Here is a 72,089-nt window from a genome sequence, read left to right as displayed (position 1 = left end):
ACAGAGAGATATAAGGTTTCTCTAACAACTTCCTAGGGAGAAGCTTCAGATTGGGGAGGGACATAGGAATGGGAGACTGAGAAAGGGACTGCCCTCACTCAGTCCTGGGAGGTTTTGTTGCCTTTGAGGTTAGGAAAGTTACACAGAATGAATCAGGAGATAATTTGTATCAATGGTAAGCTCTACTTGACTATGGGGAAAACCTAAGTCTTCAAAGTCTGATTGCTATCACCCATATCCACCCTACTCCCAAAACTCACAGGAAATTAGGAAGGGAAATGGTGATTGGAATAGGGAAAGTCAGGGAGATCCAGAGGAATTAGCTAAGCTACAAAATCTCAAGAGAAAGGGCACAGAAGCAAGGAATCAAGGCTAGGTTTCAGCCCAAGACCAAGCTCAGTTGACCCTTCTGCTCTGACTGAGCCTCCAGGACCAACTGCCTCTAGTCAGGGATCTAAACCCTCTTAACTGCCAGAAATTCTGCAATTAGCCTTTTGCAGGGTTGTTTGCACTTTTGCACTGCACTAGGCAATTTATTTTTTTGTAGATATCCACCCACATCACTTAGATTGCTGTATTTATTGCCATATAATTGGGCAAAATAATTTTTGATTCCCTTAATTTCCTCTTCTTTAAAGGCAAGGTCTCACTTTTCATCTTTGATACTGTTAATTTGATTTTCTTCTTTCCTTTTTTAAATTATATTGATCAGTACTTTGTCTATTTTATTTGTTTTTTTTTCAAAGTACCAGCTTCTAGTCTAATTTATTAATTCAGTAGATCTTTTACTTTCAATTTTATTAATTTCTCCTTTAATTTTTAGGATTTCTAATTTTTTTTCATCTGGTGAGTTTTAATTTGTTTGCTTTCTAGTTTTTTTAATATGCATGCCCAATTCTTTACCTCTTCCCACTCTAATTTTTTAATATATTCACTCAAGATATAAATTTCCCATGATTACTGTTTTGGCTGTATACCCAAAACTTTGCTAAGATGCCTCCTCAATCTCATTTTCTTTAAAGAAATTATTAATTGTTTCTATGATTTGTCCTTTAACCAATTTTGGAGAATCATATTTAATTTCTAATTAATGTTTGGTTTCCCTCTCCGTGTACCCTTGCTAATTATTATTTTTATTGCATTTTGATCTGTAAAGGCTACATTTGTTATTTCTCCTTTTTTGCATTTGTTTGCATATGTTTTTATGCCCTAGTACATGTACATGGTCAATCTTTGTGAATGTACCATGTGCTGCTAAAAAGAAAGTATATTCCTTTTTGTCTCTATTTTTCTCCATCTCTCTATTAATTCCAATTTTTCTAAGATCTCATTCACATCTCTTACCTCTTTCTTATTTATTTTTTTGGTTTGATTTATCCATCTACGAGAGAGGAAGTTTCAGGCCTCCCACTGCTATAGTTTTGTTATCTATTTCCTCCTTAAACTCTCCCAATTTCTCCTTTAGAAATTTGGATGCTATACCATTTGGTGCATACATGTTGAGTACTGATATTTTCTCATTGCCTATACTGCTTTTTATCAGGATGTAATTACCTTCCCTCTCTCTTTTAATGAGATCTCTTTTTACTTTGGCTTTGTCAGATATTGTGATTGCTACTCCTGCCTTCTTTTTCTCATTTGATGCCCAATAGATTTTGCTCCAGCCTTTTACCTTTCCTCTGTGTGTTTCTACCTGCCTCCTGTGTGTTTCTTATAGACAATATATGGTAGGATTTTTGTTTCTAATCCACTCTGCTATTTGTTTCAGTTTTATGGGTGAGTTCATCCCATTCACATTCAGAGTTATGATTACCAGCTGTGTATTCCCCAACATTTAGAGTTCTTCTCCTTGTCCTGCCCTTTCTTCTTTCACTATTTCCTTCTATACCAGTGCTTTCTTTTTAATCAGTCCCCCTAAAGTCCATCCTTATTTTATTTCTCTTTCTCCCCACTCCCTTCTTATTCCCCTCTTATTTTTCTTTAGGTTCTTTTTGAGTTACCCCCCATACTCTCCCTTTTTTGTATTGCTTCCCTTCCCACCAGTCCATTTGTTCCCCTTCTACTTCTCTATAGGGCATGAATCAATTCTTTGCCCTAATGGATCTGATTGTCCTTCCCTCTTTAAGTTAATTTCAATGCACTTAAGTTTTAAGGATTTCCTTTCTCCAACCTCTTTACCCTTCTAGTGTATTGGTCTTTTCCCCTGTTTGCCCCATGTGCTTCTTTATGGAATATAAATTTATCCCATTTTGTCTTTTTCCCATTTCTCTTAATATTATTCTCTTTTTTACCTCTAATTTTATATATATTTATATATACATGTATCTATCTTGTCATTTCATTCTATACATTTTGTCAGTGTTCCCTCTAAGTATGCTTCTTCTAGCTGTCTTGGTCATAATAACATTTTTTAAGGGTTAGAAATATCATCTTTTCTTATTGGAATACAAATCATTTGACCTTATTGGGTCTCTTAAAAATGTTTTTTTTTTTGGTTTTATTCCTCCTCTCTTAAATACCTTTTGGTGATTCTCTTGTGTTCTGTGTTTGGACATCAAATTTTCTGTTTAAGTCACGTCTTTTCTTTATGAATGTTTGGAAGTCTATATGTTTGCATTTTCTTGATGAGAAATAAACAAAATGGGTATTATGCAATGCAAGTACAAATTGCCAGTAAAAAATCAAGCAAAGCCAATATGTGCCTGCTAGCTCTATGAAAGCCAGAATTTCAAGCATGCTTTGCAACTGTATTATTTCTCAAAAAAAAAAGCTAAATGGATTTTATTTAACAGAGTAAACAGAAAGGGCAAAACTTCAAGGGAGAACAATAGTATATTTGCATATGAGTCTAGCGTTTCTTTGGGTCAGAAGGAAAAAACCAAAAAGCAGAGACAAGCTCCCCAAAATTCCAGTAGCAGCCTTGAGTAGGAGCCCAAAGTCAAGTTAAAAATATCTGCTTGAAAAATAGAAGGGGGTGGGGATGAACAATGTGTTGTTTGTTTGTTTATTTGATTGTTGTTTGTTTGTTTGTTTGTTTGTTTATTTTATATTCCATGCTATTTTCCTCTTTTGAAAATGGCTAGGACAGGTTGGAAAACCCAAGTGTTGGGGAGATTGGGCATCTCATGCTTCCATGAGAAAAAAGCAGCATGGAAGTGGGGCTGGTCATAGCAAGGGGAGGCTGTAGGCTGGGAGGCTGTAGCAACAGCAGCAGTAGTGGACAGAGCAGAGGTGAGGAAACCTGGCTCAAGCTGATGGATGTGAAAAGGGGCAATTGGAGAAAACTGGCTTACAAAATCTAGGCTCTATACTTGTCTCAAAGACTTAAAAAACTTTTTAGAATTCTATCCCTATACGTTAAGCTATAATGTGAGTTTAAAATTAATATCTAATATTATAAGTATTATATTTTTAATAATATTTATTAACAATAAATAACATAAAAAGCTAGAGCAAAAAGCCACCTTCCTCAGCAACACACACAGGGGAAAAAAAGAGGAAGAGGAAGTGCTTGCTGCAAACTATATACAAAATATGACCATGCAACTTGGTGAAGAGATCAAAAGGGATTGTGGGAAACATATTTCAAAACGTTTCAAGATTTTCTAACTATACAGATTGAAAGGGAGGGAGTATAAAATAGATGGAGCAAATTGTGCACCTGAGTCTGTAACGTAGGGTTGAAGTTGAGGATAAGAACATCACCAAAGATGCCCTAAAGAGGGATAATAAGGAAAAAGACTTGTACAAAAATATTTATAGCTGTGCTCTTTGTGGTGGCAAGAAAATTAGAAAACGAAGGGGTGTCCATTGATTGGGGAATGGCACAATAAATTGTGATATATGTTGGTGATGGAATATTATTGTGCTGAAAGGAATAAAGAAATGGAGGAATTCTATGTGAATTGGAACAACCTCCAGAAATTGATGCAGAGTGAAAGGATCAGAACCAGGAGAACATTGTGCACAGAGACTGATACACTATGGCACAAATGAATATAATAGACTTTAATAGCAGCAATGCAATGACCCATGACAATCAAGAGAAACTTGAGAGAAAAAAATGCTATCCACATCCAGAGAAAGAACTGTGGAACCGGAAATGCATTAGAAAAATATATGATCAATCATGTAGTGCAATAGCGATGTGATTAGGATTTTGATGTTAAAAAGTCACTCTGCTGCAAACATGAATAACCATGGAAATAGGTTTTGAACAATGTTACATGTGTAACCCAGTGGAACTGCTTATCAGATTCTGGAGGGAAGGAGGGTGGGAATCATGAATTATGTAACCATGGGAACATATTCTAAATAAAAAAAAAACATCATCAAAGAACTCAGTCCTGACTATGGAAATAGAATTTATATACAAAGTTTAATGAGAATGTAAAAGTTACATACTTCATTTTGCCTATGAAGAAACTAAGACCTAGGGTGAAAAGGCTTATCTAAAATCATATAATAACTGGTGGCAGAAGTATAATGTGAACCTCTTTTTACTATATCATACTAACTTGGATATGAAGTGCCATCAGAGAGAGGCATCTCTTCTACCGAATATTTTGCCCTTATTTTCTCTGTTTCTCTTCTTGGCAAATGATATCTGGGTCACTGACAGAGAAGGGATGAAAAGAAATGGCCAAGAATAAGAGATGAAGAAATGGCTGACTGCCTCAGGGCATAATAAATTATAAAAAAATTAACTTGAACATTGTCTGAGATTAGTCTCCTGTGGGCATTGACTCCTGGGCAAATTTCACACTATTTTTTATGCATCTGGGAACAGTTTCAGATGAAGCCCCAGGTTTAGATTTAAAATTTTGCATTCAAACATTATCATTAGCCCTCCAGTCCAGAACCCTAATTGGGACTTACTCCAGGGTGAACAATTTAAAGTATGCCTGAGGATAGCAATGTGCTTCTACCCACCTAGGTAGAGGGCTCATTCCAGGTCACATTTATTTGGCCCTATTCAGTGACCCAGGAGACATTTCTTCTCCCATCTCCAAAGTGAGAGCAAATAAAACTGAATGCTATGAACTTATAATGACAACATTTAATATAAAAGTAGAGTTATGAAAGAGCCTCTCACTCTTCTTTGTTCTTTAGGCAGGGGCTATTCAGAGATGTGCCAGATCCAGCTGGAATTGACTTGCAAGAGCAATTTAAAAAAATTCAATATAAGCATTCCTATCAAGAAATTGGCCAAACACTACAAGTCAGGCTAGATTTACTGTTTTGTTGATTATCTAGACTTAAAAAAGTAATGGAGGAAATGGTAATGCAGATTAAAATTAAAAATATATCCTGGGTAAGTTCTCCTCAGTTGTTAAATATTTACTAATTCATCTTTTGAGTTATGAGTGTGCAACATTCCATTTAATGTCAGATATTTTAGATATGCTGGTTAGTTTGTTGAACTGGGTTTTTTTATTCTTTGTTATGAGAGGATTTTCTGAGAGTAGGAGAGAGAAGAGAGACTATAATTAAAAATTGAAGGTGATATAAAAATAAAATTTATCAAAATTCTTAAATAAAAAATGAAGGTACAGATATAGAAGGCATTTTGAAGAAACAATCAGAAATGACTATAAGGATATCTTAGGGAAGAATACCAATTAAACAATAGCACCATTTTCTTATACTGAGTTACAGGAAGAATTAGAATCATAAGTGGAAACAAGTGACTAATAATAATTAAAATAATGCATTATAATGAAAATGATAATTTATACTTATATACCTATTAAGATTTACTAAATGCTGTCTTTGAACTGACTCATGAGGTAGCTATTGCAAGTACTGCATTATAGAATACAGATTTGGAAAGGACTTCTACTACCATCTAGTCAAACTTGTCTAACTGAGAATCCTTTTCCTCTTGTATAATGGCTCTATGACTTTGGTAATTCATTGAACTTCTCAGTGCTATAGGCAAGACAGCCTAAAAATCCAAGTTGCAAAAAAGGTAACCAGCCGGAATTGGAACTTTCCTATATTAACGAAATTGTGTGTTTACTCCCTATTTTTGTCTCATCAAACTATGTTAATCTTTCCTTTCCTCTATTATAAATCCTAAAATGAACTGATCCAGGTAAGACACATCCTTCTTTGATTTCTGTGACAGCATATCAGGACATTGTTGAATTGTTATGCCTTGTTTTCAAAGGGTCCTATAATTTTCACTCTAACAGTTAGCTCATCCTTTCTTGTGAAAATCAGATCCAAAATAGAATTTCTCCTAATTGATTTCTATTCTTTTTGAAGGTAATCTTCAGTTTCTTTCTCCTAACTTCCATAATCTTTAGATTTAGATTTTCTAGATTTCCCCAGGCCCTATAATGTGTGTCTAAATGAATCACTAGAAGTGGAGAGCAATTATATAATCTTATATATCATAGGGTGGGGGAGTTCTCTGCATGGGTATACTACATCCAGATCCAAACAGCTTCTAAGAGTCAGGGCTTATTGTTGATTTTTTTCAGTGTAAGCATTTACAGTTTGAAAATCAAATAGAAATTCTTAGAAATCAAGAAGGAATTGCTAGAAATGAGGATTAATTTATTATTTTGTGGACTTGACTTTAAGAAAATATTAGTAATATATGTTATGTTTAAAAATGTGTAATCAAGGAAGCTAGATGGCTAAGTACATTGAGAGCTATGACTAGAGATGGAAGGTCCTGGGTTTAAATTTAGGCTCAGATACTCCCTAACTGCGTGACCCTGGTCAAATCACTTAATCCAGTTGCCTAGCCCTTAATATTCTTCTGCCTTGGAATCAATACTTACTATTGATTCCAAGGTGTAAGGTAAGGTTTTTTTTTAAGTATAATGTATATATTGCCTTACCTTCACCATAGAGCCTAGTAGTTACACATTTACTAGCACATCACTTTATTGCTCGTAAACATTGCTTATTCTTAGAAGGAATGCAATAGATAAGGAAGTAAAATCAGCAGAGACTTGAGTAACTGGATGTTTAATAAAAACAACAACAATGATAAATAATATTAAAAGTCATGACATCAATGCCAGTGGCATTTATCTAGCATTTTAAAGGTTTATGGAATATTTGAAAAACATTATATATACCTGACAGTGGAAGAAATTAAAATATTGTGCTCTCTGAAAGACACTTTAAGATGCTCTTCATACTGGCTAATGTGAGGCTCAGTTCAGTTGGGGTCTTTCAAATCCATAACCATCACTTTAGTCTTTGTTAGTCTCCTCACCTCCTGAGTACCTAGTCACTTTGAAATCCTTGACTTGCTTTCCTTTATTTTGTCTTTTCTTGTTCCTGTTCTTGTTTCTGCTCTTGTTCCTGTTCTCTTCTTTTAAGTATACTGGAGATACCTTTATCATCTCTGATAATCTGATAAGGACAGTTTAGTTGATAAGGAAATAACAGAACACTGGAGTTGTCTTGTAGCTCATGCTTCCAGCTTTGTGTCCAGGAGCATGGAGTTTATTATATACTATTTTCACACAAAGAACACACACAAAAAAAAAAAAACTTTACAGCTCATAGAGGTTACAAATCATACAAAAGAAAATCCGTGGAGGCTTCAAAGTAAAGATAGAACAGGGTCCAAGGCTGAATTCTAGCTGCCTGAATATCAGCAAGCAAATTCTGACAATTGTAACTATATTCTATAGATATCATAAATGAATTGAGTCTTGTAATTTTTATCGGGAGGACTGCACCTGGTTGGATAAAGTTTTGTCTAGCTCTGACCTTGGCTGACTTAGGAATATTCTTAGAGTTTAGGGATCTTAATTTTCTCGTAGAGAAATTGTTAACTCAATAACTGCTGGTTTGTTTAAAGCTTTCCAATGGGACTTATAATGTTATTAAGGAAAGGTGTGGATCTGAAAAGGAGTCAAAAGAGGAGTTTCAGATTTTCATCTATTTAAGACTCTGTTTCTCTTATTGGCCTCCCACAAAGTATTTTTCTCCTCTTTTTCTTTTTTTCTTTTCTGCTGTTTCTCTTTCTTGTCCACCTCCTTAAGTCCTTTAGCTCAAATCCTCCTGAAATCTTCTTCAATTCAAGTCATATTTACCTCAAGGATTTCTCCTCTTTTACCATAAGTGCTTTCTCTTATTCAGTCTTGCCCTTTTCCAACAACTGAAGTTCTCTTTCTTCTTTTAATTTCTCATCACGTACTCCCCAAACTTCCCTTCAAAAATGTAGTCTTTAGCCTTCATAATTGTGAAACTATCAAAATCTTCTTAAGCCCTTGTCCTTCTGTTCAAAGTCTTTATTCATATAATTCTCTCTAATTGGAACTGGAAATAGAAATCATATTAACATCTGTTTTATTGATGAAGAAACTGACTTCAGAGCTATACCTGTAGTCACAAGACTAATTAGTTTTGGAGCCAGAACTCAAACCCAAGGTTCTGACTTCAAGTTAGTTTTTGATTGTTTGTTCTTAAATGACATGATGCTGTTAGCCTCAGTGCTATGTTTTCAGCTTTAAAAAGTTGATATTAATTGAGGGGATGGATGAGATCAGTTTCAGACAAGTTTGGAGGTTATTGTAGGAATTCTACATGGATCTATCTGGCAGTCCATTTGAAGTAAGTGACTAGAAATGAAAAGAGAGGCCAGGATTTAGGGGAAATCATGATGACACAGTGGAAAGAATACTGGATTTGAATTCTGCTGCTCATGGTCAAATACCAGCACAACTTATTATAAAAAGTGTGACTTTTTGTAAGTCATTTTGCTTCTTAGGGTCTCAGTTTTTTCCCTCCATAAAACATGTTTAGTGTAGGGACTTTTTAAGGTTCCCTCTAACTTTAAAACTTTGATCCTATGATTCTATGCGAATTTGGAAGTTAGCGTCTTTGAAGAAAGATAGGGAATAGGTAACAGAGAGAAGAGAGAGTCTCAAAAGCAGAGAGTAATAGTTGCTTAAATTGACTAGTACATGAGAGATTCTATAGAGGGGGGCAGCTGGGTGGCTCAGAGGATTGAGAGTCAGTCCTAGAGATGGGAGGTCCTAGGTTCAAATCTGTTCTCAGACATTTCCTAACTGCGTGACCTTAGGCAGGTCACTTAATCCCCATTTCCTAGCCCTTATGACTCTTATGCCTTGGAACCAATACATAGTATTGATTCTAAGATGAAAGGTAAGGGTTTAAAAAAAAAGAGATTCTATAGAGGAGGGATTGAACTTCTATATTCAACCTGGAACATTAAACTGGAGGCAGTTGGTAGTACAGGGGATAGAATGCCAGGCCCAAATTCAGGACAATCTGAATTCTAATCCAGCCTCAGATACTTACATACTGTGTGATTAGCTAGGGAAGTAATTTAATCCTTATCTACCTCAGTTTCCTCAATTGTAAAGGGGAGATCATGATAGCACCTTTCTCCCAGGGATGTTGTGAGCATCAAGTGAGATAATATTTGTAAAAAATTATTAGAACATGGCTGGTGCCTGGCATATAATATGTTTGCTATATAAATGTTTATGACACTCTCTTATTACTCTTAAAACAGCTGAATTTCATGGAGCACTGTTTGGTTTATAAATTGCTTCCACTTTTCCATCTTTCTAATGGAAAGGTTAGGTCATTTTATTCAGGAAGAGATAGTCCAGTCTTCTCAGAGCTCTTGAAAGGCTCCATTTACTGCAAACATTCATTTGGTTCACTTATGGGATTTAGAGAGTGCAGATTTTCAGAAGCTTAAGGCAAAATTCAGCCTAGCAGAGTAGCTCACCTCATTGATAAACTGCAATCTTCCAAAGATGCTCCCTCACCACAAGAGTTACCTTCAAATATATATTTTTACTAGTAATGTTCAATGGATGGACAAGAGAAATAATATTTACAAGAATCTTTAAAAATTAGGAAGCTTCCATTTGCCATTTAAATATGAAATATTTTGCCTTTATTTTCTTAAGTAAACATGAAATGCATTTCATTTGCATAGATTTTCAAGGAAAACCTATTTTGTTTTTCCATACCCAGCAGAAAGTAGTCTTGCTTCAGTGATCTCTGAACAAGTACTTTACCTTGAAATAACATAAAATTTGCTATTTTCTGGGGATCCCAGGGTATGTTTGCAATATAATTAGCATGGTAATCAGAGGCAGTCAATGAAACATAAAAAACAATTACTTGTGCTTTTAAATTGTTTGTCACTAAACAATAAAACTTGAGAAACAATGACAAATACTGTTTACCCATACTACTTTTTAGCCCACTATCTTTCTGTGTAGTTGCACAGAAGGAAAAAGATAATCAATTCATCTCTCTCTATGACTTGGGCTTGTAAACATCTGTTAATGGCAAAAAGCCAAAGCAATATTACAGGTCTTCCACTAAAGATAAGGCATTTTTCTTGTCACTACAAATGGTAAAGTTTGATTTATTTATTTAAGGGGATTAATATGTTTAATAAACATATGCATATGTATTATATATATTTGTGTACATACATATATATGCATGCATATGTATAGAATACATATATGCTTGTACATTGTATGTAATAATATATCCATATATATGCATACTACATGATGCTACCATCATCATTTTAAAGATGTTAAAACTGAGGCCTAGAGAAGGGATGACTTGGCCAAGGTTATAATTTCAGCAAATGGAAGATCTAGGATTTGAACTTAGGTCTGTCAGAGTTTTTTCTTATAAAGATTTTTTCCCAATTTGTTGTTTCCCTTCTGATTTTGACTACATTGTTTTTGTTTGTACAGAAGCTTTTTAGCATAATATAATCAAAACCATTTTATTTGCATTTTGTAATTTTCTCTAACTCTTGCTTGGTTTTAAAATCTTTCCTTTCCCAGAGATCTGACAGGTATACTATTTTGTGTTCACTTAACTTATTTATAGTCTCCTTCTTTATATTCAGGTCATTCACCCATTCTGAATTTATCTTGTTGTAGGGTGTGAGATGTTGATCTAAACCTAATCTCTCCCATATTGTTTTCCAAATTTCCCAACAGTTTTTTTCAAATAGTGGATTCATGTCCCAAAAGTTGGGCTCTTCGGGTTTGTCATACACTGTGTTGCTGACGTCATTAACCCCAAGTCTATTCCACCGATCCTCCCTTCTATCTCTTAGCCAGTACCATATTGTTTTGATGACTGCTGCTTTATAGTATAGTTTAATATCTGGTACTGCTAGGCCCCCTTCCTTCACATTTTTTTTTCATTATTTTCCTTGATATTCTTGATTTTTTGTTATTCCAAATGAAATTTGTTATACTTTTTCCTAATTCAGTAAAGAAGTTTTTTTTGGTAATTTGATAGGTATGGCGCGAAATAGGTAAATTAATTTGTGTAGAATGTTCATTTTTATTATGTTAGCTCATCCTACCCATGAACAATTAATGGCTTTGCAATTGTTGAGATCCAGGTTTATTTGTTTGGAAAGTATTTTGTAGTTGTTTTTGGGTAATTGCTGTGTTGGTTTTGGTAGATAGATTCCCAAGTATTTTATATTGTCTAGGGTGATTTTAAATGGTGTTTCTCTTTCTACCTCTTGCTGCCCTAATGTGTTGGAAATATATAGAAATGCTGATGATTTATGTGCATTTATTTTGTATGATGAAACTTTGCTAAAGTTGTTGATTATTTCTACCAGTTTCTTAGTTGATTCTCTAGGATTTTTTAAGTAGACCGTCATATCATCTGCAAAGAGTGATAGCTTAGTCTCCTCATTGCCTATTTTGATACCTTCAATTTCTTTTTCTTCTCTAATTGCTATTGCTAGTGTTTCTAGTACTATGTTGAATAATAGGGGTGATAATGGGCATTCTTGTTTCACTCCTGATCTTATTGGGAAGGCTTCTAATTTATCCCCATTGCATATGATGTTTGTTGATGGTTTTAGGTATATGCTGTTTATTATTTTTAGGAAGGGTCCTTCTATTCCTATACTTTTCAATGTTTTCAATAGGAATGGATGCTGTATTTTGTCAAAGGCTTTTTCAGCATCTATTGAGATAATCATGTGATTTTTGTTTGTTAGACTGTTGATATGGTCAATAATTTGGATGGTTTTCCTAATGTTGAACCATCCTTGCATTCCTGGTATAAATTGCACCTGATCATGGTGGATAATCTTCTTAATTACTTGCTGGAGTCTCTTTGCTAATATTCTATTTAAGATTTTTGCATCTATGTTCATTAGGGAGATTGGTCTATAGTTTTCTTTCTCTGGTTTTGGTCTACCTGGCTTTGGGATCAGTACCATATTTGTGTCATGAAAGGAATTTGGTAGGACTCCTTCTTTGCTTATCATATCAAATAATTTGTATAGTATTGGGATTAGTTGCACTTTGAATGCCGGATAGAATTCACTTGTGAATCCATCAGGTCCTGGTGATTTTTTTCTTAGGGAGTTCTTTGATGGCTTGTTCAATTTCTATTTCTGATATGGGATTATTTAGGTATTCTATTTCTTCTGCTGTTAATCTAGGCAATTTATATTTTTGTAAATATTCATCCATGTCTCCTAAATTGTTATATTTGTTGCCATATAATTGGGCAAAATACTTCTTAATGATTGCCTTAATTTCCCCTTCATTAGAGGTGAAGTCTCCCTTTTCATCTTTGATACTATCAATTTGGTTTTCTTCTTTCCTTTTTTCTTATCAGATTGACCAGTACTTTGTCTATTTTATCTATTTTTTTTCAAAATACCAGTTTCTAGTCTTATTTATTAATTCCATAGTTCTTTTATATTTGATTTTATTAATTTCTCCCTTAATTTTTAGTATTTCTAATTTAGTTTTCATTTGGGGGTTTTTGATTTTCTAGCTTTCTAATTTTTTGAGTTGCATAACCAATTCATTAATTGAATTAATGCCCTCTTTAATTTGTTAATATATGCACTCAAGGATATAAATTTCTCCCTGAGTACAGCCTTGGCTGCATCCCACAGAGTTTTGCAGGATGTCTCATCATTGTCATTCTCTTCAATGAAATTGCTGATTGTTTCTATGATTTCTTCTTTGACAAATTGGTTTTGGAGAATCATATTGTTTAATTTCCAATTGGTTTTTGATTTGCCTGTCCAGGTGCCCTTACTAATTATTATTTTTATTGCATTATGATCTAAGAAGGTTACATTTATTATATCTGCTCTTTTGCATTTGTTTGCAATGATTCTATGCCCTATTACATGGTCAATGTGAATGTACCATGTGTAGCTGAAAAGAAGGTGTATTCCTTTTTGTCCCTATTTATTTTTCTCCACATATCAATTAAATCTAATTTTTCTAGGACTTAATTCATCTCTCTTGCCTCTTTCTTATTTATTTTTTGGTTTGATTTATCTAGATCTGAAAGAGGGATATTTAGATATCCCACTATTATGATTTTACCATCTATTTCCTTCTTGAGCTCTGCCAGTTTCTCCTTTATGAATTTGGATGCTATGCCACTTGGTGCATACATATTGAGCAGTGTTATTTCCTCATTGTTTATACTGCCTTTAATCAGGATGTAATGACCTTCCCTGTCTTTTTTAATCATATCTATTTTTACTTTGGCTTTGTCAGAAATCATAATAGCCACTCCTGCCTTCTTTTTCTCATTTGAGGCCCAAAAGATTTTGCTCAAGCCCTTAACCTTAAACTTGTGTGTGTCTACCCACCTCATATGTGTTTCTTGTAGACAACATATGGTAGGATTTTGGTTTCTGATCCACTCTGCTATTTGCTTCCATTTTATAAGCGAGTTCATCCCATTCACATTCAGAGTTATAATTATCAGTTGTGCATTCACTGACATTTCTGTATCCTCCCCTAGACCCACCTCTTCTTCTTACACTATTTTCTTTTAAACCAGTGGTTTGCTTTGAGCTGGTATCCCTTATTCTCTCCCTTGATTGATTTCCCTTTCTGCCTCCTCTCTTGTTATTCCCCTCTTTTTGTTTTTTAAAGGCCTAATGAATTCCCTCCCCTTTCTTCTCCCCTCCGTTTTTTGACCTTCCCACTCCCCTGCTCCCTTTGGTTTATCCCTTCTGACTTTCTCAGTAGGGTTAGATAGAGTTTTATATCCCAATTGATATAGCTACTCTTCCCTCTCAGAGTTAATTCCACTGAGAGTGAGGTTTAAATATTTCTTCTTAATGCTCACTTCCTCTCCTTCTTATAATAGTATTTATCCCCTCCCCTTCCCATGCCTTCTTTGTGTATAATAGATTATCCTATTTTTCTTATTTACACTGATTTTTCTTGGTGTCCCCTACTATTCCACCCCTTTTTCCAACCCCCCATGTCATCTTAGACCATTTAGTTTCCTATCCTCTCCCTATGAGTTATTCTTCTGATTGCTATAATAGTGATTCTATAATAGTGAATAGAGTTCACTACAGAGAATTATACATAGCATTTCTCCACATAGGAATACAGATAATTAGATCTTATTTAAGTCCTTAAAGAGGCAAATTTAAAAATTTATGAGTTTTCTTTCTTTTCCCTCTGTTTCTTATTTACTTTTTCATGTTTCTCTTAATTTTTGTGTTTGGGTATCAAACATTCCATTTAGTCCTGGTCTCTTTTGTGCAAAAACTTGGAAATCTTCAATTTTGTTGAATGCCGATACTTTCCCCTGGAAGTATATAGTCAGTTTTTACGGGTAGTTCATCCGTGGCTGAAGGCCCAGCTCTCTTGCCTTTCTGAATATCGTATTCCAAGCCTTGAGGTCTTTTAGCGTGGAGGCTGCCAGATCCTGTGTGATCCTGATTGTTGCTCCTTGATATTTGAATTGTCTCTTTCTGACTTCTTGTAAGATTTTTTTCTTTTACTTGAAAGCTCTTGAATTTGGCTATTATATTCCTAGGTGTTGTCTTTTCTGTGTCCAGTGTAGAGGGTGATCTATGGATCCTTTCAATGTCTATATTGACCTCTTGTTGTAGGACTTCAGGGCAATTTTGCTGAATAATTTCTTTAAGTATGGAGTCCAAGTTTCTATTAATATCTGGTTTTTCTGGAAGACCAATGATTCTCAAATTGTCTCTTCTAGACCAGTTTTCTTGGCCTGTCACTTTCTCATTGAGATATTTCATGTTTCCTTCTATTTTATCAGTCTTTTGACTTTGTTTTATTTGTTCTTGTTGTCTTGAGAGGTCATTGGCTTCTAATTGCTCAATTCTAGCCTTTAGGGACTGGTTTTTGGTTATAATCTTTTGGTTTTCCTTTTCAATCTGGTCATTTCTGGTCTTCAGTTGACTTGCCTCACTTTCCAATTGTGAAATTCTGCCTTTTAAGCTGTTATTTTCTTGCCAGATCTTCCATCTTCCTCAATATCTCATTTTTGACCTCTTCAATGGCTTGTGACCAGTTTTCATTGTTTTGGGAAGGTTTGGATACTTGTTTGTCTTCCTCTGTTGTCCGAATTTTCTCTGTCTAAAAGTTGTCGAGTGTTCCTGAGTTTTTCTTGATAATCTTTTTCTTCTGGGGTTCTTGGCTTGCCATTGTTAGCCCCGTCCCTTTTCAGCTTTGTCTTCACACTCAGGGTCTCTCTGTGCTTTCTAAGCTCCTGAGAGCTCTGATCTCCTTGTCCTTGGTGTCAGGCCTCCTGTTAGTCCCCAGTCTGCCCCTCTGCCTGAGGCTCCTTTAGCAGTCTCAGGGGCTGCTTCCACAGCCTTGCTCCCGTCTTCACCAGGTCCTCACTTGAGGTCCTAGCCTGTGCTGGAGATCTTTATTCATGCCTAGGTTACTGCCTTCACCTGCGCAGACATTCGGGAAAGTCCCTGCGTTAGAGGTCTTTGTCCACACCCGGGGCAATGCATTCACCCACGCAGACCCTTGGGAAAGTCCGTGCAGGCCCCCCAGCCACTTGGGGTCCCACGTCTTGTAGCTCTCAGGTTCAAGCCCTGGGGCTGCTAGTGATTTACTGGTTGCCCCAATCCTGCTTTCACTCTTGTGCGTTGGCCTTGGTGCTGTGCATGGTGTGTGTGGGAGAATGGAGGGGCTTCTTCCTCTCGCATTTTAGTGAGAGCTGTTTCACCCCTTTATAGAGTGGAAATGCCCCGATTCTGCATACTTCCAATACTGCACCCTGTTGTGGGATTCCTTCATTCGTCTGGGTTTATTTTTATGTCCCCTTGAGGTGTCCTGTATGCTTCAGTTAGGAGAGATCGAGCAGCTGCTCCTTACTCTGCCGCCATCTTCTCCCACATCCTACTGATAAATTTTTGCATGTAATAGATTCGTAAAATGAATCATCCATTTTCCAGACTCTTCAAAAAAGTAGAATTATAGTTTGTTATGCCAGTAGTTCAGCTTGACAGTTCTCTCTTATCTTGATCCATAATAATAATTAAGGTGCTTCAAAAGACCCCCAGAACTCTCTTTTCATAAAATGGCAAACCTCAGTACATTCAAAAGGGAACTGACTCTTCCAACAACCAGCAATGGTGAATTTGGGCCTGGGAAGATGAAAGCCTTAATGTGTTTCTGCCAAGGTCTCATGAATTGAATAAAGGAAGAAAAGACATAATTTTCTTATGAATTGTTGGATGACCTGTGCCCCAGCTTGTATTTATGTAGTATTCAGGTTTGTAAATTCATCTGTTGTCATTAAAAATATTGGAAGGTTAATGTTATTCCTGTCTCCATTTTACAAATGAGAAAATTGAGCCAGAAAAGGGATAAATGATTTGCCTAGAGTCACATAGTTAAGTACCTGATTCTACATTTCAACTTAAGTTTTAATTAATCTGGGCTTAGTTCTCTATCTGCTCTACTATCTGGTTTACTTCTGGGCTTGACTCTATTTAAAAAGAATATGGGAGAAAGAGTAAGGGGTGATTTTAATCAGGCTCATTTACCTAGGCAAGGACCTGGAAGTCTTCAAGATGACAAAACTGAGTCCCAGAGAAGTGGTGACTTGGCCCAGATGACACTGCTAGCAAATGGAAGAACTAGGGTTGAAACTCATTTCTGTGACTCCATGTACAGTACTTTTGTCACTGAACTGAGCTAGCTAAGGTAGGAGATCCCTAGTAAACAATTAATGAATAATGTAATGAAGTAGAACATAAAATCTGCAAGACCAGTCATATAGATCATGGTCTGTTAATTTCTTGGAAGGCCAAGTATAGTGGAAGTTCTTTACAGATAGCCAAAGCTGGCCTTGTGCTTATAGTTTCTTCCTGGTATTTAGTGGAAATTGTAGACTGTCTTTTCAGCCTTTGGTATAATTTGGAGAATACTGAATTCTCTCAAATATTCATCTCCTAATTGGACCACAAGTCTATGGGATGAAAACAGGAAAGAACTGGGTATGCTATGCGTAATTCACAAACAAAATTTGTATTATGTAATTAATAATTAAACTATTGTTTATATAGTTTATAGTTAAACAATTGAATAGTTGGATATTTAAACAATTGAAGAAAGGGTACCACTAGTCTTGGCATTGATTTAGGTTACATATGCTTTAAAGTAATTGTATTCTACTAGAGAAGAGAGATGGGATTAGGTAAGCTTATATGTGATATAATCTCTAAAACTCCTAAAGACCTCAGATATCACATCTTGAGAGGGAATATATATATAGGCTACATTAAATACCAGTTGGAGCATACACAATAGCCAGACCCTAATGATAAAACATATTGAATATAATTGATGAGACACAAAGCTTTCCATACATTAGAGGGGTGTCTATCTGAAGCATGCAAAGATGTGCCCTGGTAGTATGGGCAGATTAGAATAATTTATTTCAATAGTCATGAAGCCAGATAAAGCATGTGCTATGACACACTTAGAGTTTTGTTAGATATTAAAAATGCCAAGATCATCCACTGCTTCCTGAGTCCTCATCAGTTATCCTGACTTTTGTCTTGCCACTAGATTTACAACTCTGCCTCACTTAAATCCAATTCACAAGCAAATCAAAACATCACCCTAGGATGTCATTTGTCCCCTTAAAAAGGCAGGACTAACAATAATAGCAATAACAACAATGTAGTCTACAGAAGTAGAGGTCCTAGGAAATATATTAGTGTCATAACTGTGGTTGTTGTAAGGATAGACACAAGCTTTCTATTGCTCAGTGATTTCATGATATAGTGGGTAATGGGCAATGCTTAATCTTTACTCTCATTTAAAGGACTCAGAGAGGGTAAAATAAGTATACTCAGTGGGGTATAGAATTATATCACCCTATAGAGAAGTAGAAGAGGAATAAGCCAAGGGAAGGTGGAGGTAACTGAAGGGAAGGAGAAGTGAAGGTGTGACAAAAAGCAAAATACTGGTGAGGAGGAACAAAGTGAAAGGGAATAGAGCAGGATGTAAAGGAGATAATATGATGGAGGGAAATATACAGTTAGTGATCATAACACTGAATATGAATGGAATGAACTCATCCATTAAATAGAAGTGGATAACAGAGTGGATTAAGAACAGAGTTCTACTATATGTTGTTTATAAGAAACACATTTGAGGCATAGTGACACACACAGATTCAAGATAAAAGGCTGGATAACAATTTATTATGCATAATCTAAAGTAAAAAAAGCAGGAGTAGCAATCATGATACCAGACAAAGCCAAAATAGAAATTGAATTGATTAAAAGAGATAAGGAAGGAAATTACATTATGTTAAAGGGTATCATAAACAATGAAGTAATATCATTACTAAAAAACATTAATGCACCAAATAGTATAGCATCTAGATTTCTAAAGGAAAAATCAAAGGAGCTCAAGGAGAAAATAGATAGTAAGATCATAGTAGTGGAGGATCACAACTTTCTCCTTTCAGAACTAGATGAAATGAACCAAAAAATAAATAAGAAAGGAGTAAGGGAAGTGAAGGAAATGCTAGAAAAATTAGAGTTAATAGATATCTGGAGAAAACTGAATATGGATACAAAAAGAATATATCTTCTTCTCAGCACTACATGGTACATATACAAAGATTGACCATTTACAAGGGCATAAAAGCATTGCAAACAAATGTAGGGAAGCAGAAATAATAAATGCAATGTTTTCAGTCCATAATGCTGTAAAAATCGTAATCAATGAGGGCTTATGGAAGGGGAAATTTAAACTTAATTTGAAACTAAATAATCTAATTCTTCAAAACTGGTGAGTAAAAGAAAAAATTAAAAAAAAAACAATTACTGATTTCATTGAAGAGAATTACAATGAGGAAATAACATGTCAAAATATATGGGATGAAGCCAAAGCAGTATTCAGGAGGAAATGTATATCCTTGAGTGGATATATCAATAAATCAAAGAGGAAGAGGTCAATAAGTTGGGCTTTCAATTTTTAAAATCTAGAAAGAGAACAAAATAAAAATCCCCAGATAAAAACCAAATTGGAATTCTTAAAAATCAAAGGAGAAATGAATAAAATTGAAAGTAAAAGAATTATTGAACTAATAAATAAGACTAGGAACTGGTACTTTGAAAAAAAACACAAATAAAAATGATAAAGTACTGGTTAATCTAATAAAAAAAGAAAGAAGATAATCAAATTAACAATATCAAAGATAAAAATGGTGATCTCACTTCTAAAGAAGGGCAAATTAAGGTAATTATTATTTTTTTTCTTTCTTTTTTTTTAAAGCAATCTTTAGATAGCTCTTTGCAAGTTGAATCTTGGATATTTTTTTCTTTGTTTTTTTTTTTAAACCCTTAACTTCTGTGTATTGGCTCCTTAGTGGAAGAGTGGTAAGGGTGGGCAATGGGGGTCAAGTGACCTGCCCAGGGTCACCCAGCTGGGAAGTGTCCGAGGCCGGATTTGAACCCAGGGCCTCCTGTCTCTAGGCCTGACTCTCAATCCACTGAGCTACCCAGCTGCCCGGAATTAAGGTAATTATTAAGAACTATTTTGCACAATTATATGACAGTAAATATGAAAATCTAGGTGAAATGGATATTTTATTACATTTATATTTATATTATATTTATATTTATATAAAATATAAAATGCCCATGTTAACAAAAGAGAAAATAGAATACTTAAACAAGCCCAACTCAGAAAAAGAAATTAAACAAGTCATCAAGGAACTTCTTAAGAAAAAATCCTCAGGGACAAATGGATTTACAAGTTAATTCTATCAAAAATTCAAAGAACAACGAATTCGAATACTATACAGATTATTTAACAAAATAAGCAAGAAGGAGTTTTACGAAATTCTTTTTATGATACAAATATGGCATTGATTACGAAGACAGCCAGACCAAAAAACAGAGAAAGAAAACTACAGACTAATCTCCTTAATGAACAAAGATGCAAAAATCCTAAATAAAATACTAGTAAAAAGACTATAGCAAGTTATCACAAGTAATATTCACTATGACCAGGTGAGATTTATACTAGAATTGCAAGGATGGTTTAATATTAGGAAAACCAACCACATAATTGACTATATCAATAATCAAACCAACAGAGATCACTTGGTTATCTCAGTAGATGCAGAAAAAGCCTTTGACAAAATACAACACCCATTCCTATTGAAAACACTAGAAAGTAACTCAAAATAATAAACAGTATACATTCAAACAATCAGCAAATATCATCTTCAATGGGGACAAGTTAGAAGTCTTCCTGATAAGATCAGATGTGAAGCAAAGATGCCCATTATCATCTGTATTATTTAATATTGTACTAGAAAGACTAGCAATAGCAATTAGAGAAGAAAAAGAAATTGAAGAGATTAAAGTAGATAATGAGGAAACTAAACTATCATTCTTTGCAAATGATGTGATAGTATACATAATGGGTGGTAGAAAATCAACTAAAAGGCTAGTGGAAATAATTACCAACTTTACTAAAGTAGCAAGGTATTAGATAAATACACATAAATCTTCAGCATTTCTGTATATTTCCAAAGGTTCAGTTTCCCAACTATATAAGGAACTAAGTCAAATTTACAAAAAAATTAAGCCATTCCTCAATCAACCCATTTGATCAAGGGACATGACTAGGAAGTTTTCACATGAAAAAATCAAAACTATCAATAAGCACATGAAAAAAGTATTCTTGAATCCTTCCTGATTAGAGAAATGCAAATTAAAACAACTCTGAGGTACCACCTCACACCTATCAGACTGACCGATATGGCAGCAAAGGAAAATAATAAATGTTGGAGCAAATGTGGCAAAACTGGTATATTAATACACTGTTTGTGGAGTTATAAGTTGGTCTAACCATTCTGGAGGGCAATTTGGAACTATGCCCAAAGGTCTTTAAAAGAATGCCTGCCCTTTGATCTAGCCATACGCATATGGGGTTTGTACCTCAAAGAGATAATAAGGAAAAGTACTTGTACAAAAATATTCATAGCTGCCCTCTTTGTGGTGGCAAAAACTTGGAAAATGAGCTGGTGTCCAATGATTGGGGAATGGCTGAACAAATTGTGGTATCTGATGGTGACAGAATACTATTGTGCTGAAAGGAATGATGAATTAGAGGATTTCTATGTGAACTGAAGATGTCCAGGAATTGATACAGACTGAAAGGAGCAGAACCAGGAGAACATTATACACAGAGACTGATACACTGTGGTATAACTGAATGTAATAGACTTTTCTACTGGCAGCAATGCAATGATCCAGCACAATCCAGAGGAACTTATGAGAAAAAATGCTACCCAGATCCAAAGAAAAAGTTGTGGGAACAGAAACGCAGAAGGAAAATATATGATCGATCATGTAGTTTGATGGGGATATGATTGGGGTTTTGATGATATAAGATCACTCTATTGCAAATATGAATAACATGGAAATGGGTTTTGAACAATGATATATGTATTACCATATAGAATTGCTTGTCAGCTCTTGGAGGGGGAGGAAAGAGGAGTGAGAAAAATCATGAATCATGTAACCTTAGAAAAATATTAAAAATAAATTAAAATAATAATAATAGTAATATCCAACATTTGTTCAGCAATTTAAGGCATGTAAAGGAAATTAATGATATTATGTCATTTTATCCTTACAATAATCTTGAGAGGTACGCACTATTATTATTTATGTCTTATACATAAGAAAATTGAGACTGGCAATTTAAATGATTTGATAGCTAAGAAGTGTCAGAGACTGGAGTCTTCTTAATACTGGGTCCCATGCTTTCTTATTATATCAACTAGTTGTAAAATATTTAGATATGACTAAGAATTATATATGTTCCAACCACAATTTCTGAATCCTATAGCCTCTGATGATGGTATCATAAGTCTGAGAGTAATCTCAAAGTAAATATGGATACAGATGAACTCTTGATATATAGACTCTGAGCAACTTTATAGTAGCATCATTGGTAAATGTGGGCCAACTGATGAATGTATTGAAGGTTTCTGGGTTTTGTGGACTTTATCTTCAAATCTAACTGAAGTTGTCACTGAATACTGCTATGTTTTATATTATAAAAAAAGAAACAGTAAAAATTTTATTGTTATATAAAATTCATAAATTATATCAAATTCTTGATAATGATGAAATCCATCATCTTAAATATTATTTCTATTAATAGACACTAATATCACAGTATGTAACTTCATACATTAAAACTCATTTTAATGTGAACAATTATGAGTAATTCATTTTATTCTACATTAAAATACTTTTGAATTATCTGTTTCTTAGGAGTTAAGAAAAAAAAGTTGATGAAAAGCTTTATATCTTATACATGAATTGCTGTCTATCTGGACCTTTCCCAATCATCTATTATACAGTTAATTTTTGATGATTGATGATGCAGATAATTATTGCTATTCATTTTCACCTTAGATTCTGCCCATTTCCCACCTTTTCCAGACCTTTTTGATCCTTCTTTCCCCCTCATATATTTACAAATTTGATGACCAAATCATCTATGTGTTTATCCATGAGAGTGATTCAAATAATAAGTGGGATAGTACTAAAGACAGAAATCTGCGACACACCACCAGGTATCTCTCTCCAAACTAACTATTATCTAATTAATTATCACTTCTTAGACCCTCGAATTGAATAAAAAAAATAATCAAACCATGCTTACATTCTCTATGTTGACTGTAAGTATGAAAAACTTTGTCATATACCTTGGTGAAATCTTGATATTCTATTATTAAGGCACTTTCTTAATCTTGAAACCCAGTTAAAAAAGGAAATTATGTTATTTCTTTATATGATGAGATGATTTATCATGTAATTCCTTTAATGAGTAATATTTTTTCAAACTTTTCCCTAAGTGTTAAAGATATTTTTAAAGTAAATTTAATAAAACTTTTGGAAAACACATCTAATGATGTAAATATTGGTAGACTGTATATACAGAATAATGTGGGGTATTGATGTTGAAGGAGAATCAGCACCTATGATGGGAAGGACTTGCTGAGTCCCTTTCAAGGCTGCTTATCAATCTTAGGTGTCCATTTTGCATTCAACTCTCATCTGCAGCTCCAAGAAGTTGTAGTAATGTGTACCAGCCAGACCTTGGTAAATCATCTTGGCAGACTGGCTAAACCAGATTGAGGGTAACTAATGGTTCACAAATCCATCAATAATTTAGAGAGTGTCTACCCCATACATGTGAGGACTTTCTCCCTTGTATAATAGGTAGATGAGAACAATTTGTTCCTAGGACCATACAGGCAGCTGAAGGATATGCTGTAGAGTGCTTAGAATTTGGTTAGTTATCAAAGAAGCCAAGATCATGCCCTGCATCCTGAGCCATCCTGAATCATCCTGACTTTTGTTTTGCCACTGGACTTTGATATCTGTGGAAGAGAGAATGAGACTGATAACGTTATACAACTTTGCCTCACATGAATCCAATTCATGAACAAGTCAAGATATTATCCCATGATGTCAGTGGTCTTTTTTGAAAATCAAGGACAAACAATAACAGTGGAGAGTAAAAAAAAATTTAAGCAAATCCCAAATACCAAATAATATTCTTAAAGGTTATTAGGTAATTGGAAAGGGAAGATGAAAATAAGGATGCCTAGGATTAACGATAGTTTTTCAATATTTCTGTTGACCTTGGTATATGCAAGAACTGGTATTTATCTTAGAGACTCAAATGTCAACACACATACTGTTCTCTTATTAAATTTCCCAGAACTCTTCAGAGATAGGGGGAAAAGGCATTTTGGTCCTTGTTTTACAGATGGAGAACTAAAGGATATGTGCCTTGTCCTCAAAAAAGCCCAGTGATGGTTTTTACATGTAAAATGAAATTCAGAATTGAATGACATATCTGTGAATTCATGAGTTAAGTTGATTAATCAAAATCTTCCAAGTTCCTTTAAGTCCTTTCCTTAACAATAGAATTTTCAGATGACTTCTGGTTAATTGCTTGATTTTACATAGCCTATGACATTGGTATTTGTGGAAATAAATAGATACCTAGACTGTATAACTCCTGTCTATTTAGGTAGCCATTTATATATTCATATTTAAGAGGCATAAGGAAGACCTTTCTTACAACAGCAATAACAAAACACTCTTGCTTTGATTTTTCAGAATGCCTAACATTGTACCATTAGTAATTAATTCCTTTGAAGAATTCTGATTCAGATACCCTCAGTTAAACGCAAATATCCTCATGAAAAGTAACTTAAGCCATGAACATTCATTTATACCTTAGTAAAAATCAGTCGATAAACCCTTGTTCCTGTTGTCCAACTCTTCATGACTCCATTTGGGGTTTTCTTGGAAGTTACTGGAGTGGTGGGCCATTTCCTTTTCCAGGTTATTTTACAGATGAGGAAACTAAGGCAAACAGAGTTAAGCAACTTATCCAAAGTCTCACATCTAATAAATCTACTGATAGAGTTGAACTCAGGTTTTCTGATCCCCAGGCATAGGGCTCAATCTACTGCATCACCCAGTTGCTCTTAATAAAAAAGGATATGTTCTTTTTCTACCTTTTTAGTTGTGTCAGATTCTCTATGATTCCATTTTTTTGTAGCAAAGATATTGGAATAATTTGCCATTTACTTCTCTAACTCATTTACAGATGAGAGACTGAGGCAAACAGGATTATGTGACTTTCTCAGTGGAAAAGCCTAAGGCTAAGACCTAGCTTTGATTATTTTTAGCTATGTGATTAAGAAGTTGTATTCCTTTCTAGAATCATCTTCCCTTTTGTGAGTTTCCTTATTTGTTAAATGTCGATAACATGACTGTATTAAGAAAAGCATAGCTAAGGGAAAGTTGAGGTCCCCCATTAGTGCAGTTTTTTTTTCTTCTGGAAATCTCTCAGGATCTATTCTTCCACAGAAGTCATCTTCTTTTTTTGAAATTTTAAATGTTTTTCCATGTTTACATGATTCATTTTCTTTCCTTCCCTCTTTCCTCCCCCCTCCTAGAGTTGACAAGCAATTCCACTGGGTTGTACAAATGTTATCACTTAATACCTATTTCCATATTATTCATTTTTGCTATAGAGTGATGTTTTGAAGCCTAAACATCAAATCACATACCCATATGTACTTGTGATAAGTGGTTTCCTATGGTTTTTCTTTTTGCATTTCTCCTCCAATAGTTCTTTCTCTCAAAGTGGTCAGCATTCTTTCCCATAAGTCCTTCAGGAGTGTCCTGGTTTCTTGCATTGTTACTAGAAGCAAAGTCCATTACATTGGATTGTTCCACAATGTTTTAATTTCTGGTTCCAATGTTCTCCTGGTTCGGCTCATTTCACTTTGCATCAGTTCATGTAGCTTCTCCAATTTCATATAGAAATCCTCCAGTTCTTCATTTCTTTCAGAACAATAGTATTCCATCACCATCAGATACCACAATTTGTTCAGCCATTCCCCAATCATTGGACACCACCTCATTTTCCAACTTTTACCACCACAAAGAGGGCAGCTATAAATATTTTTGTACAAGTACTTTTCCTCATTATCTCTTTGAGGTACAAACCCGAAAAGGGCATACCCTGGATCAAATGACATGCAATCTTTTAAAGCATTTTGGGCATAATTCAAATTGCCTTTCATAATGGTTGGATTAATTCACAACTCCACCAGCAATGCATTAGTGTCCTGATCTTACCACAACCCCTCCAGCATTTATTATTTTCCTTTACTGTAATATTGGCCAATCTACTAGGTTTGAGGTTGTACCTCAGAGTTGTTTTGATTTGCATTTCTCATGTGCTTATTGATAGTTTTGATTTCTTTATCTGAAAGCTTCCTATTAATATCCCTTGATCATTTGTTTCTTGGGGAATGGCTATACTAGTGTAGTTTTACTGTCTATTTACTCTTTAGGCTCCTTTAGTTTCTCCTTTAAAAATCTGGAGGGTATACCATTTGTTGCATATATGTTAAGTACTGATAATTCCTCATTCTTTATACTACCTTTTACCAAGATGTAATTACCTTCCTTATCTCTTTCAGTCAGATTTATTTTTGCTTTAGCTTTGTCTGAGATCATGATTGCTACTCCTGCTTTTTGTCTCAAAGCCCAATAATTTCTGCTCCAGCCTCTTATCTTTACTCTGTGTGTGTCTACATGCCTTAAATGTTATTCTGAGAAATAACATATGAGAAAGTTTCTGGTTTTTAATCCGCCATGTTATCTGCTTCCATATTATGGGTGAGTTCATCCCATTTACATTCACAGTTATAATCACCATATGTGTTTTCCCCCCAAACTTTAATTCCTCTTTTAATCCGGATGCTGCAATAACCTGAGTACTGGTCTCCCTGACTTAGGTCTCTCCCCACACCAGTTCATTCTGCTTTCATTTACCAAATTGATCTTCCTGTTATGATTAAAAATATCTGGATACTGTATATTAATTTATAACTCTTTATTAATAAAAGTTGAAGAAAGATTGATTGGCCACACTAACTAAAAATTTCCAAGCAGTGTCATGTTTCCTTGGCTCCAGTTCACCAGCAACAGCTTAGGCCCAAGTACTGTGACTCTCAGTGCAATGGTCAAGATCAGAGAGTCAGATAAGGTTAGTGTCCTTCTAGTGTTAAATGCTTCAGAGAAGACAGAGGGAGAGAGAGAGAGTCCTGCACCAAAGAGACTCACTGCTTCCCAGTCCTCTTTCTTATAGGGCCAATGACATCTCTTCTACATCTCTGATTAGTAAGGCTTAACTTCAGTCTGGATCAACAATCCTGGAGTCTAGACAAGACACCCACAGGGAATTTGACTAGTCCAGACTTCAGGTAGCCAGGAAACATTTTATCTAACCTCTTCCAGTAAGCCCAATAGCCACATGACCTCTTCTGTACTGCCTAAGGAATTCAGTCTGTTGAATAAGGGGGTACACTTCATATTAAATTACACATTCCTGAAGTACAAGTTTGAATATGCCAGTCCTCTATTTTGAAGCAGACAAAAATCTATAATTAGTCCTAGGGAGAAAGCATTAGGAAGCATTAAAAGGCTTGAACTTAATATAGCATATAGTATGTAAGAAAATACTTGAGCCTAATATAGTATATGGTATGTTAGGAGATGAGTCCTCGATGGAATATACCCATTCTGCAGTAACGCTAATGGCACATCTGCTTCTTTCAAATAAGGCTTGCTTGCTTCTGCCAAACCCAATAAGGAAATGTATGTTTGGAAATGTTTGAGCCCACCTGTTTCCTCTTGTCCAAATTCATATAAAAGCTCTTCTTTTTGCCTCAACTCTATTAGAGAGCATTACCTGGCCAGTAACAAATATATACTTAAAGGTTCCACTAATTCAAACTTCTGGGTATCTGGACATTGTTACATGAAGTGCTCTATTTCATTTTGGAGGCCCCAGCAAGATGTACTAACATGGAACCATAGTGGACCTGAGAGAGGGCTATTGGTACATGTGTATGTGTATGAGGAACAGAGGTCTCTGGGGTCCATGATATATGGCTTTCTGGCTGGATTTATAATCTTAATTATATGGAGGTAGGTATATGCTAGGCTGAAACCCCATAACAAAGCCTCAGATCCCATCTGAGTTTGTAATTCCCTTTGGGATGTGAGTTGAGTGAGGACTGGTGAGTATACAGTTCCTATTGTCTGTGAGGATGTAGATCAGAAACTCTGGGAAGCAAGTGGTACTCTCTCTGAGGACTACCCCTACTTCTCGTGAAGAAAGTCTTGAACAAAATTCTAATTAGTTTTGCAATCATTTGTTCTGTTCTGATAAGTCTGCTATTCTGAAAATCCTGGATGCAGGGGAAGCTGTTGGATTGCTGAATGCAGTATTAATTCCATAGCTGGGTTGCCAGAAGATGTGTCTTCTGGGAATGCTGGGGAACCCTCAGTTTCAAGTGTATGAATATGTGATTGAGTGTGTGTCTTTTGAATTCCTGTTGAATCTTTGTTTTGTTCCTGTGTGACTAGCTGTAATGGGTGAGTCCTTATCGTCATGTTCTTTAATCTCATTAGCATGCGTCCTTAAGAATTTTCAGGTTTTTAAAAAGGCAGCACCAGACTGTGGAGTTCAGGTTTCCCCAAGTACTCTCAGTACCCTTTGTGAACTAGAGTGGCCCACCTTCAAGGTTAGATGGCCTTTAGATGGGACCACAGACCTCTATGTGGCCTATGAAGTCCAGAGAGTAATATATGGGAAACCAGGGCACCCTGATCAAGTCCCCTACATTGATATTTGGATTGACCTTACTGACACCCCCCAAGAGATTGAAAGCTTATTTTACAGGGGAAAATTGCTCCACTAAAACAGAAGCTGCTTTGCCAGCACAGTCACTTTCTGACCCCTAGAGCAAGAAGGCCAAAAACCCTGCAGTATTACAGAAGTATCCTAAGGAACCACCATATATTCAAGAGGGAGCACCATCCCAACCCAACCATCAGCATTGATGTCAAGCCCTGTCTACCCCCCTTTTCCTTCTGGGAACCTACCTATCACCAGTCCATCCCATACATGGTAGGGCACCCTTTATCTATATTCACAAGGCCCAGGCCAGGCTTCTACACAGTCAGATGCCACTTATTAATTGCCCTTGAGGCAGGTAGGGCCTGGGGTAGGTGAAGATCAACAACCAGTCTTGGTATATGCCCCTTTTTCTTCCACAGATCTTTACAACGGGAAGAACAAGAATCCTTGCTTTTCTGAAAAGCCTCAAGGATTGATCTCCTTACATGAAACTATTTTCTTTACCCATAACACACCCTCTGAGATGATTGTCAGCGACTTTTCTAGGTCCTGTTTACCATTAAGGAGAGAGATTGAATCAGATAGGAAGCTATTGTGAGGATTAAAATTGGGGTTTTTGACTCAATAAAATTTATAAAGTAATATTGTAGTTGCTGGTTTTAAAATATTATAGCTTAAGTCAAAATGACTTTTGGCAGCTTTTATTTACAAAGAGATAGAAAGAGTGAAAGGGGAGAAATGTAGATAAAGAGACAGATTCTTAACAAACCTACCAGCCCTAAGACCTTCTCTGGAGATGTGAAGTCCGGTTCAGTACCTGGGCAGGCTTCCTTACCCAGCAAGCTAATTCAGGATCCAGGGAAAGAGTCTCCTACAAAGCCAAGGCAGGAATCTCAGCCACTCATTCCAAATGCCAGGAAAGGAATGTCTCCAAGCCAGAAGAGTCCCAAATTCAGGAAGGTATGATTTTTTATAGTCTTTTTTCAAAACACTTCCTGTCTCTCCTCCACTTCACAGGAACCAATTGTAGTCTTTCAGTTTGCTTAGTCCTACCCAGGGCTGGGCAGTCCCCTTAGGAGGTGAGAGTTTTTGACTTATGAACTCTCTTACTTAGTGGTTAAGTGGGGTACTTTTAAGTTCTTGATTTGATTAGCTAAAAAATGAGAAGGGGAGAGTTAATCCTATCTTCACACTATTAAGACTATCCTGGGCTAGGATGGCCAACCAATCGCCACTGATTCCATGCCACATAGAGGCTGTCTTCTCATCTACTAGGCCAGATTGGGATATTAATTCCAATAAATATAAGGAGGCTCTTGATCAGTATCGCCAGACTCTATTAAGAGGACTCTGGACTGCAACCAGGAGGTCAACTAATTTATCCAAAGTAAATGAAATTATCCAAGGACCAAATGAGTCACCCTCATCTTTCCTTGAGTACCTTCTGGAGGCATATAAGATTTATATTCCAATAGATCCCGAGGCTCCTGAAAATTGCAGGGCTGTCACCATAGCATTTGTAGCTTAGTCCACACCAGATAAATGCTAAAAGTTTCAGAAGTTAGAAGGGTTTGAGAGGAAATTATTATCAGAATTAATGGAAGTAGCTCAGAAAGTTTTCAATACTAGGGATGGAGCTGAAGGCAATAAGACAGCTAAGGTGGTTATGGCACCTTTAGCCTATGGGAGGAACAGCCAGCCAGGTAGGATGAGGGACAGAAGGGAAGGAAGAGATGGGGATAGAAGCAATAGAGGAAGTGCAGGTGGCAGAAAGGCTTTCTGGTTGCAAGGAGATCAATGCACATTTTGTAAAAAGATAGGCCATTGGAAAAAAGAATGTCCAAGGCAGTTGGCAAATAGAGAAATTTTCCCCCAACTGTTGGCATGATGGGGCCAGGGCTAGGTAAGCCCTTAGGAGCCCATTGTTAAGATAAAAGTAGAGGGCAAAACAGTATACATCCTAGTTGACAGAGGGGCTGCCTATTCAGCCTTGCACCAATCCTGGTCCATAGTCTTCCCAAAGCACCCTCATTCAAGGTGCCAATCACCACATTGAATCCTACCTCTGGACTATATCACACACTGTGGACCTAGGGATATGAACTGTAGTATACTCCTTCCTGGTAATGCCTGACTGCCCCTACCAACTTCTGGGCCAGGAAATGCTTCATTGCCCAAATGCCACCATCTCTTTCTAAGGAGGATAGACCAGGCTTCATTTTGATGATGTTCCCCAAGCCCTCCTCCTGTCTTGCCCACTCTCATTAGAATATCTCCTTACCACACTGGTTAGCCAGTCCCAGATTTCCTAGTTTCTGCTAGAATTTCAAAACAAGGTTTCAGGTGTATGGGTGGAATCAAACCTCCCAGACTTGGCCACCCATTAGCCACCAGTGGTAATGCAGCTTCTCAGCTCTGCCCTGCCTGTCCAGGTGAGGCAGTATGCAATCATCTGCCATGCCAGGGGGGGATCAGTGCTCACATACAGAGACTTTGGGGGGCAGAGATTCTGCTTCTCTGTCGATCCCCTGGGAACATGCCCTTGTTGCCTATACAGAAGCCTGGGACTCTCACTATCATCCTCTCCAAGACCTTAGGGAAGTCAACAAGAGGGTTGAAACTGCTCACCCCATAGTGCCAAATCTCTATACCCTTTTGAGTCAGTTTCCAACTGAACATATTGACTATACATTCCTGGATTTCAAGGATGCATTTTTCTGAATTCCCTTAGCTCCTGTCAGTCAACCAATCTTTGCCTTTGAGGACCCAAGGGAAGGGAAAGGGGGATAAGTCACCTGGTCTAGACTTCCCAATGGGTTCAAAGATTCACCCACTCTCTTTGGAAAAGTTCTGGGTAAAGATCTGTCAGCATTTAGGGAGAGCCATTCATATGTCACTTTGCTCCAGTATAGAAATGACTTGCTCCTGGCTTTCCCCAGCACCAAGACCTGCAAGACAGCCACTCTCCAGCTGCTTGAAACATTGAACAACTTGGGGCATAGGGGGGGTCTCTACCAAGAAAGAGCTGCTCTGTATGACTTCTTTTATTGAGTTGGGCTATGAATTAGGAAGGAGAGTGAGAAAACTCTTCCAGGCCAGGATCCAGGCAAACCTTAACATCCCAATGGCCTAAACCAAGAGGTAGGTGTGGGAATTCTTGGGCACTGTGAGATATTGCAGACTCTGGATTCTGGGTTTTTCAAGATTGCTAGGTCCCTGTATTTGGCCAGTACCAAACTGGCTATAGCTAACTGGGCCCCAGAACTTCTTTTTGATCTTTGTGACGTACTGGGAAAGGGCTGGAGGGATCATACGGGCTCTTATGGGTGTGGAACACAAATGGGAGAACTGATGTAAGCTGGAGTTCCTTTCTATGCTTGCCCATCCAAAGGATTGACCTCCTGTAATGTGCCTGGTGATTTTCATTGTGCAGCTTGGGTTGTGAAACCATTGCCATGTGTAGTCTAATAGACCCCAATGTCATGCTGCAGAGGAAGGGGAAGTCCAGGGCTATCATCAGATCCTATAACCCAATTGTTTTAACTATTAGAAACCCAGCAGTCATGGACTGGTTGGCGGGCTGGACATGGGGACTCCAGCTGTATTATCCTGGAAGGGATTCAGATTTACAGTGTGAGTGGCTGATAAGTTACTACCCTTGCCTGTTGGTGGGAACAGAGATATCCTTGTAGGATTCAGACTACCCTTGCAGTCTCCATACCTGGGCAACCAACTGAGACCATAGGAAGATGCTCCTGAGGAGAGCAATCCCTTCTCAGCATGCTCACGACTGTCTTCACTTTCTTGTATAGCAGTGCCCTACCAGACAAGGTCTGACTTGGCTCTGTTTGAATCCTCAACACCCTTATTATATTGGCATTGGGGCCTCTCTGAGACTGATTTCCTCTTCCCCTCCAGACCCTCTGTATGTCATCTCAACCTTAGACAATGAGGCTAAAACCCATTGCAAGTGGGGTCATGAGCCTATCCTCACCCTGAGGGAGATACAGGGTAATGGCACTTGTTTTCTGGACCCCAGGGCAGACTTCAGCCATTTGTTTCTTGCTCCTTATTGTTCAGACACTGTCGGTGCATTTGATACTATTTGGTATTGTAAAGCACCCCTGGTACATGGTTTGCTTGCACTATCGCTATTACTCCCTACTTGTACCCTAACACTCTGAAATCACGGGATGCTGCAGGAAACTCAGTGGTTTGCATCCTAGTTCATATTATTCCCCAGGTTTACTATTACTCGGGGAAGGAAGGAAGAGAACATTTTGAGGGGATGCAGCCTGGGGAATAACTCATGGGCTTTGCCTGGTTTCCTAGGATGCCCATCCTTATTCCAATCCTAGTAGGGTTTGGTATCAGAGGGTCTGATGCCTTAAGTACTGTGGCCCTGGTTCAAAGAAATCAAAATTTCTAGTCTCTCTCTCTCTCAACAGATTTATTTAGACCTTAGTGAATTGGAAAACTCCATTGGTTTCCTGGAAAAATCATTGTCATCTCTGGCGGAAATGGTTCTTAAAAATAGGTAAGGGTTGGACCTCCTTTTTCTCAAGCAGAGTGGTTCCTGTGTAGCATTGGAAGAATCTTGCTACTTCTATACTAACCATTCTGGGGTTTCACATCGCCCTGCTCTGAGGCAGGATACAAGAGAGGGAATGGGCAAATGCACAACCTATGAACTGATATTTGAGACTCTTCTACTAGTCCGCTTGGTTGACCACATTACTTACCACCATTGCAGGACCCCTGATATTGGTAATCCTTGCCCTGCTAATAGGCTCCTGCTTAGTGAATTGCCTCACAAACTACATCCGACAGCAACTCTGAGCAGAAAGGTTATTGGTCATGCGTGCTCATTACTCTCCCCTGTCTAATGAGTCAAGGGTTTGACTCATGAACAAGAAGAGGAGAGATTGAAGTGGACAAAGATCTATAGTTAGTACTAGGGAGAAGGAATCAGGAAGCATTAAAAGGCTTGAACTTAATATAGCATATGGTATGTAAGGAAATACTTGAGCCTAATATAGTATATGGTATGTTAGGAGATGAGTCCTCAATGGAATGTACCCATTCTGCAGTAACACTAAGGGTACATTTGCTTCTGTCAGATAAGGCTTGCTTGCTTCTGCCAAAGCCAATAAGGAAATGTATGTATGGAAATGTTTGAGTCCACCTATTTTCTGCCTGTCTGAATTCCTATAAAAGCTGCTTCTAACTTCTGTTTTGCATGACTCTATTAGAGAGCAAGCCCTGGCCATTGATAAATAAGTGAATAAAGGTTCCATTGATTCAAACTTCTGGATGTCTGGATGTTGTTACATGAAGTACTACACTTGAATTTGACTAATTTCAGTGGTGGCTCCCTATTGCTTCCTGATCTATTTGATCCTTAGAGTCCTCTAACTTTACCCCTTTCTACCATTCCATTTTCTTAATATTACTCCCCTTCATATATTCTGGTAACCAATGTCATTGCCTTCTGTGTTGTTGCATCTTCTGACTCAGGGTATTTTTACTGCCTGTCTCCCAAATTAAGCACTTTCTCTCTTTTTCTCTCCAACTCCTGATTTCCTTGGCTTCCTTTAGGTCCCAGTTAAATCCTACCTGTTGCAAGAATTTTTTTCCTGATATGTCTTAATTCCAGTAATATCTCCCCTCCTATTTAACTTGGACATATCTTGTTTGTAGCAAATACTAACTTATTTGCAGGTTGAACTCTTTACCATTTGAATATAAACTCCTTGAGAGCAAGGACTTTTTTTTAAACCTTTCTTTGTATCCCCAGGGCACAGAGTGGGTGCTTAATAAATCCTTGTAGAGTTACTGAAAAATGCCTTCATGATCCCCTGCCCAGTCCCCAAAGAGAGCTGCCCCACGTGATCCATCAGAAGTGGATTATTTTCTGTGAATGTCTCTCAGTGATTACAATCAGAGGCAATACTAGCAGCGAAAGAGTTGCTTTGCTTCAGTAAACTCAGCTTCCTCAGGCTGGGAAATCTTCTCCCCAAAGACCCAGTTGCATCTCTGCTGATAAAATCCAAGCTGTAGAAGAATCACAAACAGCTAAAAAGTTGCCTTCCTCCTACAGAAATTTGGTCCAGAGGTTTGCAGAGTCTGCACAATCTCTTCCCATTTCCATTATCATGCTCTCTGTCTGCCCTAAGGGACTGGTAGTGATTTCAGCTTTGTGCCTGCATATCTCCCTACATTTTCAACAGGAGCTGACATTTCCTCATTTTGCCTTGTCACTTGGCTCCCTGGTGTATTACAAAAATGTGGCAAGTTGAAATAATGAAAGGTTATAGTATCCCCAAGTTGAAAATGTAAGTAGATTAGTGAGGGAGGGAGGAAAGAAGTGGGAGGGGATAAAAGGAAAGGACAAAATAGAAAAGAAAAAGGAGAGGTCTTGGGCTGGGAGATGAGGTTGAAGTGGCAGAGGAGGGAAAAGAACAAAGAAGTTAAGCATTAAGGGGAAGATCGGGGAGAGGATGATGGGGAAAAGGGAGAAAGGCTTAAGTAAAAGGAAGACCTTATGAAGATCAAGGAACTGGGAGTGGAGAGAGGAGAAAAGAAGTAATAAGTGTGAAAAAGGAGAAAAAATAGGAATGAGGGAGGAGGGGGAAGGAATGAAGAATGAAAATTTTCAATTAGGCTTCCTGCTTTCACTTTATCTAGTGGCTTTCTGTGTCACAAATGAAGCTGTTATACATCTATGTGCTCTGTTAATACAAGTCAAACCTCATTAATTTGGACTACTTGGGAGGAAGGCCCAGATGAATTAGTCTAAAATCTGACAGATAGTCTATTTAATAAGAAATACAATTTTGTTACTTTTGGCCATATGGTGAAATTTGAAGTAATAAAGTGTCACTGAGTAGAGTTCTTTCTAATGCTATTTTAATTGAATGATAAGACTTATTAATTGCTAGTATACAAATAGCTAGGGCAAAAAGCATCCAAAAAGTGTGTTGGCATAATTGGGTCAAATAGCAAACATGGTGTATTTTGATTGTGTTCAATCCTTTCTTTCTTCGTAGACACAGTATAGGGAGACTATAACTTTGCTCCTGGGAGATTGCAAAACTTCAGAATTAGTGGGGCTGAATTAATGACGTTGGAATGTATATAGGTCAGAGCTCCCCATGCTAAATGACTCAGACACAGCTGAGCAAAGTTCAGTTCTTCTAGATTATGAGCCCTTCTCCCACAAATACTCTATGTTCTTGTGTTCTGCTTGCTATTAAACCCATTATTCTCCGCTTATAAACTGTATGCTGATTTCTCCCAAGGCTGCTCTTTCCACTTACCTTTTCTTCTTGCATCTTTTTTTCTGCCTTCATTAGAAGGATAGGTAACAAATGCTCCTGGGCAGACTTTCAGATCCCTCTTTTTAAAGTATGTTTCCCAGAGCATGGATATTAGTGCCCAGTCCTCCACTGAAAATTTTCCTCTTGTTGGCCCTCTGAAATGCCAAAAGTCCCCACAAGGGAGTTCTTTCTGGCTAGTGCCTTCACTTGGGACATCTTCTCTATCCTCTATTAAAATCTGCTCAGACTCTCAAGTTGAAAAAAAAAACAAAACAAGAAACAATTTGGAATTAAACTGATAATGGAGGGAGGCTTCTAATCCTTTTAACCATCCTTCTCCTTAAACACATCCATTTACATTTTAATACAATAGTGACATAACCTACCAGGATGAATCCCTGATTGTGAATTTTAGGAAACTGGTTCCAACTTTCTGTTCTGGTTCTATAGGTTAGTATTTTTGGGGAAAGGATAGGTCTTTAATTCTCCTCAAATTACATAAGACAAAAAGTCCAACAATTAAATTTAAGCACAAGATGGTCCTTTTGATAATGAAACATTCATGACAGTCCTTCTGAATACGCATTTTATCTGACCATCAATTTAATATATTTAGATCCCTAGATCCTTACTTACTCTTTGGGAGAGTAAATTCTCAAACCTGTTCACTTCTTTAATTTTATTTTTGACATTTATTTTTCTCTGGCCAATGATATTGATGAAAACCATTTTTGGTTAAACAGTCAGTCTCATTCTCAGTCAGTGTGTTTTCTGAGATTCAAACTCATTAGGGAACTCTATTGAACAGAAGAGACAATGTTCAGTGTTCAGTTTGAAAAATCCCAGAGTTTTGGACAGGAAACTCCAGACTTCTGGGTGAGTCCTAGACAAAATTTTGAAGGTTGAAAAAAATTGTCCTGACAACAGTGCCAGCCTACTGGTTCTAGGACATTTTCTGCCCCTTAAGCCCACAGGCATATAATACTTTCAAGCACCTTTTGGTCTTTTTCCCATTCAAATTCAGCTCTCAGAAAAGACTCTATTATTGTCATTCTAGGGACCTTAAAGGTCATCTAATCCAACCCTTTCATTTTAAAGGTGAAGAAACGGAAAATCAGAAAAATTAAATGTCTTTCCTCAGGTCACTCAGGTAATAAGTAACAGAATCAAGTTTTGAACTTAGAACCTTTGATAGCAAAACTAGTACTTTGTGTAGTGCACAGTGAAACTTCCTCTCAGATATGATGGAAAATTTTGATTCAAATATGGGGAAAGGGATAGTGGTAGGGAAGGTCAAGACAATAAAGAAAATTAGCTCAACTTAACTGGAATCTACAGTGAGGGAACATGTAGTGTGAGATAAAACCAGAATAAAGGTTGGAATTTGTGATTGTTGATGAGGTGGAGTGGATAGAATACTCAATCCTGAGCCAGAAAAATTTGAGTTCAAATGCATAGATTTAATGGATAGACATTTATTTCTTATAATAGCAGGTAACATATTAATACTTACTCCTTCATTTCTCCATGAATATGAGTAGAGTTTCTATTTATTTGATAGTGTTAGGGTTCGGAATCACAGACCCAAGAATGGAGATTCAGAGACAATGAAAGTTCACAGGAGGCCCTTTATTACTAGCCCTGAGCCTTGCTAGGAGGGCTCCAGGTAGAGCCGCACATGGCGGGAGGATTACAGCAGTTATATAGACGTTTGGGAATGTTTACTTAAGCTGCTAAATTAGATAACAAGGTGTCTCTGGTTCAGATGGGGGGGCTGCAGCTCATTCCAGGAAGGGGCCCAGAGGGGGTTGTGGTTCTCTGACTACCATAAATCCGCATTCCAACCTTACATTGACTAATTGCTATAAATCCCACTAACTTGCTATAAGTCCAAATTCCAACCTTACAATAGGCAATGGTGAGAAACTAGGATTAGGGAACATGTGAAAAGAGATTTTTTTTCAGCCTAAGTGGAGCCTTTGCATCAGTGAATTCATACTACAAGTATAGTTGTTATCTCTGCCAATGAATAAATTTAGCTCTGAGGCAAAATATGAATACATATTTAGTTAGTCAATATTGCTTTTTTTGTGTTAATTTTTTAAAATAATATTTTATTTTCCCCAATTACATGCAACCTTGGCACCAGAAGTTTCTTATTATTGCCATAAAATTTTCTGTTTTGTTAGTCCATGCCTTTTTCATTCTAGAAGCATAATGATATACTGAATAAATTGAAAGTGTTTAAACAATTTTAACTAGAAATATGTGAGAAAATATTTATATGGATCAATTTTCCTTGTCATAAATTCAGCTGGTAGGTTGCCATGAAAGTGTAATATTCAGGTTTACCAGTCACTTCAATGCAGTGATAAGAATAGACATATATCAATATCAATATCAATATCAATATCTATATCTATATCTATCTCTCTATATGAAGCAGGAGGTATATGGTTTGTGGAACTGTCTAGTCATGCCAATGAATAAAAATATTTAGTATTTAGATAATACTATGAAATTTAGAAAGAGTTTTTATACATTGGTTCATTTGATCCTCTCAATGACACTGTGGGGTAGCTATTATCATTATCCCCATTTTACAGATGAGGAAACTAAACATGAAAGAAATTAAGGAATAGTCCAATACTATACACATAGCTACATAACACCTGGATTTAACTTATAACTGAGAAATATCTGATGAAAGAATTGTAAAATGTATCATTTTCATTGAAAAAAAACCTGTGCTTATATGTCTGTTCTGTGGAATATAAGAATTATGAACAGGAAAGGATGTTCTATTCAAAGTTATTCTCTTCAAAATAACCAATAGCACAAATTAATATCATGCTAATATTAGTTCTTACCTGCTATGCAACAATTAATTAAATGGTTACTGAGTAAATGAACATGATAAAAATGAAAAGATTATATCCCACCATAGCAAAAAAAGTAAGATTTTTTAAAATCATACATTTCACCACTTCTAAGTAGAAAATATGTAAAATACCTGAAAGAAATATTTTAAATCAGTTTCCTAGTTAGGCAGCCTGAGATGGTGAAAACCCTCATTATGTGAGATACATTAAAATTAGAAACCTTATTATATTTTTACATCTAGTATTCTTTTATTGCTTTATAAATGTGCTTCCTAAAAGCCTAACTACACTAAAAGCTTCTTGAAGGTAGAAATTGAGCATTTTTCTTTTTCATAACCCCCCATCAAGTTTGATGTAGGACTAGACAAATAAGAGATAGTAAAGATTTTTCACTGTCAGACTTCACAAGTATCATAGAATATTGTAGTTAAAAAGAGACATGGAGCGGTAATCTTTTTTCTCTTCTACCTCCATAGCAGAATAAATCTAAACAACTATTATTGACATAGACACATTCTGAGAGGGGCATTGAAAAACTGGAATATATGCAGAGGAAGGCAAATAGAATTATGAAAATCCTTGAAACTATATGAAGGATGAATTCAATTTTGAAAAGGAAGATGCATACATTAAGCACTTACTGTGTGCAAAGTTCTTTCTTAGGTCATGGTGTATAAAAAGAAAAAAAAAGGATTGATCATTATATTTGAGGAACCTAAAATCTTCTAATATTCTAAGATATAATTTTTACATATATAAGTAAATAAAATAATTTGAAAAGTAATTCACTTATAGTTGGGAGATATTGTAAGGGAAAATTTCATAGAAGAGATAATGCCTAAGTTAAGAAAGCCTTGAAGGAAAAAAATGGAAGAAGAAATTGAAGAAGGAGTGTGTTTTAGGTAAGAAGGAAAATCTCTACAAGGAGATAGAGACAAAAGATGGAATGCTATGTTTGGAGAACACAATAGTATCATTTTGACTTGTTCTGTAGTGCAAAAAGAAGAGTAAAATAAGTCTTAAAATGTATATTGGAGTGATATTTAAGAAGGCTTTAAATGGCAGTCCAAAGAGTTTGTATTTATCCTAAAGAAAAAAGAAGTCTTTGGTATTTGCATCTTAATTTGACAATTATGTAGGGGATAGACTAGAGAAGTGAGACCAAAAGCAATTATACCAATTAGGAGAAAGATGATGGAACCTGATTGGAAATGTGAGGGAGAGAGAAGAGTCAAGATTAACACTAAGATTTTAAACCTAAGTGAAAAGAGGGCTGATAGAACACTTCACAGTAAAAGGGAAATCTGGAAGGGGTTGGGTTCAATGAGAGAAATGGGGTTGAAGAAGTGGGAAAAAAGGAAGGGAGAAAGGAGAATTAGTTACTTGCAGGAGAATCAGTTCAGAATACCGGGTCTTAAGTCAAAAGAGAGTGAACAAAAGTTCAATTATGACAACCAAGGGAGTATCCAGACAAAAATAAGTCTAGCAAGTAAGGTGGACTATTCTGAACCATTAGTTATGAATCCAGAGGTCAATATAGTTATTGTTTTTAAGACAGCATTAATCATAGGATTTTGAATAGGGCTTGAGCTTGTAGGAAAGGTTGAAATGGTCTCAGATGTGGGGGGCTAGAGGGTTTTCCCTGCATGAGCTACATTATTCATTGTAGTAGCAAGAATTGGGTGGATGAGGGATACGATCTTCCAAAGGATGTATTAAGTCACATTCATTATTACTGAAGATCTTTCTCTCCTTCTGGTAGATAATTACTATGGAATTATGTAAAAAAATTATTCATTTTAAGTACCAAATACAAGCTGAAGAAAGATGGGAGCAGATAAAACTAAAAATAAAATTGCTACAAATAGCTAATCATTTTTGGAAGATATTATTACTGCTTTTTCCATATGTGGCATCATCCAGAAGTTAGCAACTGTAGTTCTGTCCTCCTTGCTTCCCATTTTTCTGAACCTGCTATCATCCATCAACTTCAATGTTCTTGAAGTAGTCTTTCAAACTAAGAGAGTGATCTAATTTAGACTAAGACTCATGTAGGGGTTTTAGTACCAATCCCCAAACCTCTTAAAATGCTAGTTCTCAGAACATGGATCCCATTCCTTGCCACAGAATAGAGTAATGGAGTTTAACTCCATGGTCAATAATGAAGGAGAAGATTTGCAATATACATAGTATTATTGTAGCTAATGGAGATCTATAGAAAAACCACTAGTTTAGAAGTTAGGATGCTGGTTTCCTGACCTGAATCCCTTACTTATGAGTGGCCTTAGGAAAGTCATTTCACCCCCTTTGGTGCCAATTTCTCTTTTTGTTGAAAGAAAGGATTGGATTAAATTTCTGCCAAGCTTTCTTCAGTTTCCAAATTCTTATCGTTTTGTTCTTCAATATCTACCCCTCAGAGCTTGTTATAATCATTTCTGAATTGATTGCCATGAATTAGGATGGTGAGAAAACAATTATGTTGTGATGAATTGGAATATGATGGAAAGGTTTGATTTGACTAGAATAGGATGAAATGAAATGGAGCCACTGGCCATCTACCTGGTCCAGTTATTTTTCTCACAGTATGCTATTAAAAGAAATGTATTTTCTTTAATCCCTAAACAGATCTTCTCTCACCAATTTCAGCAACAAAAATTTGATTTACAACCTTGTCTTTAATTTCAGGATTCCAAATTTTGGAGTTACTACTACAATATAATCCCATATCCATCTGTTATTTGTTTGAAAAAATACTACTTTCTCCTTCTGCTCAAACTCCATCTCTTCACAATGACACTTTAAAGCAGTAATTATTTCTATTTTTCTTTTTGGAATAAGAATCTCTTTGAGTTACTTTTCTGCTCTGAATTTTCAAGAGTTTGGTTGACTAGGCTTTTTCTTGCTTTCCTATTTTGTTTTATTTTTTAGGGGGAAATCCACAAATCTCTGGTCACTGTGTCCATTATGTTTCTGCACAAGATATCCTGAGGGAAATTTTCTGTTTCACTTAATGAGGACTGGGCCAAATGTAATTTCCCAGATATTCATTTTCTTACTAACATATAATGTACTGTATTTTACTGAATTTTATCTAGTTGACCCTAAGGTGCTTAAAGAAGCTTCATCACCAACCCCAGAGTCACATAAAATGTCAGCATCTCCCAGATCAGGGACTATACTCCCAGCCATAAAACTAGTCCTGGAGGAATGGTGTAGTAGTTAATGCCAGTTAGCAAATATAGAGGAAATGAACATAGAATAAGAAAAGGATATGACTCAAGACATAATGTGAAAAGAGTATCGAGAGCATTTTGCTGGGGCAAAATCAAAGAGTTTATCCTTGTCAACAGATCTGGAAGGTTATGTAGGCACTGGGAAACTGGAGCAAAAGGAGTGGTCAAGCAATGATGGATGAGCCAGAAGCAAGGAATTGATGCATAATGGCTTCTCATGAAATATTACCCCTTAGATAGCACAGTATTGGCATCCTACATACAACTCCCCCACCCCTTACTCAACTATATAGTCACTGCCACTAAACATCTAATGAGTTAGTATAATAATTCAGTATATCCTGAGAAACCAGAGATCTGGTCCTGGGCAGATTGAATGTGTATGAGAAATGATACTTCTTTGAGCATGAAGTATTCATTAGAGTACTGGGCTTGTTAGGAAGATTGGGGTTCAAATCACAGCTTTGAAATTTGCTAGCTATTTGATCACAAGTAAATAATTTAATTTTTCAGAATCTGTGTGTCATTTTCCATAAAATCAAGATAACAATTCCCCTCAAAGTCACCTCACAGAAATGTTAGGAGATTCAAGTTAGAAATAATGTGTAAAAGTATCTTGGAAAAGGTAAAACATTACATTAATAGTAGGTTATTATTCATGCCATTATTATTTTACTTTTTAAAATTAATAAATGTAATATGGTCTAGTTCTTTAAAGGTAGGAGTATCTTTTTCTGGTTCTACCAATTAAAAGTAGTCATTTCATCTTTTTGAGCTTTGGTTATTACGTCTAGAAAAGGACAATAACAGAGCTTGCTAGAAGGCAGTTAAAAATAAGAATCCCAAAGAATCCTTTACTAAACTACCTAATGATAATAATTAGTTCCATAAAGACATGACAGGTTAAATAAAATTTCAGAACAATTAGTTCAGTAGTAACAATATATATGCATAGGCAGAAAGCAAAAATGCAAACTAACTAGAATATTACTCAAAGGATTTTAATGCCACTGAAGTTTTCTGTAAGTTGTTTGTCATTGACCATCTTATTGACCTATCCCCTAGTCAACAGAACAATTTAAAAATGAATTTCCAAGATGTTGCAATGAGATTTAGCTAAATATATTGATGAGTTACAAAATATTGTTAACTGAGGCTAATTTGCAAAGGCCCTGCTCTAAAAAAGATATTATTTATATCAAGCAATTGTAAATAAAAAATACATTAAAATTATATAAAATACATATATACATATTTATGCATCCATACATATGGTATAATATGTGTACATATTAACATATGGTATAATACACATTACATATGTAATTACACATAATATGTTGATATACATACAGGTATACTAAAACATGCATACACATATTATGTAGACACATGCTACATACATGTGTGTTATATGCAATGACATACTACGCATGTGTATTTGTGTGGTTATATATATACATGCATGTATCTATCTCCATCTCTATACAATTACAGCATTCCATATACTAATATAGAGTTAATACTATCAAGCTTGGAAAGGGCTGAGGAAAAGGGAAAAGGGATAATAAAAGTATTTATTCATGCCTTTGCTTTTATGTATATAAATGACTGCTTCCTTCTATTTTTAAGACAAAACTTGTGATATAGTTATTAAGTGACTCTGTTACAGTCCCTCTTCATTGTGTTTTTGAAGGAGAGAGAGAGCTATCAATAGGTTTGACTCTGTAGTTTGGGTGTGCTGTCAATTTGTTGAAGTGATGTTTCATTAGGACTGCATGGTATGAACAGGATACTTAGACCACAAAATAGTTATCTTGAGAAAGAGATACACACAAGCTTTTTTCCCTTATAAAATAGGGTGAAAAAAACAGAAATCTTTATTACAAAAACACACACAGCAATATCAAGCAGGAAATTAAAGAGAAACAAAGAATGTCTTAAAAGTAGATATTGAGTGCTGAACTTGGAATTAGAAAGATCTAAATTCAAATTATACTTCTGACACTTATTAGTTACATCACAACTTTTTCAAGATCAAATCATGCCTCTCTAAACCTCTTTATCCTTATCTACAAAAATGGGAAAAATAATAGTGTACTTAAATTGAAGGATTTTTATGAAAGTCAATTGATAGAACATGAAATGAAATGAGAATGCTAACATTCTATATACATGTCACTTCATATATGTGTGTGTCTATGTGACATGACTATAATTTGAAACCTTTCTTACTAATCCTTAATTGTTAGAAATTCAAGATAGGTTAACCATATTCTCATAATGAATTGCATAGTTAAAAGTTGTAATTATTGGGAAGTAGAGCCAAGATGACAGAGTATAAGCAGTGGAAGGTTAAACTTCCACTCTGAGATACTCTCCAACCAACCTTAAAATAATATTTCAAAATGAATTGACATTTCAAGATGGAATCGACAAGAAAGGTTGAAGCAACTTTCCTGCAGAAAATAACTTGGAAGGTATACAGAGTGAGTTTATTTCATTGAGGTGAGAGGGGAGCACAGCCCACAGCAAGATCACACCATGGAGTACCAGCACGAGTCAACAGCAAGTCCCCACACCTCACACCTCTTTTTACCCCCCCCCCTTTTTTAGAATATTATTCCATGGTTTCTTGATTCATCATTTCCCACCCCCCCTTTTTTCTCCCCCATCCCAGAGATGACTAGCAATTCCATGAGGTGATACGTGTATCATTTTTCAAAATCTATTTCCATGTTATACATATTCGCAGTAGAGCAATCTTTTAACATCAAAACTCTAATGATATTCCTATTGAACTATGTGATCAATCATATGTTTTTCCTCTGTATTACTATTCCCATTGTTCTTTTTCTGGATGTGGATAACATTCTTTCTCATAAATTCCTCTGGATTTTCCTGGATCATTGCATTGCTGCTACTAGAAAAGTCTATTACATTCCATTGTGCCTCAACGTATCAGTCTCTCTATATTCTCCTGGTTCTGCTCCTTTCTCTCTGCATCAGTTCCTGGAGGTCTTTCCAGTTCACATTCAGTTCATTATTTCTTTCAGCACAATAATATTCTATCACCATCAGATGTCACAATTTATTCAGCCATTCTCCAATCAATGGACACTCCCCCCGCCCCATTTTCTAATTTTTTGCCACCACAAATAGAGCAGCTATGAATATTTTTATACACCTATTTTTCCCTATAACCTCTTTGGGGTACAAACCCAGCAATGGTATGGTTGGATCAAAGGACAGGCAGTCTTTTCAAGCCCTTTGGACATAGTTCCAAATTGCCCTCCAGAATGGTTGGACCAATTCACAAATCCACCAGTATTGTATTGGTATCCTAATTTTGCCACATTCCTGCCAACATTTATTACTTTCCTTTGCTGCCATATTGGCCAGTCTGATAGGTGTAAGGTGGAACCTCAGAGTTGTTTTAATTTGCATTTCTCTAATCAGGAGGGATTTAGAACACTTTTTCATGTGCTTGTTGATAATTTTGATTTCATCATGTGAAAACTGCCTATTTCATGTCCCTTGTGTAAGGGTTACATTTAATGGTTGGACAATAATTTTATGAAATTATGTGATCATCAATATTTATTATATCTTGAGTCAGAAATTTATTTAGAAACATATACAAATAGAGAAGAAACAATAAAGAAGAGAAATATGAGGGGGGTTAGAGAGGTTATCTATCCTATCTTAATCCAGGCAGAGATCAATTAGCTCTCAACCAGGAAGGCCAAAAGTGAGTAACTACAGAGTCTCCTCCAAGATGGAAGCTAGTCTCTCCAAAAACTTGGAAAGGAGTCAACCTTTTACTCACCAGACGAAGTTGTCCAGGAGTCAGAGTCCAAGTTGAAGCTGAGCTCCCAGTCCAAGATCAAAGTAACAGTCTCCAGCAAAGCTCCCTCAAAGACTCTCTCCAGTCAAGAGACTATCTCCACAAGACTGACCCAAGCCAAACGATCCCTGGCTTTTATGATGTTGGCCCTACCAAGGGGCCAGTGCTTATGGGAACAAGTTCTTGCCTTGTAGAGGAGTGAACTCTTATCAAAGATCTCTGAAGATGTCAATTCAGATTATAGGGTTCACATATTTCTGGAGTTATCACCCTTTGTAGTAAGTGACATTTCTTTTTTATATTTAAGTCATTTAATCATTCTGAATTAATATTTGTATAAGGTGTGAGATGTTGACCTAAACCTAATCCCTCTCATACTGTTTTCCAGTTTCCCCAGTAGTTTTTGTCAAATATTGGATTCTTGTCCCCAGAACTAGGACATTTGGGTTTATTGTATACTATCTTGCTGAGGTCATTTACCCCAAATCTATTACATTGATCCTCACTTCTATCTCTTAGTCAGTACCATATTGTTTTGATAATCTCTGCTTTATAGTACAGTTTAAGATCTCATACTGTCAGGCCCCCATCCTTCACATATTTTTTCATTAGTTCCCTTGATGTTCTTTGTTCTTCCAAATAGACTGTTATAATTTTTTTAGTTCAATAAAAAGTTTCTAAGTAGTTTTATAACTATAGGAATGAATAAATAAATTAATTTGGGTAGAATTGTCATTTTGATTATATTAGATCATACTATCCATGAGCAATTAATATTTTTCCAAATATTTAAATTTTGTTTTAATTGTGGGAAAAGTGTTTTGTAGTTGTGTTCATATAATGCCTGTGTTTGTGTTGGCAAATAGATTCCTAAATACCTTATATTGTCTAGACCAGTGGTGGGCAAACTTTTTAAAGAGGGGGCCAAAGGAAAGGAAATGCTCACCTGTCAGTCTGTTTCTAAGGCAACTCTTTCAAAGTTTCATTGTATTATATCCTATTCATTGTATTTGTCAGGTTAGAAATAATGTCACACAGTCTGATAGAACATTTCACATCTGGCCTGCAGGCCCTAGTTTGCCCATCATTGGTCTAGAGTGATTTTAAATAGAGTTTCTAATTCCTCTACTGGATTTTGTTGGAAATATACGGAAATGCTGATGATTTATGTAGGTTTACTTTGTACCTGCCACTTTGCTAAAGGTGATAATTATTTCCATTAGTTTTTTAATTGATTTTCTACCATCCATTAGAACTACCATCACATCATCTGCAAAGAATAATAGGTTAGTTACCTCATTGTCTACTTTAATATCTTCAATTTATTTTTCTTCCCTAATTGCTATTGATAGTGTTTCTAGTACAATATTAAATAATAGAGATGATAATAGGCATCCTTGCTGATAGTTTGAATATATATTGTTTATTATTTTGAGCAATGGCCCTTCTATTCCTTTATTTTCTATTGTTTTCAATAAGAATGGGTATTGTATTTTGACAAAGGCTTTTTTTGCATCTATTGAGATAATCATGTGTGTTGGTTTGATTAATGATATGGTCAATTATTTGGATGTTTTTCCTAATATTAAACCATCCTTGCATTCCTGATATGAATCCTACCTGGTTATAGTGGATAATACTTCTGATAACTTGCTGTAGTCTTTTTGCTAATATTTTATTTATTTATGATTTTTGTATCTATGTTCATTAAGAAGATTGGTCTGTAGTTTTCTTCTTTTTTTTGGTCTGTCTATTTCCTCTTTTGTTAATCTAGGCAATTTATATTTTTGTAAATATTTACCCATTTCACCTAGATTGTCATATTTATTGCCATATAATTTGGCAAAATAGTTCTTAATAATTACCTTAATTTGCTCTTCATTTGAGGTGAGATCATCCTTGCTATCTTTGATACTGTTAATTTGATTCTCTTCTTTCTTTTTATCAGTAGATGAATCAGTTCTTTATCTATATTTTTTTTCAAAGTACCAGCTCCTAATTTTATTTATTAGTTCAATAGTTCTTTTCTTTTCAATTTTATTAATTTCTCCTTTAATTTTTTGGATTTCAATTTAGTATCTAACTGGGGATTTTTAATTTTTTCTTTTTCTAATTTTTTAAGTTACAAGCCCAATTCATTGATCTCTGCCATCTCTATTTTGTTGGTATAGAGATATAATTTTTTCTTGAGTACTGCTTCAGTTGTATCCCATAGATTTTGATATGATGTCTCCTCATTGTAATTTTCTTTAGTGAAGTTTATAATTGTTTCTATGATTTCTTTTTTGACCCACACATAGCATCACATTTACGTATACATCATATCATCATAGTCAGCTTAGTTCTCCACTCTCTTTCTGAGTAAATTCCTTCTATCTTCTCTACTACTGAGAGTAATTTTTGAGAATCATGGACATCCTCTTTCCAGGTAGAAATACAAATATTTTGAAATTAATGATTCCCTTAAATGTTCTCTTTCCTATTTACCTTTTTGGACTTGTCTTGGTTCTCATGTTTGGACTTTAATTTTTTTTGTTTAGGTCTGGCTTATTCCTCAGGATTACCTTTTTGGACTTCTCTTGGTTCCTGTGTTTGGAATTTAACTTTTTTTGTTTAGGTCTGGCTTATTCCTCAGGAATGCTTAGAAATTTTCTACCTCATTAAACGTGTGTGTTTTCCCCTGAAAAATATATCCAGTTTTTCTGGATAGGTGACTCTGGGTTGTAAACCCAAATCTTTTGCTTTCCTGAATATCATATTCCATTCCTTTTGATCTTTTAGCCCCAGGTCATAAGTGATTCTGATTGTAGTTCCATGGTATTTGAATGGTTTCTTTCTGGCTGTTTGGAGTATTTTCTCCTTGGCTTAATGGCTCTTGAATTTAGCTATTATATTCCTAAAAGTTGTCACCTGGAGGTGATCTGTTTGATTCTTTCAACTTCCATTTTATTTTCTTGTTTGAGGATCTCTGGGAGGTTATCTTTGATAATTTATTGTAATATGATTTCTAAGGATTAGTCTTGATTATGAGTATCAGGTAGTCCAATAGTTCTTAAATTGTCTCACCTACATATATTTTTTAAATCAGTTGTTTTTCCAATAAGATATTTCATATGTTGCACTATTTTTTCATTCATTTGATTCTGCTTTATTGTTTCTTGATTTTTCATGAAATCATTAGTTTCTAGATAGTCAGTTCTGATTTTTAAGCCCTGATTTTCCTCTGTCAGTTTTTGGTTCTTTTTCAATTGGTCCATTTCTTCTTGCATTATTCATTTCTTCTTGCATCAATTTTCTTTCTCCTTGTATCATTTTTATTTCTCTTTTCCACTTTTCCTCTGCCTCTCTTAATTGGTTCTTGAAGTCCTTTTTTATTTCTTCCAGAATCTGTGTCCAATTCATATTTTTCTTTTGAACTTTGGGTGTGTTTCCTTTGATTTCACTGTCCTCTTCTGTGCCTGTACCTTCCGCTTTGTCTCTATAAAAATTCTTTAGAGTTAGGTGCTTTTTTTGTTGTTTGCTCATTTTTTCCTATCTAATTATAGGTATGTTTAAGGGGATGATATGATGGCCTGAGAGCTGAGAGCTCTGAGAGCTCCCTTCTCCTGCAGACTCAATTGGCCCTTCTGATGCTGATAGTTTAAAGACTTGCCTCAGGATTAGTTATAAGCTTTTGATTTCACTCTGATCTTTATCAGGTATGGGACTGATTAAATTCTTGCCTCAGTTTGAGTCAATGTCCCTAATTATATCCCCATCCACCCATGGCATCAGGCAGTTGTTTTCCTTCTGTGTTTCTACTCCCACAGTTCTTCTTCTGAATATAAATAGCATTCTTTCTCAGAATTCCATCAGAGTTGTCCTGGATCATTGCATTGTTGCTAGTAGAGAAGTCAATTACGTTCAATTTTACCACAGTGTATCCATCTCTGTGTACAATGTTCTCCTGGTTCTGCTCCTTTCACTCTGCATCAATTCCTGGAGGTCATTCCAGTTCACATGGAATTTCTCCAGTTTATTATTCCTTTGAACACAATAGTATTCCATCACCAACAGATACCACAATTTGTTTAGCCATTCCCCAACTGAAGGGCATACCCTCATTTTCCAGTTTTTTGCCACCATAAAGAGTGAGGCTATAAATATTTTTATACAAGTCTTTTCCCCTATGATCTCCTTGGGGTATAAACACAGCATGGTATGGCTGGATCAAAGGGTAGGCAATCTTTTAGAGCTCTTTGGGCATAGTTCCAAATTGCTATCCAGAATGGTTGGATCAATTCACAACTCCACCAGCAATGCATTAATGTCCCAATTTTGCTACATCCCCTCCAACATTTATTCTTCTATCGTGTTGTCATTTTAGCCACACTGCTAGGTGTTAGGTGGTACCTCAGTTGTTTTAATTTGCATTAGAATTACAGCACTTTCTCATGTACTTAGTGATAGCTTTGATTTCTTTATCTGAAAATTGCCTATTCATGTCCCTCGCTCATTTATCAATTGGGGAAAATGGCTTAATTTTTTGAATCAAAATGAACACCCTAATACAAATATCAATAACATGGAAATTGGTCTTAATCAATGACAGATGTAAAACCCGGTAGAATTGTGTGTAAGCTATGGGAGGTTGTGGGAGGAGAGGAGGGATAGAACATGAATCCTCTAACCATGGAGAAATGTTATAAATTAATAAAGGAAATTAAAAAATGAAATTACCTCATAGCAAAATGACATGCATTGATGTATCAAGTGATGTTTCAACAGGTAGGTGAGCAACAGTCATGCTTTTAAGTTAGTATAAGTCTAACATTATATGGAGGAAAAGAAAGAATTTCAATAAAAGGAGAAATAAAAAATAAACACATTTTTGCCTCAGGCTTAGTCTCAAGTTTTTGGTCTTACCGTGTGCTTGATCCAATCAGGCACACCCTTGATTGTCCTGTCTTGGAGCTCAGGCCTGAGCTTTAGGCAAAAAGATCAGCACTTACAGTTTAGTACTATCATCTTCCCTAAAGTGTGAATTAAGTCCTTGTCCCAAGTCCAAACTAGAATTCCCTGGGTTGGGGCTCCAGACTTCTCCACACGTTTGAAATTTCAAGGGATGTGGCTTGGCTTGTACCTCTATTTGCTCAGACAGCATCCCAGGGTCTGGATGTTAGTTCTGGTATAGTTTCTAGAACCTCAAACAGCATATGTGTGGGTGGTGGGGTGTGTCTTGTTCTTGGTTTGCTTTTCCACTCTTGCTCTAGATTCTTGCTGGGTTTGCTCTCCTCTCACCCCAGTGCCCCAGTTGTTCACTGTCTACCTTTTGGGTTTTTCTTTTCTTGAAAGTTGTTTCACTCTGTCTCCTTATTGGTTCTTTCCCTCCTGTATTTGTTTTGTGGTGATATTTTAATCTTGGTTGAGGAAGATTCTCATGGTGGCATAGTGCTGTTGAAGATTACTCTGCCATCTTGGCTCTACCCCCAGAAGTCTCACTAGAGGATTTTTAATGGTTAGTTACTCTTGAAGCTCATATAATTTCTCCTTTAAATTTCTCCTTTGGGCCATACTCTTCTACACATATATTTTAATATTGTATTATTTCATTTTCTTTGTTACCTTTCATCAAGATGTATTTTTCTTCCTTAATTTTTTTTAGTTAGATCTATTTTTGTATTAGCTTTTTCTGAGATCATGATTGCTCCTCCTGGGTTTTTTTACTTCAGTTGACGCACAATACTTTAACCCTTTATGTTTACTCTTTGTGTGTCGTCCTGCCTCAAATATATTTTTTGTGAACTATATATCATACGATTATGGCTTTTGATCCAATCTGTTATCCACTTCTGTTTTATGAGTGAGTTTGTTCCATTCACATTCACAGGTATGATTAAGTGTCTGTGAATTCTCCTCCTCTTATTTTCCCCTTTTGATATTGTTCTTTCTCTCTATTTCACTCTGACTCTTCTCATAAACATTTGGTTTTTAATAAACCACCACTTCTCTAATCCCCTTCTCTTTTCTTATTTTTCTCCTACTTCTCTATAGAGTAAGATAGAATTCTATACCCAAATGAGTATTGTTATAATTCCCTCTCTTATCCAATTTCAATGAGATTAAGCTATGAGCATTGTTTACCACCACTCTCATCCTCTCCTCCACTGAATTTTTTTTCACAACTTTTTAGCTGAGTTATTAACCCCATTCTACTTCTACCTTTCATATTCTTTCCATGCAATCTTCTTTTTCCCCTCTTGGTTTTTATTTTTGTTTTTTTTTTCATATCATCATTTTAATCAACTTATTCTTACACCCTCTTTCTGTGTATAATCCTTCTAACTACTCTAATAATGATAAAAAAAATTTAAGAATTACAAATATCATTATTCCATGTAAGTATATAAACTGTTTAAACTAACTGAATCCAATAAATTTTCTTTTAATAGTTTACCTTTTAATTCTTCCCTTGAGTCTCATATTTGAGCATCTGATTTTCTTTTTAGGTCTGGTATTTTCATTTGGAATTTTTGGAAGTTGTCTATTTTATTAAATTACAATTTCCCCCCTAAAAGAATATATTCAGTTTTTCTGGGTAGACAATTTTTGGTTAAAAACCCAGTTTCTTTACCTTCTGGAATATCATATTCCAAGCCTTCTGATCTTTTATTGTAGAAGCTACTCAGCCCTGTGTAATCCTGATGGTAGCACCATGATATTTTAATTGTTTAATGTTGTTTTTTTCCTGGCTGCTTGTAGTATTTCCTCTTTGGCCTGGGAACTCTTAAATTTGGCTGTGATATACATATGAGTTGCCATTAGGAGATTTATTTCAGGAACTAATCAGGTGATTCTTTAAATTTATTTTACCTAATTGTTCGTGAATACCAGTATAGTTTTCTTTTTTAATTCATTTTTTACCAATTACATGTAAAAAGTTTCTTACATGTAAAAAGTTTCCAACAGTTTTCAAATATATAGTCTCACATTCTCTTCCTCTCTCCCATCCTCCAACTCCACAGACCCCTTGAGATAGGAAGCAATCTCATACATATTTTACATGTGCGTCATGTAAAACATTTTCATAAATTAATCCTTTTATGGAAGGAAACTCAAATATAAAAAAAATAAGAAATGAAAAAAATTGCTTCAGACTGGATTCAGATTCAGTTCTTTTTCTCTGGAAGTGAATGTTCCCAATTTCAGTGCATCTACCCTCAGAGCTGGCACTGGAGATCTTTCTGCTTTCAATTCTTCCAAGGTTGTATGATATAAGCAGAGATGTGTTTAATATACTCTCCTAGCTGGTGGTCTGGCCTGTGAGTAACTCCAAGCACTCTTATACTTCTTGGAAGTGTGAACCAGGTTCCCAGTTCCCTTGTGGCTGCAAGTGCTGGTTCATGTTGGTGCTCCTCCTTACTCTGCAATGTGTAGTGGGTAACTGAAAAAATAAATTAAAGTAAGGAAATTGGAGCAGAATAACTGGAATAGATACCTGAATGAAGGAAACTTACTAAAGGAGACTGAAATAAATAAATAACACACACAAGTAACATCGCTTAGCTGGGGATAGTTAGGGTAAGAAAAAACTGAATAACAACCATGAAAACAGCTTGGATCACAGTGGGTTCAATTTGTCAACCTAAGTATCCAGGAAAGGACAAAAAAGGAAGGAGTATGGCAATTAAGATCTTTAATGATTTAATTGGGATGGGTAATGAAGTGGTATAGGTGAGCTTGCTCTAAAATCTATGGATCTCCACCCAAGGGTATAGGGATGGATTTAATCTACTCTACAGGCTAAATCTATCAGCAGACTGCTAACAGCAATGTATTGCTAGGAAAAAGGGATCTCACAAAGATGTCCAATGATGATGCCTTCACAGCTGGCCACAGGAAACTTGAACACAGCAAGATAATCCAAAAGACTCTAAATGATCACCCTAGTACAAATAATAATAATATGGAACTAGGTCTTGATCAATGACATATGTAAAACCCAGTGAAGTTGCTTGTTGGCTGTGGGAGGGCTTGGGAGGAGGGGAGGGAAAGAACATGAATCATGTAACCATGGATAAATATTTTAAATTAATTAATTAGTAATGTCAGGGGAAGATTTATATCTCTAAAAGCTTATGTCTATGAAAGAGAAAAAGCATATCAATGAATAAGGCATGCACCTAAAAAAAAAAAAAAACTAGTAAAAGAACAAATTAAAAATCCCAAATTAAAAACTAAACTGGAAATCCTGAAAAGAAAAGAAAAAATAATAAAACTGAAAGTGAAAAAACCATTGAACTAATAATACCACATTCTTTTTATGACACATACATGGTGCTGATACAGAGGCCAGGAAGAGCAAAACATGAGAAAGAAAATTACTCAACCAATTTCCTTAATGAATATCAACTGCAAATATCTTTTGTTAAATACTAGTAAAGAGACTACAACAATATATTAAAGGGATAATTCACTATTACCAGGTGGGGTTTATTCCAGAAATGCAAGGCTGGTTTAACATTAGGCAAGCTATCCGGATAATTGACCATATTAATTGCCAAACTAACAAATCATATGATTATCTCGGATCCAGATAAAGTTTTCAACAAAATAGAACACTATTAAAAACACTTGAAAACATAGGAATAAATGGACCTTTCCTAGGATATAAGTAATATCTATCTAAAACCTTCAGCAAGTATCATTTGTAATAGGGATAAGATAGAAATCTTCCTAATAAGAACAGGGATAAATCGAGGAAATAGAAATGCTAGCTATTGCAATGGGAAGAAAAAGAAATTGAAGGAGTTAAAGTAGGTAATAAGAAAACTAAACAATCACTCTTTGCAGATGATAGAATGCTATGTTTAGAGAATGCTAGAAAATCAACTAAAAACCTAGATGAAATAATTTCTTTAGCAAAGTTGAAGGATAAAAATAAACCCACGTAAATCATTTGCTTTTTTTATATAACCAATAAAGTCAAGTCGCAAGGATCAGAAAGAGAAATTTCATTTATAAAAACTCTAGAAAATATGAAATACCCAAGAATCTATTTGTTATGAAAAAATACAGAATTTATATGAATACAATTAAAAAACAAAATAACTGGGAAAATAGCTAATACAATAAAATGACAACTCTACATTAATTTATTTATTCAATGTCATAAAACTACATAAAATCATTTTATTGAACTAAAGAAAATAATAACAAATTCATCTGGAAGAACATAAGGTAAAGAACATCAAGGAAACTAATAAAAAATGTGAAGGAGGGTGGTCTAGCAGTACCTGATCTCAAAACTCTTTTATAAAGCAGTAATCATCCAAACAATTGGGGACTGGCTAAGAAATAGAATAGTGTATCAATGGAATAGATTGCCTTAGCAATCTAGTGTTTGATAAACCCAAAGACCCAGTTTTGGAATTCACACTCACTGTTTAACAAACAGTGCTAGGAAAACTGGAAAACAGTATGGCAGAAACTAGGTACAAATCAATATCTCACTCCCTATATGAAGATAAGGTCAAGATAGGCATATGATTTAGGTATAAAGGGTGATACCACAAGTAGATTAGGAGTAGAAAATTTTACCTGTGAGATCTCTGGAGAAAGTAAGAATTTATGCCAAACCAAGAGATAACATTATAAAATATAAAATGAATGATTTGGATTCTATGACATTAAAAAGATTTTGTACAAACAAAACCAATGTGAGCAAAATTAGAAGGGAAAAAACAAACTTGGGGAAAATTTGCAGCAAACTGGATTGTTAAAGGTCTTATTTCTCAAATTTACAGAGAACTAAGTCAAATTTATCAGAATACATCATTCTTTAATTGATAAATGATCAAAGGATATAAACAAGCAGTTTTCAGATGAAGAAATCAAAGCTTGGCCTCAGACACTTCCCAGTTGTGTGACCCTGGGCAAGACACTTGACCCCATTGCCTACCCTTACCACTCTTCTGCATTGGAGCCAATAAGACAGAAGGTAAGGATTTAAAAAAAGAAATCAAAGCTATCAGTAACCAAATTAAAAAAAAAATTTAAATCCCACTTGATTGGATAAATGCTGATTAAAACAACTGTGAGGTGCCACTTCATACCTATTAGGTTGGCCAATATGACACTAAAGAAAATTGATAAACATTGGAAGAAGTATGGCAAACTTGGCACACTAATACATTGTTGGTGGACTTGTGAACTGATTCAATAATTTTGGAGGATGATTAGGAACTGGGCTCAAAGGGTTATAAAATTATGTATATCCTTTGATCCTATAATACCTGTACTAGGTCTTTATCCCAAAGTGATCATGAAAAAGGGGAAAGGACCTCCTGGTGAAAATATTATTTATAGCAGCTCTAATTTTGGTGGCAAAGAATTAGAAATTGAAGATATGGCCATCATTTGGGTAATGGCTGAAGAAAATTGTGGTATATGATGGTGATTGAATAAATGCTATTGTGTTACAAGAAACTATGAGCAGGATGTTTCTGAAAAAGTTAGAAAGACCCACATGAACTAATTAAAATGAAATAAACAGAACCATAACATACACAGTAGCAACAATATTGTGTGATGATCAATTGTGAAAGATTTAGCTATTCTCAGCAAATACAATGAGCAATACAGTAATACTGATACCAGCAATACAACAATTCTGAAAGACTTAAGACAAAGAATTCACCTCCAGAGAAAGAACTGTTGAAGTCAGAATGGAGATCAAAGCAAAGCATGCTATGTTTCACTTTAGTTTGTTTATATTTTTATTTTGGCATTTTGGTTTTATATGAATGTCCTCTTACAATAGTGACCAATATGGGAGTTTGATTTTGATTTGCATGAAAACACATGCATAATCCAGAATGAAATTGCTTACATCTCTGAGAGATGGGAGGGAAGCAAGAATGGAAGACAATTTAGATTTTATAATGTTGAAAATGTATGTTGAAAAATTACTGCATTTAATTGCAAATAAACTACCTTTAAAAATATTCTTACCCAGGTACTATCCTGGGACTACATGTATGGTTCCATATACCAACTTTTACCTGGAACTATATTCTTGCTACATATCATATGTTGCAAGACATCAAACTTAAAGAATTGGTAAACTAATGCAAAAGAGAAGTTGATAAGATTTCCTTATTAAACAGGTTATTTTCTGCCTATCTTGTTTTTCTGATCTTATGGTACAATAGAATTATATTACATAATATCCATTACAGTCAGTCTGAGATGATACTTGCTACTCCTGCTTTTGTAACTGGTTGAAGCTTAATATATTTATTCCAGCCTTTACCTTTACTATGTGTGTCTTCTTCCTTTAAATGTGTTCCTCCTAGACAGTATATTGTGGGATTCTGTTTTTTAATCCACTTATATTTTTTTCCATTTTATGGGTGAGTACATCTTGTTCATATGTGGATACTGTTTGTTGTTTCCTCCATTTTATTTTTCCTATGTTTATCCTTCTCTTCTTCTCCTCTCAGCCTTTCTGTGATAACAAATAGATTTATTTCTGATTACTTGAGTTCACTCACCCTTTTTTCCCATTCCACCTTTTTTCATTTTCCCTCCTCTTTCCCTCTTTCCCTCCTCCCTAAAATGTAAGATGGGATTTTATAGCTAATTATATTGGTAGATGATATTCATGCATTGAGCCAATTACAATGAGAATAAGGTTCAAGCATTGCCTATTCCTACATTCCCTGCATCTTCCTTCCATCGTATGGATTCTTGTCTCCTCATTCCTCATGTGAGATAATTTGACCCCAATTTTTTCTCCTTTTTTATTTTCCCAGTGTATTCCTCTTTCTTATTTCTTGATTTTGTTTGAATTTCCTTTGACATTTTTGGATATCATCCCATCATATTCAGCCTCCTCCCTGTTCATTGTTCATTTATGCTCCTACTTACTGCCCTAATGAGGATAAAGTTCTTAAGTATCTTCCAAAGTTTAAGTATTATAAATAATTTAAGTATTCCAGGTACTTCAAGTGTGATAGATATCTTAGTATGTTAGTTTTCACCTTATGTAGTAATTCAACCAGTTTAACCCCTTATATTTCTTAATTACTTTTAGTATCTCTTATATCATATACATTAAGTATCTTATTTATTACCTTTTGTAATAATGAAATCAACCTCATCATTTCCCTTGATTATCTTAAGCATCTTCTATTATATCTTAGATATTTTAAGTATTTTAGTTGTTACTTTTTGTAATAATGAAATCTTGTTTCCTTTAAATATCTTAAGTACCCTAAGTATCTCTTGCATTATAGATATCTTAAGTAACCTCGTTAATACTTCTAATGAAGGCATGTGATCAGTTTAACCCAATTGAGTCTCTTGAGTATTTTCTTTTTTCTTTTTGTGCTTTCTTTGAATTCCAAATTTAACCTTCAAATTTTCTTTATAGCTCTGATAATTTTGTCAGGAATGCCTGCAAGTACTCTATTTCATTGAATGTGCATTTCTTCTCCTGGGGTATTATGTCAAGTTTTGCTGAGTGGGTTGTAGTTATTGTAGCCCTTTGTCTTTAGGAATATCATATTTCATGTCTTTTGGTCTTTTAATGTAGCTAGGTCTTGTAAAATTGTAAATGTAGCTCCACGAAATTTGAATTTTTTCCCTATATACTTAACATTTTTCCTTGGCCTGGGAGTTCTTGAATTTGGCTATAATCATCCAAGGATTCTTAAATTGGGAATTCTTTCAGTGGATTCTTTCAATTTCTATTTTCCTCTCTTGTCCAAGCACATCAAGGAATTTTTCTCAGATGATTTCTTGCAATATGGTATATACAATATGGTTCTCAAACTTTTTTGGCCTACCGCCCCCTTTCCAGAAAAATTATTACTTAGTGCCCCCTGTCACATACTATCACCACCCCCTTACAGTTATTCACCATCCCCAAATGCACCTATGGCCATCACCGCCTCCCTGGATCTCTGCAGCACCCACCAGGGGGCAGTGGTGCCCACTTTGGGAATCACTGGTATACAGGCTCTTTTTCTGGTCATGGCTTCCAGGAAAGTCACTAGACCCCATAGCCTAGCCCTTACTACTCTTCTTCTTTGGAACCAATACTTGTTACTGATTTTATGAAAAAAGTCAAGAGTTTAAAAAAGAGAGAAAATACCTTTGGAAAATCATTAGGTATTAAGGTTTGGGCTTATATCCTAGTTTCAAAAGGTGGTCACATCAATTGTTTTTTTCAGAATCTAGTTTTTTTATGGAGTTTCACCAAAGCTTATAGGATCAGTGTTATGTGTAGGTGAATTGATAATTAACTGATGAAATTCAGAAATGGAAGTCAGCATGCTGGTACCATTGCCTTTTATCATAAAAGTGATATCAAGTATTGGTTCCAAGGAATAAGAGTAATAAGAGCTAGGCTATGGTGTCCAGTGACTTGCCCAGAGTCATAAACCTAGTAAGTATCTAATGTCAGATTTGAAGTCAGAACTTCCTGTCTCTTGACATGGCTCCCAATACACTAAATCACCTAGCCCCAGGGCATTTTCTCTTGAGAAATCCATGAATTGCTTTATACCAGGATTAGTACCATGCTTTATACTAGGAAGAAACTCAACAAAACATTGGGCAATGATGCAGTCATTTTCAGGCTTTGACTCTCTAAATTTGATCCCTTCTATTGGCACTAAAGTCATTTAAATGCACCCACAAGTTCATGACAGTATCTAAACTTGGCCAGGAGTCTGTCACTAGTTCTGGTTCTTACACTGACATATATATTCTACATTTGAGACACTCCTTATTTTGTTAATATTTATATTTAAGACTAACTCCAATGTAGTTTAATGGTAATAGGAATGATGATTATGTGAAGGAAATTATTGAGGGGACTTTGATCATTAGGATAGAATTGAATCTCTGGTGCTTCCTGTAGTCAGAAGGAAAAGTCAACAATTAAGGTAGAAGAAAATGAGACAGGAGGCTTGCTGAAGAAAAGGTGACAGTTGACTTACAAGGTATTATGTGTTGAAGACAGTGGGCAGAGAAAAAGTTTGATATACTGAGGCTGGACCAGATTTCAGTGTCTCAGCTTCCATTTTGGTGCTGACTGGAGGGCCCACATGGCTGCTGAGGAATATCAAACTAAATGGAGAGGCTAGGTTAGGGTAATTTTCCCTAAAAGTAATCTGCCTCCACTCTCTCTCTTTTTTCTTTCTCTCTCCTTCTCCTTTCTGATTGAATAAAATAATTAAGTCTATGTCCAGATGCAAATTTTTAATCTTTACAGTGTTTTCATTCTTAACCAATACCTGGATCCTTTCTCTCTAGACTTTTTATCTCTCTGCCTGTCTATCTTGCTTTGTGTCTCTCTCTGTCTCATTCTTTGTCTGTTTCTCTACGTCTTTGTATCTGTCTCCTCAGACTCTTTCAAAATAAAATCATATAATTTTTCACAAGGCAAATAAATCACTTATGAAACTCTTAATCCTACTCCTACTCCTATTCCTATTCCCACTACTATTCATTTTCCCAATTATTGCAAACTCTTGCATATGATTTCTCTTCTTGAAGTATTGCCTTTCTTCACAGATTAAGTGACTTGTCCAAGGTTATATAGCCATTAGGTAGAAGAGGTAGGACTTGAATCTACATTTGCTCATTGAGACTGACTCTCTAGCCACTCATGCAACCTCCCATATTGCTATAAACACCATCAATTAATTGATGATTAATTTTAAAAATCTTTAAAATTTAAAAACTTTAAAAATCCCTCAAGTTCAAGTTCATGTTTTAGATAAAGCTTTATCTAACCATGTCAGTTATTTTCATTTTCTGAATTTTTATACTTATCTCGACTAGCAGATTTTCCCATTTATTGAAGTATGACATATTGGTGAAATATGGAAGAAATATGCTTATAGATATACATACAGGCTAGGTAAGGCCTGCTTAGGAATAGACTAATCACTTCCCTATATCTCAAATGGACCCACATTAGTATGAGGGAGAGGAGGCCCCATGAAAGATGCATGCAATATAATTTTGAGGCATTAGAGTATGCATGTATGCCTTATATACCCTACACAATTGCCTATGACTGTGTTTGAATTTTTTATCCTGCTATTTTCTCTAAGAGCAATTCAGACAAGTCACTTCTCTCTGCCACTAGTTTCCTTAGGTGAAAAATAAGAGTTAAACTAAGGTTTTATGTATGACCTCTCCTTCTTCATTTCTTTTCTTTAAATTCCCTACTAATACCCTTTTCCCCTATGGCTAAATTGCTAACCCCTATTCCCACTAGTTCCTTAGGTACCTCTTATCTTTTCTTAATTATTAAAGACCTTGGAGTCATGGCAGATATGGGATAGACATGGCCATGGGCCTCTCACAAGGCAATGGAGTAGATCCAGTCAATGGTGAATTGCTGAGCTGTTTTGATGAATATGGAGTTGCCAACTTCTTGTATGTGAAGACCTTCTTGCAGACCTCCAGGTCTTACCATTTTGCACCTACTCTTTTCAGAACCCTGGAACTTGTCTTCTGAAATGCTCCTAGATACTCTGAACAGATGAATTTTGTCATCCTCCCTGATGCTACACCTTACAATTATCTGGCCAAGATGATCTTCAGACTATCTGAACAACTCATCTTCCTTCAGTTGAATGCTATTACATACTTTTCCCCTTTAAAAGAATATAAGTTCTTTAAGGGAAAGTCTTTTAAACTCATTAAACCTCAATTTCCTCAGCAGTAAAATGAAAAGATTGGGCTAGATAGTCTTTGAGGTCCTTTGTACCTCTAGATTAAAAATCCTATGATCTTATAATTTAGGGTCTTATTTTTTATTTGCATCCTCAGTGATTACAATGATATTTTGCACATAGCAAGCAATCAAAAAAGCCTGGGAAAAAATCATTCATTCAATCCTAAAACTTATTACCTCTTGTTTGTAATCTTCTCTTGTCTTAGAATTCTGTTATGCACTGTCTTCAAAAATAATTTCATATATTTAAATCTTATCATGTCTCCAGCTCCCAGAAAAGGAGAGAAATCAGAAGATCTTTTCTTTTGTTTGTAGAGGCGATATAATAAGGGAGAAAAGAACACTATATTTGAAGTTGAAGGACCACAATTGGAAACCTAGTTCTACTTTCTCCACATATAACCTTGAACAAGTCGATTTACCTACTTTGACCTCATTTTCCTTCTCTGTAAAATTAAAAAGAGTCAAGGATTTTTAAGGGTCCTTCTAGCATCCAACATAATGTGTAATAACCATTATGAATGGTATATATACATATGTATATGTATATATACCAAGAGTAGGATGATTGGTAATTATATATACATATATATACATATATACATATATATTTATAATTATAAATTATTGAGGGGACTTTGATCATGAGGATAGAATGGAATCTAGTCTACAGGAAAAGTCAACAATTTAGGTAGAAGAAACGAGGCAGGAGGCAGGCTGAAGAAAAGGTCATCCTATACCAAGAGTAAGATAGTAAGTCCTACTCTTGGTGTAGGATGATTGTTAAATATGTCTATACATTTAACAATCATTGTTAAATATATCGATATATTTAACAATCATTCTACTCTTGTCTTGCTACTGGACTTCAGTGACTGGTTGAAAGAATAAGGCTGATTACTCCTTGTAACACTGCCTCACTTAAGCCTAATTCACATGCAATTCAAGATATCCTGTAATGTCATTGGTTATTTTTGAAAACAAAGGCAAACCATAATAGCTTTATCCTGAGATAGTTTCTCTTGAAGTTGTGATGAGGGGAAAACATTAGAACAGAGTTAATATTTGCTTTTAGTTAGAAACCTTTCCCCCTCCCCATCAGTCTGCATTTCCCATCCATGAAACTTTTCCTTCTAAAATAAAAAGCCCACTTATTGCCACCTCTATGATGTTCCTGATGAAATCCAACATTTTATCTTTAGAGAAGCAGTTTTGTGCAAAGCAAGGTTACCAAGTATTTTGCCCTCCAAATAAAACAGCAAGCCACCAGCCAGTCAGAGCTGTTTTCTAAAATAGTATTCCTCTAATGGTGACTAAATATTCAATCAGTACCATAAAATTTCAAGGACATGTTAAGAGTATCATAGATGTAGTATTTTAAAAGCACTAAAGCTCCCTGGCATCAAGTCAAATGGAATTCATCAGCCAGGATACTCCAAACATGTACCAAAGCTGTAGATAAATGTTTTGTGAGTATATATGTCTCTAAGATGTCTGTCTACACATAGATATCTATAGCTAGCTAGGTACAAATATGTGTATACATCATATATTTACATATATCACATACAATTTTGTATGAAGAGTAGATATATAATGTGTGTTGCTTTATGTAGATATGTTATATATGCCTATTTATATATACTCATTAGTGATGACATATCTATATCTATTTATCTAACCTTAAGCACATGCCATATTAATCTTATTATAGACCACCTTTATATTTTAGCCATGATGCTAAAATTAAATCTCACTGAAATAGGAGAGAGAGAAAATACTTATTTATATATACACCTAAGTCTGAATGAGATCTTTGTATATATCTATACTATGTATATAGAGGATATTGATTTAAATATATTTCATGTCCCGTATTTGTATGTGGGTTAGAGTTTTCGTATATATGTATAAATGTGTATTTTTATAAATATACAGGTACATTTGTACACATATATGCATACATATAACCACATACCTGCCACCCTTCCCCCCATAAATATATATACATGTATCTCTTCAACATTGCCACTGTTCCCATTGCAGTTTCAATATATCATGAGCCAGCATAAAAAATAAAATGGGAATTCAGGGGAGTTTTGTGTAAGCTGCAAATGACTCTCAAAGACAAGCATATGTATGAGCCAGAAAAAGTTTAGAAACTCAGAAATGCATAAAATGTTTGCATAGTGTTTTATAATAACAAAATAATTTGTTTTTAATACAATACATATACACAATTTCTTCTAAAAAAGTCAAAATAAGTAAAAACTTAAAGCTGCAAAAATAATGCAAAAGTCAGCAGGTGCAATACAAAAACTAGAAATGTAGAGATATCTTAAAATTTTGGTAACAAGTGTATAAAATGGATGTACTATTATGTGCAATATTACTTCTACAGATTTGTATTTTACTGTTTAATAACATAAATGAATAGCTATATATCTTTTCCCTTAACATTAACATTCCCATAATATTTCCCTTAACATAAAAGAATTATGGTTCTATGCACTGATTTGGAGATGCCAAGTGTTTTGGGTTTTTTGACAATTTTATGCAGATTTTCCAGATCATAGGGCCTCCAAGCCCTTTATCATCATGTGAAAGGGATACACACATACACACACACACACACACACACACACACACACACACACACACACACTTACTGCTATCATGATTCAAATAGCTAGCTGGTGCAGTGGATAACGTTCTGGGCTCAGAGTCAAGAAGACTAGAGTTCAAATCCAGTGTCAGACAATTTTTAGCTTTGTGACTCTGGGTATGGCACTTTGCTCTATTTACCTTAGTTGCCTCATTTCCAAAAATAAGCTCAAGAAGGAAATCCCAAACCATTATAGTACCTTTGCTACGAAAACTCCCCAAATAGTCATGAAGTATCAGACATTTCAGAAAACTATTAAACAACAACAATGCTTTCATCGACAGAGTACTGTGCTTGGAATTGGGTCCGTATATTCAAATTCTATCTCTGACATTTTCTATATGATACTTGGGAAGGCAGTTAAACTCCCAGGACTGAAAGAAGCTCTCTAAGACAATTTCACAGAGTTCTTGCTCGTTCACATTGGTAAAATGAATGAATGATGAATCATAATGCATTTGTTAAGAACTTATCCTAGACCAGGCACAGTGTGAAGCATTTGGGGATACCTAGTCAACCATACAAGGCTCTCTCTGGTCTTGAAGGAGCTTCAATTTTAATGAGAAAAGATAAAATGTTGTGAGTTCAATACACACTGGCATAGTCTAGATAGGTTATTGTTACATCACTAGGTCTAGTTATATCCAGATAAGGTAGACTTCATATTGTCCTAGAGAGGAAGGGGAGAGCGCAGATTCCAGGTGATTCTAATGGGAGGCGTTTGAGGAGGCTTACAGGAACAGGGGCAGAATGGTCTGCGAATGACTGGAAGACAATGTGGAGGTTTGGTTCTGGTTATGATAATGTGAAAGTTCACTTTAAAGAGGAGTGAGTTTTCACACAGGGAGTTCCCTATAGAAATGATATTAGAGATTTGGACACATATACCATACTATATGACTGTATCTGGTTGCCTACATGTGTATGTGGATATACATATCCTAACATACAATGCACGATATGTGTATAAATGTATATATTACACATACAAACACATACACACATGTATGTACATATATGTGCAGATACACACACATATGTACATATATGTATATCTAAATATATATACACACAACACAGCATAATTCATCAAAGTTGAGATACCTTTCCAACTCAAATGCAGATCTGATGCCTTTGAAGGTAATGAATGCTGCTCTACAGTACCTTGGTGAAATGGATGGGGAATTACATGTAAATACAGATCAGCATCTGGACTACAAGAAGAAAAGACTTGTCAAATCTCAGCTTAGAAAACATGTCACTGCCATAGGCATCATTTCTGGTCAGCACAACCAATTTAAAGACAGGCTAAAATGCCACAGTAAAACTCTGGAGTCTGATTCTTTGTGGAAAATAAGATCCTAGAAAGAGAGTGACAAGCTAGAAGAAGCAGACTAAAGATAGGAACAGAATGGAAATATACCACTGAATTCCTAAAAAAGGGATAAGGGAATTAGTTTCAAGTCCTAGTTCTGTTATTTACTGGGTATTTTTGGTTGAACATGGAGAAATAACCTTATCTGAGACACAGTTTTCTTATTTGCAAACTGATATTAGTCTACATAATCTCTTAGGTCTCTTCCAGCTCTAAATTCTATTACCCTAATTTCATCAAGAACCATGAAGCACGATTCTTCTACTATAGTTGCCACATATCCAGGATTGACAGAACTGACTTGAAATGAAAGCCCATTTTCATTCTTATGACCATCCACCCGCCGTATTTCTTTTAATTGCAGACTACAGTGAAGATTGAACACTTTTGAATTCTAACCAGTAAATATCCCAAAACTTTTTTCTTCCCTACTTAGCAATATCTAGAATCATATCAGTCTCTTAAATCTTAAGGAGAAGTCTAAAAATGGTTATTTTGGGCCATACTCCTATGTAGACCATAAATCAAGGGGTATTTGGTTTAGTGATGAGATATGACTCTGAAGCAGGCATATTTGGATAAACCAAAGTTTGAAGAAAAAAATAAAATTAATTATTTAAAAGAAAAGACAACCAGCCTAGAGAAGTTAGGGACAATATAAGAGTGGCATGCTGGTATTTTAAAGATAGTCATATTAAGAAGAGTCAATCTTTTTTATTGGCTCCAGAACACAGAATTAGGAGAAATAAGAAGCTCAAAAGCATATATTTATTCTGAAACTCAGGTAAAGAAAAAATACTTCTTAATATATAGAGCCACCTCAAAGTGGAATAAGATGCCTCAGGAGTTATTGGAAATCATTAACCATTTGTTTGGTGGCAAAAATCCAAATCAAGAAGTCATACCAAGAAGATCAGACAGCAGGGGACACACTTTCTTGAATCATCTGGTCTCACACCCTAATTTGACTGATATGGAAACTGAAGGCCAAGGAGAGGAAATTATTTGCCCAAAGGGACTCAGTGAGTGTCAGATATCCTAACTCCCAGTTCAATACTTTTCCAACAACATGCTATTGCTTTCCATTAAGAAAGCAGAAGCTAGTCCTGAGATTTCTGAATTTCAAGTGGAGAGATTCAATCCACCAAATCTAATGCTCTTTCTACATGAGCAGCAAGAACTTACCTCTCCTTCTCAGGGAAGTTAAACACACTAAAGGCATATCTACCTCAGAAAAGTGGCTTGCTGTGAAAGAAATATTGATCTATCATCACCAGTATGTGGCTGAAGAATTTCATCTGTTCAAGCAGCAAAAAGTTTTGCTGACATTTTAATGGCCTGGACCTGGGCAGTATCACTCAGAGACTTTGACTGAACATAGAAAACAAGAAAATATCACAGTGACTAAATTCAGGGAGATGGGATGGTATGTCTTTATCACCAGCAATAACAAGTCATCCTTTTCTAGCTATTGAACCAAGGTCACAAAGAAAAATGTAGAAAACAAAGAATCAATCTAAATAATTTATTGAACCCATGTTATTTTTTTAGCACTGCACTAGGCACTGAGAAAAATGAAATGATGACTATGAAATAGTTCTGGCTCTCATTAAACTCTTACTCTAAGTAAGGAGATAAAAATAGCAAATATGAAACTTACTAATCACGCATTGTTCAACTTTTCAGCAGTAAAATGCCTTTTTTTGGATTTCACAATCTTGAATGTTCTACTCAGATCTAAATCCTCTGAACTCTAAACCAGTATAATGTCTAGGTTCCACCACGGACATATATGATTAAATGATTTATTCATGGTTACAAAGCTACTAAGAGCTGGGATTCAGACCCAGGTACCTTGTGCCTAGATTAGTTATTTTACCCCACCATTCTATTAATTAATTTTAATGAGCAAAAAGTATAGAGTGATAGGGGTCATGAATAATGGAAGAAAAGGATTATAGGTCTCGAATTGATAGCATCTTCAGACGTCATCTAATTCATTCCTTCATTTTTATAGAAGAAACTAAAGTTCAGGGAGGATAATTCATTCAAGAATATAAACATCACTGGGGGAAGATTCATGACTCAGTGGATTGAGAGCCAGACCTAGTGATGGGAGATCCTGGGTTCAAATCTGGCCTCAGACATTTCCTAGCTATGACCCTGGACGAGTCACTTAACTTCCATTACCTAGCCATTGCCAATTTTTTAAATCCAAATGATTTCCCCTTCTCTTCTCTTCCCTTCCTTTCCCTTTCCTCCTTCCACTATAGCATATTTTGACTTAGAGTGTTTTAATGAATAGAATGATGTGTTTGGAATTCAATGGCTTTGTTTTAAACCTGATTTTACATTGAATAGTTTTATGACCTTGGGAAAGTCACTTCATTATTTTGATTCTAAACTTCCTCATCTATAAATTGAAGGGCTGAAAATATATTGCCTCTAAAGTTTCTTGCATTTCGAAAAATACTATAATGGTCTTGTTAGAGCTATGATATGAGGGTTTTTTCCCCTAAAAAAAGGGTCGAGGGTCTTTAACAGCTATTTTATTTATAGAAATGTTGAATTTAGCTGTTTAGAAGAAATATATAGAAAAAGGGAAAGCTATTCATATAACTCTGGAGTTTCACTTACAAAGAAAAAAAATATTATCAGTAACATGGAAACTAGGGTATAAAATCCTCTTATGAAATTTATGCCACAACCTTGAGGATATTTCCTACATTAACAACAAAATGAATAGCAGTGCATAAATGTTAGGATATTACAGCAATTTCTTTTATTTGGTAGATAAAAATGACTTGAGTAATGCTACTGTTTTCATGGAATCTAATGGGGTCTGCTGTTAGTTCTGGAGTACTATTCCTTCCTGAAAAATTAGAGATAATAATCTTTGATCTCTACATATTATGAGTGTGACTGCTTCTTTAAATTAATTTTTCCTTGAGCAGACCATCCTTTCTACATAGAATTACTCCAATGCTATTTTCTATCACCAAATTTACTTTAACAAAAATCAGCGGAGATAGGTAGAAACTGCCTCTATTTCTTTGATCTTTAGTTGGACCCACAAATGGCCTATAAGATATAGTGTACTTACTGGATCATTATTTTATACATCAATTTTTATCCTTTTTTTCTCCTTTCAATTTGATTAGTATGAAGCCTTTGATGAAAGGTATGTTAGTATGCCAAGAACAATTTTTATCAAAAATGCCCTAATTTCTAGGGAAGAAGAAATATAACAAATGGAGAGAGAAGGGAAAATGAAGGCTATAATAGCAGGAGGCCTAAATAGCCTAATGCCATTTCGGTTAAGCAACCATGCATTTATTAAACACTTATTATCCAGCACTGTAGAGAATCTGAGATGAAGAGGGAAGGATGAAAGATGAAGCTGACAGAGTCAAAGAATTTAAGTGTTGGAAAGGAGCTTAAGTTCAACTTAGTCAATTTTTCACTCAGGAAAAGGTTCAACATGTTGGAAAGGAAAAAAAAACCTATAATATCTTCCATGTTGGCAAGGTCAAGGTGCCAGTATGATAAGGTAGCATTGTGTAATGGAAAGGGCATTTGACTTTAAAGTTGAAAGGGCCAGGCTCAAGTTCTAGTTTTGCTACTCATCACTTGTGTGATCTTGGATAATGAAATCCTCTGGGCCTCAGTTTCCTTACCCAGAAAATAAAAATGTGGAACTAGGTGACTGATAAAAGTTCCCTCTAACCCTAAATTCTCTGTTCCTACCTAGAAGGCAACATGCTAATTTCAGACCAACAAAGAGGTCCAAGGTATGAAATGGAGGGAATCTTTCAAAAAGACCAATTGAGTTAAGAACCTTGTTCTAGCATTTTAGACTCTCTATTATTTGCTCCCTCATGGCGTTTAGGTTTGATGCTATTCTCAATCTATATCTCCCTATGTATTTCCTGGCATTCCTGCATGGGCTTCTGAATCTAAATGCTTGGGATGTATGAAAGTTACTTTATCTTTGGCTTATATTGGAACTTACCACTTTCTTTTGTCTCCTTACATTGTGTTGAGAGGGCCTTCTGACACAGAATTCCTCAGATTGAAGCAGCTTACTATCTTCTGAAAACTATGAGTACTTACTATGTACTCCCTCAATATAGTGCACCATCCTAAAAGAAAATTAGAAAGAATACTTTCCTATCAAACAAGTTTTTAGCATGTGATCACAGTAAAGCAAGGCATGTATGATATCTACTGTTATCTTTTCACTTGTAAGTTGAGCACTTTTTAAATTAATTGAGCATTTCCTTTGTACTATATAGAAGAAGAAACAAAAGGGATATAAAGGATGATCCTTGCCATCAAGGAATTTTCAGGCTGAGTGGGGATGCTAGCTAAACATGCAAAGAAGGAAAGCAAGTACATGATATTATCAGGTATGTGAGTACATGCTGAGTTCACCCAAAATAAAGGAGCAATCAACATCAGATGAAGTTAGCATACACAATCAGGAGCTAAAATTCCACATCACTGTTCTCAAGTCATTACCAGAAAAGCACGGACATCTGGAATTTAATTGGCTGCTTCCAATAGTTTTCTTGAGAAGTTTTCCTAATGTCAACTTTCACCTCACTTGCTAGGCATGTGTCAAATAAGTCATTTATCAGGCTTCAGACGGGTGACATTCAGCAGAGTTTCCTCTCTCCTGCATCCAGCAGAGCATAGCTAACTTAGCAAAACCTGACCCTTTTGTTTACAACAGCCAAGAGTGAAAAATATATCTTTGCAGCCGGTCCTCCTGATAATGCATTATCCACGTCACTGACACTGTTCATTGCTTTCACATCTGGTGGCGCCATGGAGAAGGCATTTAATTAGACCAGCTGAGACACAAAATCAATCTTCAGAGAAGGCAAACTTGGGCCTGACAGAGCAGTAAAGTACTAAGGCATTCTGGAGTCCACAGAATCCTGGGCAGATGTATCCTGGTGCAAACTATGGATTGGGTGTACTGGCCAGGAAGAAGAGGGGTGTGGAATCTGCTGAGAGCCTTTGGATTAATAACCTGGTCTCAGACTCTTAGTCTCATTTACATTGTTCTCTGAATAACAATCATCAATGAAAATAGATTGCATTTGTATAACACCACGTGATTGCTGTGCCTCAACAGGCATGATTATATCGTAGCATAGTGGAAAGACAGCAGCATTTGGAATCAGACTATATACTAATAATAATTGATACGTATGTTTTAAAGCCTCCAGAGCACCTTGCCTAAATTGTCTCTCTTGATCTTCACAACCACCCCATGAGGTAGGTGCTACAGGTATTACTGCCATTTTATAGATGAAGCTGAGAATTTAAAGACTTTTTGACTTCATAGTTATTAAGTGCCAAAGGTTAGATTTGAATTCACGGTTCCTGAGACCCGTTTTTATTCTTTTTTTCACAACACCACATTGACACTCAGGCTATGGTTTGGAATTTTTAAATTTTGTATTATTTTATTTAGATTACATGGCGATACAATTTTAATCATTGTTTTTTGACATTTCCTTTTCCTCTCTCCTCCCTGAGACAATAAGTAATATGATATAGGTTATACATATGCTATGATGTTTGTGTTTATATACATTTATATAAAAATATATATATATTTAAAAGTATATATAAAAACATACATATATGTGTGTATATGTATATGTGTATACACACACACACACACCACCCTCCCTCCCAAAGCTCTATATAAGAATTACAACTCTGTCCTTAGTACTTGGGTGACCTTAGGAAAATCACTTCCCTACTTTGACTGCTTCTTCACTTGTTAATTGAAGGGATTAAAAAATGATATTAAGTGACCTTTTCAGTACTAACTCCTATGATAGAGATAGAAATATGAAGTGATTTGATCCAAAAATTCCCCTCTACATATCTGATCAATTGGTAGGGTTGGGGCTCAAACCCAGGTCTTACACCTTTTATTCCTGCATATATAATTCTAAATTATTCATTTTGATTTGCAACATCTGTAACATCTGCTTAGTCTCCAAATCCCTACAACACCAGGTCACTCTGATCTTACAATAATAAGTGACAGGAAAGAACATCCACCTCAATTTATACACAATGTAGCCAGTAAGGACAATGATTGGTGTGTGAGATAATATATCCAGGACATTAATAGTAAGAATGGGTTGGGCAAATTCCAAATCTAATACACCCCTACAATACCTGGGTATGATTTTGAACCACAGCTATGGAATAGCTAACAGTCCTTGCCACAACCCCAAGATGATATAATCAATCCAATCCTCCAGCATCATTGTTCCCAGCATTGCCCAAACCAACCAGCTGTATACAATATCAGTGGTATTATTAGCCACAATTACTGTCTAATAACAACAATTAACGACAATAATCAATAACAATTACAGTTACAATTAGGCACAAACAACAGAGAGCAAAACACAAAAAAATGGTGA

The sequence above is a fragment of the Gracilinanus agilis genome, chromosome 3, assembly GCF_016433145.1.
Source record: "Gracilinanus agilis isolate LMUSP501 chromosome 3, AgileGrace, whole genome shotgun sequence".
Taxonomy (NCBI): domain Eukaryota; kingdom Metazoa; phylum Chordata; class Mammalia; order Didelphimorphia; family Didelphidae; genus Gracilinanus; species Gracilinanus agilis.
Note: the sequence above shows the minus strand (reverse complement) of the source record.